General features: G+C 43.1%; 3 protein-coding genes and 1 long non-coding RNA gene across 8 annotated transcripts in view; 3 read left to right on the forward strand and 1 right to left on the reverse strand.

Moving 5' to 3' along the window:
- Positions 1-441: 441 nt before the first annotated feature.
- Positions 442-15,279, forward strand: LOC115613574. The gene is made up of 5 exons (XR_003993442.1): positions 442-2,216; positions 4,465-4,610; positions 6,415-6,508; positions 13,779-13,850; positions 14,009-15,279. It is a non-coding gene; the product is annotated as an uncharacterized LOC115613574 (long non-coding RNA).
- Positions 15,280-15,484: 205 nt separating this feature from the next.
- On the forward strand, positions 15,485-30,316 carry DESI2 (desumoylating isopeptidase 2). 3 transcript variants are annotated; one of them, XM_030500146.1, is made up of 5 exons: positions 15,485-15,937; positions 22,852-22,924; positions 24,767-24,860; positions 25,529-25,670; positions 27,108-30,316. In XM_030500146.1, exons 1-5 carry the CDS (start codon positions 15,899-15,901, stop codon positions 27,339-27,341), a joined length of 582 nt encoding a protein of 193 aa, XP_030356006.1. In that variant the 5' UTR covers positions 15,485-15,898; the 3' UTR covers positions 27,342-30,316. The 3 variants fall into 3 exon arrangements, with proteins under 3 accessions (XP_030356006.1, XP_030356008.1, XP_030356007.1); XM_030500148.1 differs by lacking the exon at positions 15,485-15,937 and adding an exon at positions 16,116-16,449; XM_030500147.1 differs by lacking the exon at positions 15,485-15,937 and adding an exon at positions 16,460-16,690.
- A 19,529-nt stretch (positions 30,317-49,845) lies between these two features.
- On the forward strand, positions 49,846-59,002 carry LOC115613987 (cytochrome c oxidase assembly protein COX20, mitochondrial). Of its 3 annotated transcripts, XR_003993590.1 has the most exons (5): positions 50,045-50,149; positions 52,251-52,365; positions 52,510-52,573; positions 53,160-53,362; positions 58,980-59,002. XR_003993590.1 is itself a non-coding variant. In XM_030500150.1 (4 exons), the coding sequence occupies exons 1-4, from the start codon at positions 50,117-50,119 to the stop codon at positions 53,299-53,301; spliced, it is 354 nt and encodes a 117-aa protein (XP_030356010.1). In that variant the 5' UTR covers positions 49,846-50,116; the 3' UTR covers positions 53,302-55,199. The 3 variants fall into 3 exon arrangements, 2 of the variants coding, with proteins under 2 accessions (XP_030356010.1, XP_030356011.1); XM_030500150.1 differs by lacking the exon at positions 58,980-59,002 and having other exon boundaries at positions 49,846-50,149; positions 53,160-55,199; XM_030500151.1 differs by lacking the exons at positions 52,510-52,573; positions 58,980-59,002 and having other exon boundaries at positions 53,160-55,199.
- A 6,043-nt stretch (positions 59,003-65,045) lies between these two features.
- HNRNPU (heterogeneous nuclear ribonucleoprotein U) overlaps positions 65,046-70,589 on the reverse strand; it is a 13,681-nt gene continuing 8,137 nt past the window's right edge. The window contains exons 7-14 of the mRNA XM_030500149.2: positions 70,494-70,589; positions 70,176-70,295; positions 69,564-69,692; positions 69,022-69,190; positions 68,253-68,492; positions 67,624-67,826; positions 66,598-66,669; positions 65,046-66,180 (exon numbers count right to left, since the gene is read on the reverse strand). The exon at positions 70,494-70,589 is cut by the window's right edge and continues 168 nt beyond it. Coding sequence (XP_030356009.1) covers positions 66,127-66,180; positions 66,598-66,669; positions 67,624-67,826; positions 68,253-68,492; positions 69,022-69,190; positions 69,564-69,692; positions 70,176-70,295; positions 70,494-70,589 — 1,083 coding nt within the window. The 3' untranslated portion in view covers positions 65,046-66,126. The remainder of the gene's footprint in view (positions 66,181-66,597; positions 66,670-67,623; positions 67,827-68,252; positions 68,493-69,021; positions 69,191-69,563; positions 69,693-70,175; positions 70,296-70,493) is intronic.

A 70,589-nucleotide genomic window follows, 5' to 3' on the forward strand; every position in this document is an offset into this window, starting at 1 on the left:
TCTGTTCTGTCACAAGATGAAATGCTATCGCAGTGATAGAATATTAGTGTTTGCTAAAAAAAAATTATCAATTTGTGTCTCTTTTTTACTTCCTAGAAGTTAATTTTGTGGATATATGATCCTGAAAGTGCAGATGCTTCCAAACTGAATCACACTGCCATTATTCCATCACGAGTATGTTGCAATGATGCCACTTAAGGAAAAAGTTAAAATGCATGTGTTCTGAAAATTTACCAGTTGGAAGTGGAAATACCTTATATAAATATACTGCCTGCATACATCTTTAATTATTTCCTTTTGCTGTCTTAGGAAAAATAAATTTGCAAGGTTTTCTCTCCTGTCAATACTGCAACAGTAGCACAGGTATATAGTGAGTAAGGTGAAGTCTATTGTCTGTTTCATAGAGTAATTATTAAGCTTTAGTTCAATCAAATTTTAGTCTTTGTGAAAATTATATTCAGAAATTGTAACTGGCAGTAATGTGTGACAATTAAACAGAAGTCTCTTTTCAGATTTCCTCATGCACCTGCATAGAAAACTGTTCGAAAAAGGTGTAAGCAAAAACATTTAGAATTCGTGGTATGTGATAAACAGGGATGCCAATGTACTGGCTTAATTTAGACCTAAAATGTGACAACCTGTTGTACAAGCTGATCTATACAGGTAGATCTCTGGACTGGATGAAGATTCATTTAAAAGATTATCCCACATGATTAGTTGTAGAGATTAATATGTGTAATAATTTTGTTAGGAATGGATTTCTGACCTAAGCAAGTGGCAGAAAGCAATTAGTCTTTGGTACAGTATCTGACACAAGGTATGCATGCATGGCACCACAATTTATTTCAATGTATTTTATTTTAATTTTTTATCATTATTTTAAATTGCCATCATTATATCTCTTTTTTTTTAACATTTGTTACTATCTTCAAGATAAAAATGAAACAGGAGAAAAAGGTACCAATATTCATTGTATTGTGAAGGCATTTTTGTTGTTAGATAACTAGATGCTATGAAAGTTTTTGTTTTCAGTCTGCTGCTATGGAAAGAACGCAGAGGAAACAAGACGGAACTTGGCTCTGAGTGTTGTGTATTCTGAAATTAATAGATTGATTTAATATGATTGTAGAGGTATGTAATTGAAATTTATTTGGTAATACCAGAGTTTATTCCAACATAAGAATTTTTTAAAAAATGGTGTAATAAACAGCCTTATATCAGTTGGACAAAATACATTTAATAATAACCTTTATTTTACTTAAACAGAGTTCTCAGATACTTCGCAGACTGTTTTGGAGTTTGGGACAGGAACCTGTTGTTCAACCTACTTGAAAAAAGAAAAACAGTAGTCTCAGGAGCATCCAAATTTAGGATGTGGGATTTTAGGTTTTGAGGGTTTTTGTTTATTTGTAGAATGCTATTTAAAATTGTTACACTCGCAGCTCTGTGAAGAGCTGTTGAGGAGTAGGGCCATGATGAGAGCTGTTGATGGGGCTTATGTCTGGGCCTCTTTTTGAGATACTCTGTGCTTCAGTTTTCTTTGAAGACAACTTGTCACCTACATGTTTAGCTGCCTTTTGTTTAGTTCACCGTAGTACCTAAACTTACGTAGGCTTTTCTGTCAATCCTAAAAACTCACTGCATGTAACTGTGCTACTTTATATGCATAAAAGCTCATGGAGTAGAAAGCAAGATCAAAAATCACCTAAAATTTTTACTATAATGAATGGTCTTTGAGTCTTAATTGTCAAGTTGTAGGTATCAGCTCAAAGTTGACAGTTACACATGCATCCCTAATGCAGATATTCTAAGCACCAAAAGCAGAAAATGTTAGTATGCTTGGTAAGCAGCTTAGATAATCCTATAAAAAATAGCAAATCACATTATGTAATTCTATGTGCTTATGTGCTTCACTTGCCCAAGCTCAGTGTATTCTGTAGAATTATTAATGAATTCTACTAACCCATTCATTGGTGGGTTCCTTACAGCGATCAACCGCAGCCCTGAGCAGAAGGACTTGGGGGTGTTGGCTGACAAGAAACTCAATATGACCCAGCAGCGTGCATTCGCAGCCCAGAAAGCCAATCTGCATCAAAAGAAGCATGACCAGCAGGTTGAAGGAGGTGATCCTGCCCCTCTGCTCTCGTGAGACCCCACCTGGAGTACTGTGTTCAGCTCTGGGGCCCCCAACACAAGAGGGATGTGGACCTGTTGGAGTGAGTCCAGAGGAGGGTCACAAAGATGCTCTGAGGGCTGGAGCACCTCTGCTACTGAGGCAGCCTGACAGAGCTGGGCTTGTTCAGCCTGGAGAAAAGAAGGCTCCAGGGAGATCTTAGAGCAGCTGCCAGTGCCTAAAGGTGGCCTACAAGAAATCTGGAGAGGGACTTTTTACAAGGGCAGGTAGTGACAGGACAAGGGGGAATGTCTTTAACCTGAAAGAGGGGAGAGTTAGATTAGACATTAGGAAAAAATTCTTTACTATGAGGGTGCTGAGGCCCTGGCACAGGCCACCCAGAGCAGCTGTGGCTGCTCCATCCCTGGCAGTGTTCAAGGCCAGGTTGGACGGCGCTTGGAGCAACCTGCTGTAGTGGAAGGTGTCCCTGCCCATGGCAGGGGGGTTGGAACTGGATGATGTTTAAGGTCCCTTCCAATCCAAACCATTCTATGATTCTATGATTCCTAGAAGTTCAGGATCTGTGTGATGTGTTGTGTCAAACACCTCATCCTCATTAAAAATAATATTTTAAGAGATACTCTTCTTCACCCTTCTCTAGACTTCCAAAGGAGGACTGCATGTTTTTACTTTTTGTGCTGATATTTCAGGCATAATTTCAAGATAGAAGTAAGGTAGTTCAGGCAATTAAACCGCTTCCAGTGTCTCCACTAACTGGTTTAGGATAAAGTTCGGTATTTTTGCGAAGTATCACATCGTAGACATTTTCTTTTACCTGATGAAGAATTCTGCATTTTCTGTGAATGAACAGTTAACTATACGCTTGATAAGCAGTAGTAGGGCAATGGCAGTAGTAATATGGTTCTAAACACATGTGATAAAATAATACCCAAAGTATTAATTCCTCTTTTAATGATTGCTTATATTACAGTCATGCTTTGACTGGGAGTTTGCCTGTTCTGTATAGGAAACAGGATATAAACAAAATGGTTGAAAGGTGAGGGAAAAGCGAAAGGGATCCAAGAGCCTCCTCATACTCCAGCATCTACTATCAGGTGACATTTGTAGATTGGGAACACTGTAGGATTACCAAGGAGGACTGAGTTTCTTTCTTTTAACAAGCAACTATTGTCAATTTTTTTTTAATTTTTTTTTTAAATAAATAAAGGGATTGTGGTAAAACTTTGGTGAGTCTGGACAGTCACAAAAAGGCAATTAATGTCTCCAGACAAACTGGAAGATCTTCCTGAGGCAGTGCCATCCCCTTCAATTCCTATTTTTATTGTGCTAGACCCCCTGATGAAACCCTCCTGCACTGTTATTTCCAGTGTTTTGGACCACTAAACATTAGAACTGATATAAGGACTCTCATACTGTCAGTTGCTCTGCTTTTATTACCGATTACTGCATTTCAGGGCAATTACTTCTTTTCCTTTCTACTAGTACATAGTACTCACCTATTTTGCAGTGTGCCATGAAAACGCAACAGGTCAGCAGTGACAAAAATTCACAGTTTTTATTTTGGTTGTGAGCTTGTGATAAAATAGAGCAAAGCAGTAAATAATAGTGCTTTAAACATACCAGGAATTATGTGTAGCAGAGGTATCTGCCACAAGTTTTGTGATCTGTAAAATTTTATCCTACATAGGCCTTCAGTGAAGCTAATCCAAATACATCAGAGCTAAATTTTGTCATGGGGTGGTAAGAATGGCTCTGGGTTTACATTTTACAAGGGGTTCTCACCTGCACGTTTCCTGCAGCATATTTGCCATCTGACCCTTACCCATTTTACACTCTCTTAATGCCAATTATAAGTTCAGTACTATTTCGTGACTCTACCTTCTTTTTTAAAGAATTTACTCTCATCACGTAATTAATGCTATGTATTATATTGCAAGAAAAGAGTATGACTTTTAATGGGGCAGGCAGTACTGTTTATGTAGGTTTGGTTTGCTCTACCTCGGTCGTTATCTGTGCACCTTTCTATTTTATCACTAGATGGCAGCATAGCAATACTCCATCTCAAAAGCTGCTCTAACCAGAGATGGGCTGCTTCTCTCATTTTTCACAGCAGAGCTTAAATAATTCACCCACCCCCGAAATGGGAACATATGCATTCAGGCAGCTTCAGTAAATTGTTGCTTAATACTGTGAGTTCTGGTATTACTTTTTTCTATCTTATTAACTGCTGCTTTCATAGACAACTGAGATGCAGAATAATCAAGTAAGAGAAAATGAAATTGCTTTATAAATAAACAGCCTTTTTTCTTTTTCCCCCCCCTCCAAATAAGGGAAGAGTCTATTGATTCATCTGAATCATCTCACATGGACTTGGTTATTTTGTGGAAACACCTTTTACTGAAGCCAGTGACACTGACATTCACATCTACAAGAACAGAATTTGCATCATTTTTGCCTTTCCAAATATTTTATTCAGGTAAGTCTGGAAGTTAATACATATTAACAGAAAAGCACTGAAGTAAGTTTGGGGTAAAACAACTTATATCCAATAATCATATGCAAGAGTCTCTTTACCACCCCTCTTGAGAGCACTAAGCCCATACACTTATTCAAATTCTAGTCAGACTGGAGAGGATGATTATTATTAGACAAGGTATGAAAACCAAAGTGTCCAACTCAGTTTCTCAGGAGACATATTTTCCAGTGAAACGAGAAAAAAAGAAACAAAACAATCTTAACTGAGCTACCAGCTTCTTTTGCTTTTGGAACCTTGGACAGACTCAACAGTTTTGCTCAGTATTTGGTAAGCAGTCAGCAAGAGGCTCTTATGCTTCTTAAGTCCTCTGAAACTCAGCAGCAGCTTCTCAGGAAATACCAAACAGCTTGTACCAATAGGGATAGGTTCTGTCCTGCATCACGTTTTCTCCAGAAGCCAAAATTAGCAATCTTATACTCCTCCCAAATTTGCTTTATACTAGCTGAATTTTTAAATTTCTAAGTTTCTGTCAGCCTTGCTGTATCCCAATGTAGTAAAACAGAACTGTTTGGGCCTTGATATTTGAACAAGTTATCTTCTTCAGAGATAATAAAATGTCACTGTTACCCCGAAAACAGCAGTTTTATTATCAAATTGAACTTTCTGTAGAAATGATGGATTCAAAACTTAGGTAGAAATAAAAGTTCCCTCAGATGCTTTGACCCAGGGCCTAAATAACAATGTGTTAACTGATGTGGCTTTAACAGATAAAGGAATAATATTTTTAATAAATGGTAACCTTAAACAAGAAGCTAATATATTTTGTTTAAAAAATTTGGAGTGGAACACAAGCTTTATGAAAGTGAAATAACTGGAATACTTTCAAGATATTGGTGTTCATCAGTCTATCCAGTGCAGGTAGGTTATCCGTAATTCTCATTTGACATTTAAGATATGGATGGTCTTTATTAAATATCTGGGTGAATTTATTTTAGATCCAGTTTTCATTGATGTAATGCTGGGAAATGACCAGACAGCAACAAGTTTATTTAAAGAACACATTGAAACAAGGTCTGCATGCTGTGCATGGTTCTCACTGCATGAGCTCATGCAGCAATGTGAAATCATTTTTAGGATCACAGCTTAAATTTGTAAATGCATGTCAGTGAAGCTCTCTTAATGACATTACCTGAAACTGTATCCCAAACCATCTTGATTTCTTAATGTGCATCCTTAATACAAAGTGTAAGAGAAGTTACTATTTACCTAATCACTGTGTAAGGGGTTTTTTTAACAGAGCGGAAAACAACGAAATACTTGGCAGAATGGACATCTTCTGAGGTTTATCTTACATATAATGAAACATTTAATAAAATAGTAAAACATAACTGTTATTAAGAAAAGTATTTTTATTCATTATTCCAGCCTCAGGAAACGCTAGCAATTCTTTTTGCAAGGTATTCGCTCGTCTTTACTTGGTTATTAAAAGAGAATTTAAGTAAGCAGGTGCCATTCACTCTACAGACCATGGTATGTCTTTTTTGACTGAGTCACCTGGTAACTGTAGAGAAGTCCAATCTGAGTCCATCTCTCTGAATTTCAGATTTCAGTCTGTCTGTCAGCCACTAGGCATAGCTTATCAAGAGATTTCTCTTTAACTTAGGGATATGTATGAATGAAGTACATGTAGATATCATGAGAAAGATAACAACTGTAAGAAAAATTAATTTGAAATAAATACAGCATAATATTTTGTAAATTTAAATTACACAAATCTGTATTCTTTCTGCTTTTCTTATTATAGACTACTTTGGGAATATATTGATAAAAATTAAAAATAACATCTTATTAATGCTGCAAGAACTGGCTTGAGAGAATTAATAAAGCTTCCTGTGTGGGTAAGTAGAAGTAAAAACATGGTCCTTTATTTGAATCCATCTGCTCATGTATACATGTTATTAATTGGTGGTTCTGGAATATACTGCCAGACGTATCCTTTGGAAATCGAAATATTTAGCTCTATATTTAACTCTAAGAATTCTTGCTCCACTCTAACTTTTCAACACAGCATGGATTTGAATGTCTACTATCTGGGCACAGGAGATGAAGTGACATTTTTGGTCTCTGATAGCTTTTGGTGAGAAGGTGGCTGTAAGTACATCCCTGGAAGTCTACAGCCCAGACCAACTACAACTAGAAAAAAGCAGCACTTACAAAGTTGCTCATGGAATCTGTGTTAAAAATGAGGCAAGGCTGGGGTTTTTTTTAAGTATTTTAAGTTTTTAAGTTTCTTTCCACTATATTTCGTTATATACTTTCCTTTTCTTCTGTATTTGGACAATATTTGGGGATAGTCCTTATGTATATGTAGAAGGAATGGAGAAAGGTTTCTTTCCGCATGCATTCACTGCTGTTAAGACTTAACAGTGGAGTGTATGCTTACACAGGTCCATGCAGATTAATTTTCTACTGATACATCCTTTAGGTGTATTTTCTTAAAACTATAAATTAAAATAGCATATTAACTAAGGTCAGCACTGTAAATTTGTAAATTAACTACACAATTGTGCAGTATTAAGAAGGCAGATTTCTTAATAAACATGAACAAAATGTCACAAAATCTGGAAATCATCTACCCAAATTTAGGCATATGGAGCACACTTAAATATCTCTTAAGTCACAGCATTTCATCTTGTTTATCTGCCCCCTTCCGTTCTGCTGCTGCTATGTGTCATTTGGGTGTCTAATGATCCATATAGATTAAAAGTGTCTCTCTCATCCTTGAACAACCTGCTAAGTTAGATGCCTACGCCATAATCACAGCATGTTGTGAAGCAACTGCTGTCTTGTAGAACTTTTAGTCTTGTTGCTCTCTATAAGCTCATCTTTTCCTAAATATCTGAGAAACAAGGCTCCTTTACAAAGCCCAAAATGAGGCCCAACTACTAATACAAAAACACTAACATATGCATTTTTGTGATATGAATCCATCTTTGAACCCTTCATTTAAGCATGTTTGATTACTTCAGATTCCCTCCTCTCTGCTCCCTCTCCTCAGCATGCTGTGGCAGGATCCTCAAAATGTCTGTGTGGATATGCCATTCCACCCTTTTTTTACCTCCATCCAAATCAGTGAAAATTGATTGCTTCTTGGCAAGTTACAAAATTCATGCAGATGATTTTAGCCCAGGGTTTAAGGACAAAGGTCTTTACATTAATACACTGAAGTATAGAGCCATAAAGACTCCTATGTGCATCTGCTGATATCATCACTATGCTCTGCATCAAAGGACAAAGTAGCCTGATTAGTCTTTTGTCAGGAATGGTTGATCTTTAAAAGTTTTGAATCGAGCTTCCAATTCAACTCTAATATTCTCCTTCAAGGAGTGCTAAAAATGCTAGTGAACAAACCTTGCAATTTCAAAACCTCAGATCACACTTGGGAAATACAAACAGCTCTCTTCAGTGCTGTTTGCAAGGACTGATGATTTTCTGAAGTTGATTTCTTTATGGAAAACTACAATAGGGACAACCAGTTAAGTGTTCTGTTTTAGGGCTGCCTGAGTCATAGAATTATAGAATGATTTGGGTTGGAAGGGACCTTAAAGATCATCCAGTTTCATCCCCCCTGCCATGGGCAGGGACACCTTGCACTAGAGCAGGTTGCCCAAAGCCCCATCCAACTGGCCTTAAACAGTGCCAGGGATGGGGCAGCTACAACTGGATGCTCAGAGACAACAGTCTCCAACTGTTAAGATTTCAGACTCGGTGCTATGTCAGGATGTCTTATACCTTTCATCTCATCTCAACACAAACCAGAGTTCTGCAGAAAGTGAATTCTGATAGGATGTCTGCTTATTTCCATCTTCCTAATTCCAGATTCTACTGCATTTATTAATGAGTTCAATAATAAGCCCAAATCTCACACAATTTATCAACCTCCCATCCAAACTTGATCTGTCTGCATTTCACAGTGTTTGCAAATAATAAAAAAACTTTCATCTGTTCACATTTTTTAAGCTGTATTCATTTTCTCATTTTAATTGGACTTGTGTTTATCTATATTGTGTTTATCAGTAATCCACTCTCCCAAAGCAAAATTTATTCTAGTATTCCAAGAGAACTGGTCCTGAAACTAACACTGAAAAATGCAGTCTGTCCTTTAATAGATGCTGTATTATTTAAAAAGTAACCAGGAGGTCTAATAAAGTCAAACTTGTTTCTCTGGAAGCAATAAGCATTTAAAAATCACTGACTGCCAGCGAAATGTAGGTATCCTTTATCCTGTCTTCGGGCAGTGGGATGGAGAAGATGATCTTCTGCAGTTTTTTCAGCCTTATTTTCATATAACAATCTGAACTGTTTACATCCATGATTGGAAGTACAATATTATCAACTCAAACTTCATTCTCGTACTGACATTTCTGACATATCAAAGAGTTCAGGAAAGTAAAAGCATAGCCAGTAGAGCTATTTTACCTTTAGAATTAATTTGAAACTAGCCTAAAACTTATGCCTAAAGCCAGCTTTTTCCTATTTTCTTTACAAAGTCTTAGAAAATTTGGTTACATCCTGAAATTATTGGGAAAGAGGTTTTTGTGAATAGAGTTCAGAATACCAAAATAATAGATGATAAATTGTTGTACAAATAATGATTAATTCTTACAGCACAGAGTAATGAAATATCATTTACATGTTTGTGCGCTGCTGAAGCATGATACCACCTTTTCATGTACCTTTTCATACTTTAAAATAATACACATTTAAAATTCATTTCTTAATCTGTTGGTTTTGCATTTTTTCAATTTGTGTTTTTAACAGGCAGGTTGTCTGCATAAAAGCAGTCTTGGCCCATTATGCTCAAAGTAAAAACTTTACACTGGATAAAACATGGGGACCACAGATATGAAAATGTATGTTTAGAAATAGCTGGTGATAGTGTGAATAAAATGTATTGTTATCTTCATATTCTTGCATTACTGATACACCTTCTGATATACTGATACCCTACTGAGGATAGATTCAGATTAGATATTTGGAAGAAATTCTTTACTGTGAAGGTGGTGAGACACTGGCACAGGCTGCCCAGAGAAGCTGTGGCTGCCCCATCCCTGGCAGTGTTCAAGGCCAGGCTGGATGGGGTTTGGAGCAACCTGGTCTAGTGGAAGGTGTCCCTGCCCATGGCAGGGGGGTTGGAACTGGATGATCTTTAAGGTCCCTCCCAGTCCGAACCATTCTGTGATTCTATGATATCCTTGGAGGGCGAAGGCATGGTGAAGCATTGACAGAGAGGAATAAAGCTCATATGAGAATACTGGATTGGTCTAACCGTAAAATTATGTAAAAGGATAAATTTGTGCTGAAAATACATTATCAGCATTTTTAGATACTATATTGCAAGAAAAGCAAAGTTATCGCTTAGTACTCAGTAAAGCAGCGTTTGTGGTCAACAATAGGAATAAGTGAAATAATTGAAACTCTTGTAATACAGAAGAGTGGAACACGAAGAAGAGTGCCAGACAGGAGTGCAGCCCGAGAAGGATTACAGAACTAAGAAAACAATCCTCAGGTGCAAACGCACACCAGGAAGCTGCCAGAAGAGCGGGTTCAAGCCAGCAGAAGTAGAATGAGCAACAAAAACTGTGTTCATCTTTCCTAAAACATAAAGGCAAACAATGAGTTATTTTTTGTGCACAAGGCTGGAGTATCTGGTTTGAAATTTCTGCAAAATCTTGTCTTCACTTTGTTGTTCAGAAAGACAGAAATGTGTCTGAAATCCTGTCCACATCAAAGCCAGAAAGAGTTTTGTTACCAATGCCAGTTTGGAAAGGACTGCATTTGGATATTCTATTTATCAGTAGTTTCCTTGGCACTTAGGTCAACTTCATAGTGTTTACTTCCCATCTAAACAGCATTGTTTCACAGAACCCCAAATTTGTGATTTACTCAAAGGGGCAATAATGTCATTACAACTCAATAAGCATTTTAGTAGTCTGTCTGTGGTCTTGATACTAGAAACACAGCTATAGTTAGATTCAGGGTGAAACGTATTTCATCACTGCAGTTACATCTGTCTGTTTAAAATACTTCTACCATCAGCATGTACCTCTAGTAAAAATGATGCTTTTATGCATCAATTCATATTTAAGAAGCCTGATCTATTTGTACTGTTCCCGTTGCTAGAATCTAATCTTAATCAAAGACATAACTCTGGATAAAATTAAGTATCTTTGTAAAATAGTTTTAAATCATGGGATCATAGATCAGCCCAGGTTGGCAGGAACCTCAAAACATCATCTGGTCCAACTTTTTGTGGGAAAAGGAGCCTAGATCAGATTATCTAGTGCCCTGTCCAGTCACATCTTGAAAACCTCCAGTGACGGGGACTCTACCACATCCCTGGAGAGGTTGTTCATGTGATTGATTATTCTTACTGTAAAACAATTCTTACTTTCAGTCCAGAATACCAGGACACTTCCATTATTACTATACCAACTTGCAGTATGTTTTTCCACTTAAATCCTTTTAATTGAACGGTTTGGATGTGGATGCTAGTGGGGTTAGTACAACCTTGCTCTAACCAGGGAGGAACATTTTTGTAAGCAGGAGGAAGGAATCCAGAAGATCCACTGAGATGGGCAAGTTGAAAAGGCTTTCAGCTCACTATTCATAAAGATCATATTCTCCATTACAAGCTCTGCTACACCCAGCAATTCTTTACTGTCTATTCAGATTGAAGAGTTTTGGTCTCCCTGACAGCTCTGCTAGAGCTCTGACAGCTCATCTTGTGCAATTTTTTTAGCCTTGCGCAATTAGGTTAAAGATTAATCTAAGTTAAGATTAATCTGCTTTTCCCACCTTCTTGATGGTAGACTTTTAAGGAAGCAGACTCAAGTCTCCTGCCAGCCAACTGTTCTCTTAATGGAACCTTAATTAAATTTCTGCACCTTTTAATAAGAAACCCTTTGAGTGTGGGACTACAAATCTCTTCTAAACCTATCCACTAAGATAACCTCTTCAATCGCCATTACCTTGGCCCATTAGTGCAAATGAGAGTCAGGTCCTCATAGATGACATTTTTTCTAGTTTTCTACGAAGATACTGTGGTTTTCAGAACACACATAAAACTCTTACCCAAGATGGTTTTTATTTAGCCAAGGAAATTCTTGCATGCATCTTCCTTCCCCCCCCCCCCCCCCCCCAGAATTCATTCTTCTGCAGAAACAACCCTTCACATCTTATATGTTAGTGTACCTTCTCTATCTATATTATCAGGACAATATTCTGACTAACAGAGCTGTACCAATGGTATGAATGTTCACATTTCCTGGTGGCTTACTTCTACTAGCCAACCTTAACGCTTGAAACCAACAACTAAGGTTTCACAACCCAAAAAAAGGTCCTGGCACAGGACAGAGTTCTGGCTTTGCTTCTCCCCACCTTTCAAATCTGCTTACTTGAACCACCAGCACAGTGGTCAGACGGAAAACAGTGAGGACTGGTTAATGCATTGCAGTTTCTGCAGTGTTCCCTGCTTATATGAAGCAAGCAGTTTTCAAACTTTTTCTAACCTCTCTCAAAGCTGTTAATGTTCCCTTGTATCTTGATCTTTGGAGAGACATGTTGCCTCCTCTATAAACCTCCACAAGCCCTACTGAAACTGCTGGAATGACTCTTGCAGTAAGTGCTTGTTCCAAGGAAGCACTTACCTAAACCCACACATTTACATGCCTGAATGCTCACAAAAGTTGACTTTACTGCAGAAAAAAATAATTTTAACTGGAAATATATTAAAAATTTACTATGTACTTCATTTGGAGTGTTACAACTTCAGAAGGCTTTGAATAATGTTAATAATTTAATAATCCTAATCTGTTTACCAAGAATTTAAATTTCTCATTAAATATGTAAAGATGGGTGATTCTGAGCACTGGACAGTTTCATAAGATCCTTTGGTTTTACTCTCAGCTGTGAAAATAACCTAACAGTCTTATTTGAATCTCTTTTTTCATTCCAGCTGAAGACATTTTTGCACTTCTAGCCAGGATTTTCTTACTAGCAAGTTAAGATACCTTGTAAAGCTTATCCTGTTAATGGCAATTGTTCTGTTTGTCCTAAAATAAGTTTAATAAAGCTCCATAGGTAAATAATGGGTGAACTTCTCATCATCACTTCATTTGATATTCACAAGTTTATGAAAATTTTCATAGAGATTATAAAAACTGCAGAAATCTGGCACATGAATACATGAGCATTTTTAATCGTTACCGATTCATTTTGCATGATTCATATCCCATCTATTTCAGTATAGTTTGTACCAAGAAAGAAATCTAGGAAAGAAAAAAAAACCCACAAAAAAACAGAAATAAACTTTGAAATTTTAGCTCTAGTGAAAACAGTCTGTTCCTACTGAACATTAAGTCAGTCTTCCCTTAACAGAGGATGGTCTCATGGGCTGAAGCATTGGCGAGAGCCCTCCAGTTCCTTCTGGAGGATTTGCACATCTTTATTCCACCTTAGCTATGCATGTGCCAAATGCAGGAGACATGCAGGACTTGTGTAGCAACATCTGTGTGGGGTGCTCTGCATCTCTCTGAATCTAAGGTGCTTTAGTCTTTTCTCAGTTCTCTTTTATGGCTGAAAATTAGTTGTCCTTTAATCTTGACTATTTCTGCACCTTTGAAAACTAAACAGACAATGGCATTTTCCATAAAGACAAGAAACCAGACTGCTCTGTAAGCATATTTCTCCCATACAAGGATAGGAAAATGTCATGGCATAAAGTAAATGTAGTACAGATTGGTAGACAATGGTTTTGGTTTGTGTTCTTCTCTGAGAAAGTTGTCTGTGCTCCTATTAAGGGCTGAAGCAACTTGGCTTTCACTTTTACAAGGCAGAAATCCCTGGGTTCACACATTATAATTCTTTTGTGGTAATGGTGCCCACTACTCCTCTCTGCCCCTTTACCAAACTGATCTTAGCAAGTATCATGGAGTATCTCCATACCATACTTTCTCACTGTCCAAACGACTCAGATAAATGCAAATTGCTATAAAACATACCAGGTAAGGCATAACTTTCTCCAGTATTCACGCATGCGTAACATTGCTTCTGACACTTAGATAATCACAGTCTTTTTGCTCAAAAGGATTTTCCTGTCTTTTGCAGATAACTGCATGAAGAGATAAACTGCATCACTGAGGAGGTCTGAGCTGTAGTGTTGTCTTACTACTTTGTCTAGTAAGTCTGATATTTTAATGCCAAAATTCAATTTTTAAGTCAAATAAGTGACACTTTGGGTCTTTATTCTTCAGGTTTACTCATATAATGTGAATTTTATCTCTCTCTCCTGTCACTACAGGCTAGAAGTTATGTTTTCCTCTCATTTTTCTTCACAGTGCATCTTGTAGACAGGCAACAAACAGGGGAGAAAGAAGACTAAACAATTCACTAGAAGTCATTCCAGCGCTCTGCATTTCTCTCTTCCAGTTAATGAATACTGTTAGCTGGAAATGGAGTCCTTGTCTTTTCAGATAAGGGTTTTGACCCGTGCAGTTTTTAAGATGCAGTCATATTTTCCTTGGTGTTCCCTGATAGAGAAGCAATTTTTTCCCCACAAAACGTTTTAGTTTACTGTATCAGTTTGTTTCCTAGCTGCCAAGCTAAAGGAGCAGATGGACATCCAAAGCAGATATGGACGTCCTGTCCAGAGGTTTACTGTTTTGCTGGCAAAGTAAGGCATCACTGCCAACACAGAATCACAGAATCAGCTAGGTTGGAAAAGACCTCTAGCATCATCAACCATTACCCCAGGACTGCCAAGTTCACCACTAAACCATGTCACTAAGGGCCTCATCTACATGGTTTTTGAACACTTCCAGGAACTGCGATTCCACCACTTCCCTGGGCAGCCTGTTCTGATGCCCGACCACCCTTTCAATGAAGAAATTTTCCTGATATCCAATCTAAACCTCCCCTGGTGCAGCTTGAGGCTGTTTCTTCTTGTTACTTGGGAGACCTGCCACCTCCTTGCTCCATCCTCCTTTCAGGTAGTTGTAGAGAGTCCTCCCACATATGGCCAAGATGAACCACAGGTTCATACCCTCAGCAGCCAAGAGGAGCTTTAGCTGACAAAGAGTGGCTAAACACCTACAGCCAGAAATGACAGTGGCAGCCAGGATCCCCCTGGGGTGGTACATCCTCCTCCCAGCAGCACCTTGGTCTCCAGGACCCATCCACAGCCTGCTGAGAACCGCACCTTTTCTAAATGCTATAAAGGGGCAGTTGGTGCGTCCAATCCGCTGGCAGAGGGAAAGCATCTTTTCTCCCGTTGATGCTTTTGCCAACTGGATTTTTGCTTTGCTATTTCTTCACACGGTTATATGTAAGGTTACCCTACCACCGGGTTATACAGCAAGGTTACTCCCTATGGTGTCTGCAGCCATAGAACCGGCCATGCTTTCACCAGTAACCACACATGGGCTACCTGCAGGTCCAAAGGCTCAAACGCTACTTGTGTAAAGCTAGCTCTAATTCCCCTGCTTCGCTGAACAGAAACATAAAATGGCGGTGCCTGCGGACGCTCCCCACACGGCCCGATCGGACCTTCACGCCGTTGAAAACGAACACCCTGGCTGTACGTGTGTGAAACAGGACTGCCCGCCACAGCCCAGCACGTGTGAAACCGCGGCGGTGTTTGCTCCGCTGCGGTCCTGCCCGACCCCGGTGCCCGCGGGCTCCGCAGCCCTCACCGGGACCCTGGGGCCGCCGCACGGGTGCCCGCCTGGCGCGGCGCGGTGCACGCCGGGAGCTGTAGTCTTCGCCGCCCCGCTCCTCGCGGCGGGCGGGGGCGGGGTCGCGCGGCTCCATTTTGCGCCCACTGGAGGGGCGGGCAGGCCGTCCCGCGCGCCCGCCGGCGGTCACCGCGACAGGGCCGGGCAGGGCGCGCGCCGCCGCCGCCGCCTGCGCCTCGCCCCGGCCGCCGCGTCCCCTCCTCCTCGTTCCCCTCTTCCCCCTAGCCTCCCGCCGCCGGCACCGCCACCGGGGTGGGGCCCTCGCCCGCTCCCCGCCGCCGGCCGCGGGCTGAGCGCGCCTGCCGGGGGCGAGGCCCCGTCCCTCCGCGGCGGCGGCTCCATGGTGCCCGCCGCCCCCCCCCGCCCCGCAGCAACAGGCAGGACGAGGAGGAAGCGGCCCCCGGGGGTCCCCACCGCCCCGGCGCCGGCCTGAGCAGCAGCGCCGCCGCAGGGGGAGCGACCGAGCGGGCGGGGGGCGCCCGCGGGCCGCCGGCGATGGCGAACCAGCTGGTGATCCTCAACGTCTACGACATGGTGAGCGCCCGGCCCGCGGCAGGCAGCGCGGCTCCGCACCTGTGGCGGCTGGTGCGGGCAGGGCCCGGCGCCCTTCCGCGCTTAGGGGGGCTGAGCGCGGCGCGGGGCGTCCTGCGGGGCGGCGGGAAACTTTTCCTGCCCTTCCCCTGCCTGTCCCCGCCTGAGTTGGCTCCCCGGGGGCAGGGAGAAACAACGACCCGGAGAGGTGGGGGGAAGAGGGCGGTAATGTGGGAGGTCTGTCGGTTTCTGCAGGTGATCTGTGACCTGCCGTAAAAGTTTGCTGTGGGGCTGGGTTGGGTGTTTTACTGCCGGGTAGACCCGGTCGCCGTCGCGGGGGAAACTCTTCTCCTACTGCGAGTGGATAGCGAAACGCCAATGACCCCGAGCTGTTCCAACGTTATTGCTTCCAGGGCTCCTCAGGGGGGAGGCACTGCCTTTCCTGCTCCTGAAAGCCGTCAGTGGCTGGTTGACCCTCAGGATGGTAGTTGGGGATAACCGCTGCCTCTGCAGGGGTAAGAGGTTTTGTAGTGCTGTGTTAGTAACATGCCTTTTTTCCTCTAGACCGGAATTTTTGAACAGTTTTGGTATTGCTGCAACTTAGTAGAAATAAAGGAATTGCTCCGGCTTGATTTGCAGCCCTATGAGCTCACCTTCCCTTCCTTCTGGGTAATCTTTCTGTGACACCTACAGCAACTGTTATATTGTCTTAGGTTCAGCTGGAAGCTGCTCAAATGCCATGGTAACAAATGAGATGTAAGTACCTGCAGAGAACAGGAGGTGTGGATAAGTAATATTAAGAAAATATTATCCGTTAATGCCTTTCAATCGCTGGAAATTAGAACAAGTAGCACTAGTTCTCTGACTACCCTCTGAGTCTGTTGATAGAGGGACAGTAAGATTGACAGCTAGTTTCAGGTAACTGTGTTTGTGTTACTTAGCTTATTTCGGGTAGGCTTTCCTACGACCACCATTTACGTTGACCTTTTGGTGTTTTAAATGGGTACAGTGTGGAGTCAGTGACTGCTGTCATAGAGAAAATGCAGCTTGTTTGCTTGGGATTACTCAGGCTCAAATGCTAGGATATTTAATAGCAATAGGGAGCTATTTGGCTTGGAATTAAAATTATATATGAGATTATATGAACTAGTCTGATTCATATAATTATTTTTTTTCACACCAATATTTATCATAGAAATCAATGTCCCTGTCAAAGGATTTCCTTTGGGGGGGGGGGGGGTGTCCCCATTCCTGTGTCCAAGTTCTGTCTCCAGCAAATAGAACCTGTTACTTCTACTTCGTTTTCCCTTCACTGTAGAGAATGAGGGGAGACTGGAGACAGGAGCAGTCTGTTGACTGTTTTTTGCCATGAAGGAAAAAAAAATGGCATCTTTGCTCACCTGGTTGAGCTCATACGTGTTGCCGATAGGACAAAAAGTCAGTGTGCCTTGTACTAGACTTAAGGAGGGAATGATGCTCTGTTGCATGCATATATATGACTTCTCTGGACTATAGTTCAAAAATATACACTGGAGAAGCTTCTTTAGCATGAAAAGAGATGGGTTTACATATTCACTATAAATATTTGTACAGAGAAAGAAGTAGGACTTCAGTTTCAGGACTCTTACATAAGATAGTGTCTTTGAAGTTGAGGCTTTACGCACTTCTGACTCACTAAGATGGAAGACCCGTGTTCTCAGGAAGACTTGCTTAGCTGTGGAAGGTGTCGTCTGGGCCAGTTCACAGGCAGGCTGCGAGAACTTAACCAAGGAGACTGTCTCCTGTGTAAGTGACTGTCTGGAAGGCAATGCCGTGGCCTCTCTGGGAAACTCCGTTCTCGCTGTAGTGATAGCACTGGTGGGGTGTGACTTGAGCATGCCTTTTCTTTTTCTCTTGTGATTGTCTGCTCTTTCATTCATATGGTTCTCCTTCATCTCTTGCTCCTTAGATGTCTTTGCTGCAACCTGTATCCTCCTTTCTTTTTTATCCAGAGTTGAATTGCTGTGATCAGTTTTACTCCAGCTATCCTAGGAAGGCTGACAGTTGACAGGAGGGAAGAGGGGGGAAAAAGGGGCAACAGGAAGGTTGTGCTCATAAAAACTAGTGTCATACTTTTCCTTAGGACATGTTGGCGACTGATGGTTGTCCTGTTGTGATCAGTGGGGCTTTGCCTACATCAAGAAGTAGCATAGTCTCTAAAGTCACATTCTGTGGCAGGAACTTTCCAAAAGAAGCAAGCAAGCAAGCACACTCATTTGCAGATGTTTGATCACATGTAGGGGTGGGGTTTTGTGCATTGGTCTGCAGTTGTGGTAGTTGTTGAAGCTGTGCATCACCACAAATTAGACATAGTGTAAGCTGAGACCACTAAGCAGAATATTTCTACATCCTACTTCACCTGTGTTTGTTGTTTTATAATGATATACCATTGACCATTAAAGAAACAGATTTCCTTTAAACTGGAGATTAAAACCGAGGTTACCACAGTGTCTGAAAGACACTACTGATGTATATGCTGCCTCAAACTCTTTTGCTAAACGGTGTACTCGGTCTGTTTTAAACCTGCTTGAATCAGGAGCTTAAACTAAAGCCTCACTTCCATGTTGCGCAGAAGTTACATTACAGCGTGTTGACAGCCTGCTGAAATCAATGAATCAAATCAACCAATGTTGTTTGAGGGCACTGAGAGAGAAGGGAAGAGTCTTGTTATAGCTATTTTGAAGTACTGTTTATTCATCAAATCCTGCCACCTGCATATTGAGGTACTAGCAGGTTTACTGTTTGTTTCTGACATTGTGTGTCACTTGGAGGGAGGTTTGGGGCAGGGGGGTTGTAGCTTAGGGTAGGGATTTTGTGGTTTTATTTTGGAACAAGAGACCACTGTTAGTCACCTGGTTGACAGAATCAACACTTACTCCAATTGCAACAGTCATATGAACAGCTTTATTTCAACCTCGGTGCTAACTGCAGCTTCATTTCCCAGACAGCTGCTTAGGTATGCAGGGGAATACTAAGTGACCTTGCTACTGTTGAAACTCCTTACGGTAGGGCTGAGTTGGTTGGTTTGGAGCATATACCCTTCCATTGTCCTTAGCGCTTCGAAAAGCAAAAACCTTTGATAAAACCAACAGACAAGGAGGGGTGCATGTGTTGTACAAGAAAGTGGCCTTTCAAGTACTGGTAACTTTACAGAGGGAGAGAAGCTTAAGGGCATATTTATGTGCTGCAGATCATGTCTTTGAAAATCCTCTGTGATTATTAAAAGGGTAGGGTGAAGACTTTGATATATTGTGTTTTGAGAACTGGAGTACTTTATGATTTCATTTTGACTAGACTCCTAAAAATAGCAGTTAGCTTTCTTGTGCCCAAAGTAGCATCCTATTTTTTCCCCTTGTCAAATAAGGCTATAACAATCTAAAGTATTAACATAAATGAAAGCTCTGAAGAAAGTAATGAAGATACTTTTGAAGCTCTGGGATCAGTGTTTTTCTTTCATTTCAGTGACATGACTATTGTGCGCATAGAAAAACACTAATATTTTTGTTCTGATAGTTGCATTAAACATGAAATCCTGTTTTGCAAGACTGACTTATTGCAAAATATTGAGGATATGGGATTGTGCATCTTCTATACATTCTTCTATGGAAAAATTAATATTCAAGACTAAATGAAGGTAATCCTGTTTGTATAATGAAATCAAGGATGTAGCTTTTGGGATTCCAGAGCTTACAGCGTGTTACTGAACCAGCAAGCTATACATATGTCATTTAAGTTACAATCTTTATTTTGTAAGTCATATATATTTTTTTCAGCTGTAGCCAAATTCAGAATACTTTAAGGTGCATTTGTCCTGCATCTCTTTCTTTGGTGAGATAAGGCATTTTATTCAATGAGAAGATGCGACCAACCTTCCAATAGCTCATCCAGATTAAGTAATAATTAAATATAATTACTACTCCTAAGGGGAAAGTAATTCTGCTTTATTGAAATTCTTTTATCTTCAATTAACCTATTCTGTTCTTACTGGAAATATTAAGTGAAGTGCTTGCTTTAGGCACTTCCTCCAGAGCTGCTGAAGTGTTCAGTTTGTCTCCAGTTCTCAGTTGTTGCAGGCTAGCGAGCCCCGTGTATTGAGGTGGCTCCAGTGAGCAGGAGTGCACGCTTGAATAGCACTGGAGTTGTGGAACACCTTGTTAGAGCAGCTTTCCATCCTGTTGGTCTGCTTCTGTACGGATCGGTGAGGAGGGTTGGTGACCCACTTTTCCATCCTATTCCCTACCCCTTGCAGTTGGTGTTGTGGGAGGGAAGGAGCGTGAATAATTTCTGTCTCTTTTTCCGACTGGTAACAAACTACGCTTTATTACACAAGATAGCCCATAAGCAGTAGAAGTTACTTTTGGTCCTTTTTTCAGAGAGCAGTGATAACCTCGCATGGCATTTACAGATCCAGCGTGTATGTAATGTGTAGGTTATTTGGAATTCAGAGGCCAGGCCCAGAGTTTTCTGGCCAAATTGGTGTCCAAGAGAGGACAAATTAGACCACCAGGGACCCTGTCTAGCTCAGTTCTAGATTAGGTTCATCTGCATGCACCTTCTCGTTAGGTAAACATACTTTCTTCCTGTGCTGACAAACTGTATGGTGAATGTGCCTACGGTTTTGACTATAAATATAAGCCTAAAACTATTTTGAAATGGTCAGCTGGTGAAGTGTGGGATAGGACTAGCTTCAGAACTGAAAGAGGTTTATGTTGAAGTAACTCTTCTGTTTTTCTGGTGGCTTTGAATTTGCTTTGAAGAGCAGAATCCATGGGGGTTTTATGCTCACAAACCCATGAAGTTAGTTGGGTAGTCTTAATGTTGTTCTCCTCCTTCCTTCCCTTCTTGTTTTCTCCCTGTTCAGTGTCTTTCTACGTGGAGTAAATCTTAACCCAGTATATTTCTCGATGTAGCTTGATCACGCAGGCCAGCTCTCTTCTCTTTTCTGGGGGGAGGAGGGAAAGAACTGCTGAGTCCTTTAAATAGACGAAGGTGATGATTTAGTATAGTCATCCATACCCCACTAGCTAACATAGCAATGTATTCACAAAGCCAGAAATTAAAGCAAAGGGTAAAGTTTGGTCTTTAGCAAAATTTATCCACAGATCTCAGTGAGCCCTGATTTCAAATAAATATAAGGAACGAAGTCTGTCTTCAGGTAATTCATGTTGACAGAATTTCCCACAGCTGGTTTGTCTGTAGAAGAGAACATCAAATCCTCAGCATCTTGTTGTCCAGGTAGTCGTTTGTGTCCTGTGCCTGCTAGCAGAATTGTGAATTTTAGGCTCGAATACTTAGAATAAGGATAACTATAAAAGCCAAATAGACTCGTATCTTGGGCCTGAAAATTTGAAACTTTTGGCCTGACTTGCTCTTTTTGCCAGTTAACTTGTCTTGATTTTCATAAATAGCTTCTCAGTCCAAAGTTTAGTGTATCATTATTATTGGGGGGAAACTAGCTTTCAGAAATGCACATTATATGCTGTACTGTTTGTAATGGTCCTATGAATTATGTACTGACTCTAGTGAGCCCATCTTAACCAAGTGTGACACCTGTAACCTTTACATTTTTATCATGAGTTGTGCTGTTTTAATAGTGGCTGCACATCAGAAAGCACAGTGTCAGCAGGTTGTATAAAGAAGCTGGCTTCTTTCTCATCCTGTTTGCTAAACAAATACTCATTTGCTAGGGTACTGCCTCGGTCCCTATCCTGCCAGCTGACTTTTTGAAGTCTGCTTTGTAGAAGTTCACAGCAGTGCCCTTTGGGACCAGGTGACCTGGGAGGAAAAAATCCCACTCCTGAAATAACTGACAAACTGAAAATTGACAAGATTTCTTGTATTTTTGAGAGGTTTTTCTTGCCAATTTCAAGTTTAAGGGCAGAAGTGAATCTTTTGGGTGTGTTTTTTTTATTATTATTTTTTAGCATTTGTTTGAGGTTCCTTTTGAAATGATGTGCCACTTCAAAATTTTTACTGTGCGGAGATTGATACTTTGAAAGTGGTGATGTAGCCAAGGAAAGACGGGTTTTCCCTTTACAGACTTCTGTGTATCTTTAAGGTCTGAGTGTAATAGTTAGCTCCTGATAGGCACTTGCTGCTGCTGCTTTCGGAAAGAAAAGAGAAAGTGTTAAGGGAAGGATTTTTTCTTTCCTCGTTTTTTCCTCTTTAAAAAAACATAATGAATTATCAATTCCTGGTTTCCTTTTTGAAATGCAGCTATTATCTGTTGGCTGCAATAGAATTGATATATTAGACCCATGCAAAAGACTTATACCTGATGTATGGAGGCACGTACATCAGGAGCCTGGAGAGAACCTGGTTTCTTGCATGGTGACCACCAGTTAAACAAATTAGACAAAACATAGTAAGGAATTTCAGCCCGTGTTGCGTGTGTCTGAGTGAGTCTCCTGCTCATCTGGTGGTAAGCAGAAGTGTGATCACCGCTATGAATGACAGCTGGTGTATGTATGTTACAGTCCTATGTTCTGGTGGTATTTAAACAAATTGAAAAAAAGTATCCCTGTGCAATGGCTGCAGTTGATTCCAGGATGCATTCCACCTAGTGGAATACTCCACAACCTGTAACTTGTTCACAAATTGAAAGTTGATCTGGATTTCTCCCAGGTTTCTCCTTGATTGACAGGCATTGACAGCACTAAAACACTGGAGTAGAACTTAATGGAATTAATTCACTGTGTACAGTTGGGGAATTTTAATGGCACATTCTGTTCCCATAAAATGGGTTGTGCAGTTTCACTTCGTGTGGTAGGGTTTTATGCTTTTGATGTGAGGGACAAATACATGTTACACTGCTATCAGAAGACAGTTCTGTGTTGGAAACTAACTAAAGTCCTTTTTGTTTTCTTCCTTCTTTCTAGTATTGGATGAATGAATATACTTCTTCCCTCGGAATTGGAGTGTTCCATTCAGGCATAGAGGTGTATGGCCGAGGTACGTTTAAGCAAAACATAGCTTACTCTTTATTCTGGTAATGCTGCTATTCAAAAAAAACATTTTTCAGGTAGCGAGGGAAGTCTGGCTCCTGAAACCTGTTCATCAGTTTTCTCTTAAAGTTCTCATCTCTTCTGCCTCTAGAAAAAAACCTTGCATGTGAATAATACGGTAGTCATCTCGATTCTTGTGTAAAGCAATGCAGCTATGGAAGAGTGTGCAGTTTATTCCGCTAGGCATAGAAATCTTTATTTTAGGCTTTGAAAGACTATTGTTAAAAAAAATGTATGCTTCATATAAGCATGGTTGAATTGTTTCCTTGGTATTCTGCCAGCACTTACTGCAAGGAGTTAATTTTTAACTACAGTTAACAATAGTCTGTTGGAGATAGGCACATGAAAGTGCATGATGCTGAAGAAAAACTGTCTGTTCCTGTGGGTAGGTTGGTTTGTTTTAAAGAGGCAGTTTCTTTAAGAGGCATCTAGTGCATACTGTTCACAGAAGACACGCTTGTGATAAATACAGCAATTTTGCTAAGTAAGTTGTACCTAGGGGATGCAGCTTCCTGATCCATCAGGCCACCTTGAATCCCCACTGCTGCCCCAAGGTGTTTCTGAGGCATTCCTGCCTAGCAGTATGAAGATGCTCTGAGGTGATAGTGTTGCTGAAAGTAGTCCATTTAAAGAAGAAAAATCTACTTCAGTTCTTTTTTTGGGAATGTGTGTGGAGATGAGGGGAGGCAGCAAAAGGTGTGGCATGCAGTCCAAAGACCCCATTGCACAAAGTTAACTTAAACTATAGATGTTTCAGCTACTATAATGGTCACATTGTAACTGGGTTTGCAAGTGTTGCCAGAGCAACAAATCGACAAAACACGATGCTTATTGTTCAAACTCTTTTTTTATTTCTTTTAATCCAAACCAGAAAGACCTGACTCTTAATAGTGCTGTGCCTGAAATCCGGTTCTTGAGCTGTGCCAAATACATGTGCCTCCCTTCCTGTTCAGATTACAACAGCTTTCTCATATAGCAGGTCATAGCCCTGCTAGAACAATGACTTGCATTTTTCAAAGTACATCAAACTTTATTTACTAACCTGTTGTAAAAAAGATTACCCACAAAACTGAATGCTAAGACTTGGATAATGTGTTACAAGAGTTTTGAGGAACGGAAGCATGAAGTCATGCTTAAAGCTTTTTATTGCACTCTGGGTGTGGCATGCTGTGTTATCGTAGAGACACAGAAGGAAGCTAAACCACACCATCATATTTTAATGTAGTGTAGGTGGTTACGCCAGCAGATGCTATGTACAGACTTCAGGTGCATGCACTAGTTTACTTTCTTGTTATAGTAAAGAGCTTGGCATAGTTGAACTCTTGCAAATCAAGAAATTAAAAGGCCTACTAGGCCACTACTTGCTGCCAGACTTAGAGCTGTAGAATAGGAGCACCGTCAGACCTTTGAGAATGCAGTGCTTTGAATCCCTAATCTATAAACATGTAAATGGACTTCTAAGAACAAGTATGTATAAAGAACATGGTAGGATTTACAGTTTAACTTGTAAATCCCCACTTACACAAGGAAAACAATATATACTTACTATAAAGTTATTCAAGTTAAATCTGTACACTGACTTAGGAAATTTCCTGTCAGTTTTCACTTAGGTTGACTGGTAACTAACAAAATTATTATTTTCCAGCTCTTTGCATTTGTTACCCGTGTAAAGTAAGATGTCTGGTTTCTAGATTTAGATCCTCATGAAGTGATCTTTCAGTCAGTGAGGTCTGCTGTTCTTCACTGTTGTTGTATGCCATGTTTGTTAAATCTGAGCTTTCTCTTTCAGAATTTGCCTATGGTGGTCATCCATACCCTTTTTCTGGAATATTTGAAATTTCACCAGGAAATGCTTCTGAGCTAGGAGAAACATTTAAATTTAAGTAAGAAAGATACCTATTTTCTTGCTTTTGAGAAGGCATATAAAAAAGACAACTTGTTGCATTTATTTTTGAGCATAGATGTGTTGAATGATACTAGAGGATTTCTTTCTGATAAATTAGTGTTTTCTTTACTTAGAAAGGATAGATGGGCAGAGGTGATGAGACAGTATAGTGTCTACAGCAAAGAACATTGGTTTTAGCATACCATTACATTCCTTAAATGTGTACAAATTATGTGGGTTTGTGGCTAGCTTTTGTTATTCGTGTATTATATATAATAGGGTAACTTTTCAAGGTAGTGAAATTTTTATTCAAAGAGAAATTTGAAAAATGTTGCCTTGACCTTTCCCTGCATTACAAGCTCTTACCTGTTCTCGGCTATCTCTTAGAAACAATATCCTTTGGAGAGGGGGGGAAGATTGCAGGCAGGGTTTGTCAGAGTTAACTTGCAAAGAACTTAAGTGAGTTACAGGTGGACAATTGGCAAGGAAATAATCTCTCATGGTAAAGATGGAAGTGGTGCTGTAAAGTGGAATAGAAAGAATCTGTGTTGTTCTGGGAGGGCAGAAAGATCTCAACACCCACACTGAGGCCATTTTTGAGTAATGTATGAACAGTAATCCATCTATATCATGGAAGCCTGATCACCTACTCTCTTTCTCTTCTAGAGAGGCTGTGGTTCTAGGCAGTACTGACTTTATGGAAGATGACATAGAAAAAATAGTAGAAGAGCTTGGAAAAGAATTCAAAGGAAATGCTTATCACCTAATGCACAAAAACTGCAATCACTTCTCTTCAGCTTTATCTGAGGTAAACAAACATGAATGTCTATAGAAAGGTGCTTCCCAGGTGGCTAGAGAGCGTCATGTCCTTCCTGTTCCTGTGGAATGTTTGGCCTAATTTCCTACTTCCTATCTCTGTTACCTTGAGCGAATGTCACAGTTTTTCAGGTCTTATTTGTGCTTATGTCCAAAGCACAAGATTTTGCTGTCAAAAATGATATATATTGTTGTCATACATAGTTTGTGTTCAAGCAGGGCTGCATTCCTAATTGAGAGAACTAGTAAATCAAGTATTAATAGGATTTCAAAATCATTCCAGATGCTTGAGAGATCACTACTGAAGATAGAACTACGTGTTATTTGTACCAGTACTTCCCCACAGACCCATCACACTGAAAATATTTTTTAAATTTATGGCCTACTGTTAAAGAATAACAAAGGCGTCAGAGTTTCACAGACAGTGTTAATCTTCTGCTTGAAAGGCTTTTGGCAAGTTACTGCTCTACTGGCACCTGCACCCTGGTCATGTAGATACCCAAGTGATTGTGCAAAGTATGTGACGGTGGAGTTAAATGGGCTTTGCTTTTCCCCTTCAGCTTTATTTTAACTTGACCAGCTTGCCAGTGTGATTGAATGCCTGATTGCTCACATGTGTAGCAACACAAGGGAAAGCATCAGGAACAAGTAACCCAGGACAGAGAGCGGAATGGCAGTTGTGATTTTTATTGGTAGTTGGCAATCTGTGCTTGTCATAATGTGTTCTGGTGTTTGTTGAAGCACTCCAAGAAAGGGATGGTGATTTTTTCCTTGGTGAACTTCCATAAAATTTAATTGTTCCTTTAAAAAAAAAAAAAAAAATATATAGTTAATAGCACAATTATTATATAGCCTGTGTTTTTGTGTAGACTGAAAATGTTACTGAGATGATTTGGTTTGTCATTCTGGTTGGAAGTAGATGATCTTTTAAGGTCCCTTCCAAAGCAAACCATTCTATGATTCTGTGATGATGCATGTGCAATGCTGGTAGAAGCAAGTAGGGTGAAACACTTGATAAAGCTGCAGTCGGCATGAAATCTGACCTATATGGCCAGGTTTATGCCATACTCTTCAACCACACGGTCGTGTTGGTTTTGTTTTACATCTTGGCCTGTTTAGTGTTCAAACTGACTATAAGACCAGGGGTGTAGTTACAAGTTAAGTGCTGCTCAGTTACAGCAGAGTAATGCACCCATTAGCTATGATTTTCTCCAGATTTGCACTGGAGTAGGTAATACCAGAAATGAATGTGGAGGTAGTTAAGTAAACCAGCTCACTTCTTGAGTAATAACGACACAACCATTTAATGGCTGATGTACAGTAAAAATCAAGTATTTAATGCAGCCTTTGGTTTTTATTTACAGTATTGTAGTTCTGTTACTTCTGGATCCAGGAGACAAACTAATCTTTTCTTTTCCTTTTCCCCTAGATTCTGTGTGGAAAAGAGATTCCACGATGGGTGAATCGCCTTGCCTACTTCAGCTCTTGTATACCGTTTCTCCAGAGCTGTCTGCCGAAGGAGTGGCTAACTCCTGCAGCTCTCCAGTCTAGTGTTAGCCAGGAGCTACATGATGAGCTGGAGGAAGCTGAGGATGCAGCAGCATCAGCTTCCTTGGCAAGCTCAGCATCTGGGTCTAGAACTGGACGCCACACCAAATTATAAGTCCTCTTCCAAAGTAACAAATGGTTTGAAATACTTCAGTTTAATCTCTCCAGCAATTGACTTCCTGACAGAACATGAGAGCTGACTCTAGAACATTGTTTTTATATGCAAAAAAGGCTCTCCAAACCCTGTTTCAGCTCAGGATTACGTATGTAGTGAAAATAATTGCTGGGAGAAAAGGGAAGGATTTTGTGTGAAGCCACCCTTTTCATTTTCACCTGTTTGGTAGACCTCGGTTAACTTAACATCTTACATAAAGCAGAACTTAAATTATTTGTTTACAGTATTGTGTACTGCTGTTTACAAGTCCTGTAAGGACTCCTGCCACCATGGAAGAAGAGAGAATTTGAGTTTGATTTAACTGTTAGTATAGCTCAGAAGCAGTGGTAAGATGCCCTGAATGAACTCTCCCCTTTGTCTTCAAGATTTAAGGCAGGTGAACATTAAATTTCTGAGAAATGCCAGAAACTGCTGAATACTAGATATGCGAACAGGGTACTGTGCACTTGAAGTGGCTGATGTAAACAGGCAGATTCCAGGATGTAGGGAGACTGGTTTTGTCCAGGTCTGTTAGTGGAAGTATGACCTCTGCATTAATGAAACTGTGGGGTTTTGCACATATGAAGGGAAATTTCTCTCTCATTACAATGCACATTGATCCCTTGCTTCTTTTTTTTTAAATCAGCCATTTAGTTGCATCCTATCTTCTGTATTTACAGTCCACTTCAACCAGGATTTAGACACATGAATATCATGTTAGAAGCATCACACAGTTTTTCACTGTTTGCTTTACTTGATTTCAAACTTGTATATCACAGTACTTGTATTCTTTTTTTTTTTTTAATTTTTTTTGTTGTTGTTGCATATAGTTTGGAATGGTGTAAACAAGCCATTTATGGTCGGGGAATGGCCTTGCTTTCTGCTGCTGATTTTGCTTCATTTGAGTTTGTAAACATTCACGTTGGTTTTTTCGAGCTATAAATTACTGCCCAGTTGTGCATGTCCACACAAATTATAGAGAAACCCTAATTTATTTTCCCACAGTCTCTATCTGTGGCGTTAACTTTCTTGTCAGATGTAATGAAGAAAAACCTGAATATTGCTTATGCACCTGCGTGTTTACACAGCAGAACCCACTAATCTGCACACGTAATTATATCTGAAGGTAAGAGATACTATTTTCTAAAACATAGAAGTATGTTTGCTGGTAGATTATAATTAGAGCTAAATTATAATTAGTGATGAGAATATATAATGGAATGCCTTATTCTTGTTCACTCACCAAGAGAATTAATGGTTCTTCCAGTCATTAGTGTAAATTAGTGAGGTTCTATTGTGCACATAAGGATACAGTAGCACAAACATGAGGGAGGTGAGCTTGTGTATTTTGTAAGACTTGCTGCCTTAAACTAACAAAACCCACACTGATCAGCTCACAGAAGTGTGCATTACTAGAAGTATAAATGATTCTTACAAGCTTTATTTTCGATATGTTGCTGGGTTTAGTTTTTCCATTAAGTGAAATACTGACTCTACAGTTTCTGCTGTTTAAAAGGGAAAAAAAAAAAAAAAGAAAAAGGTCCTCTTAGCCTCTTAGGAGGCAAGAATGCTTCATGTGATGAATGCTCCTAGCCATGGGTAGTCGGTGCCATTGAACCCTACAGGAAGGTGCAGTAGACTGTATCCTAGTAAGAATTCTCACAGTTGCCAACTCGGACTCAAGTTAAAAGCAAGTGGAAGTTTTTCTGGTAGCAGTTGGGTTGAATCCTTTGTTAGACAGTCTAAGTTTTCATTCTTCTTCTGTGATGCAGTGGAGGTACAGAGAGGCACTCTGTTCTGGTGGGGGGACGTCAAGGGAGACTCCTTCTGGAAGGAGAGTGATAACAGTAGATGTCTCTCTGATTGTAGTTTGGTACGTGTTTTAATAATCAGTTCTACCAAGTGGGAAACACTGAAAACTGACAAGTCTACCACTAGCTATGTTCTCTGGTCTCTAGAAGCTGGACATACTGACAACTCTCCCTGTTGAGTGCTTTTTTTCACTTGAATCTCTGACTTTGAGTTCTCCTTCCTTTATTTTTTCCTGTAGTGAAAATGAACATGGTGGTCTCCAGTCAACTCTCAAGCATTAGCAGAACTAAATCTCACGCTACTTACAGCTAAGACAACAGGCTGCAGACAGGTTAGTTTGTCTCTGCTGTGCAGCTGTGGTAGTAATGTGACTAAGTCCCTTGGCCAAGGCAGGTCCTTCATTTCAGCTCAGGGTTGAGGCCACTGATCTAGCAATGTACTGTAGCTTTTCCTAGATTTTAGGAAAAATAAATAGAATTAATTTTCATTGCTACCTAACTTTTATGTACCAAAATCAGCTTTTTAGGCTTCTGATACATCCAGAGCGCTAGGTCACAAATCTCTACACCTTCATTAACACACACAACTACAGCATGTACAATGCAAGAACGTGACAGATCACAGCACAGTTTTTATTTAGAAGTAAAACTAAGACTATTTTTTATAAAGCAGACTGGAAAGTTTGTAACAAAAACCTTCATTTTATTGGTAGCTGTACAGGTGAAAATACTGTCTTATGCTCCATAATGGGTTTTGGGTTCTTTTTTTTTTGTTCTTGTTTCAAAACCATCCATTTGTTAATCCTGTGAGGAAACTGACCCCTGAACCCTGAAGGCTGTTCGGTGTTGTATCAAAGCAAGCGGTACTGTAGCTTCAGTCGCATGCTGTCAGCTCGGCCTCCGCTGGACACCTCCGAGAAGTCACCCTGCCAGTGGTTACTCCTATTTGTTAGCAATAGAGCAAGTTACCTTTCACCAGCATTACTGCCAAGCAGGGATTACTTGAGTCTACTAATGACCACACTGTGCTAGGACTAGAAAACTCCAAAATGCTGTGAGAAAGCTGGACGCCTGTGGAGTCTTTTCCATCAAAACGGGTAGAAAAACATCAGCACTTCAGGGTTCTGCTCTGTTTACTTTCTCATTCTTGTTTGATTCTCTGTAAGATAGTACTTTTGATATGTATTGTATTGTTTAACTCAAGGTCATTTTATTTAAATGCCATTTTCTGTTCAGCAAGCCAAAAAAATCCAATGTACTGTCTGTGTGCACCAGTAACTTCAGAGTGGCTTGGTAAAAACATAGTTGCATTACTTCTAAAATTTGCAATGCAATTCTGATCACTATTGATACATGATGATTTTCACTGTTGGAAGTTGGTTACAAGCTGAATAATCACTGATGCATTTTTTGTAAACTTGTATTCAAGTTTACTATACTACATAATATTTGTATAAAATTCAAAGAATTTTGACTTTTGTTACCTGTACATGGCAACAAGTTGTCTAGCATCTTAAACTTAAATCCATCAGTTTATTAAAAATACTTTTATAAAAAAAAAAAAAAGACCATTGGCTGTGTATGTTACTCCCCTGGTACCTACAGCTTTTGTCAGTGCCACACAAGCTGATCTTTGGTTTTGAAAGATGCTTTCAAAGGATTGTAAAACTGTCCAGGGGTTTCCTATAGTTAAACTGCAGGTTATGTTCTGACGTGGGCATCAGGAGCTGCAGTTGGTTTGTCTGAGGCGTTATTAAAAGCCACTAGTTTTTAATAGGCTACATAAAAAATGTTTTCAGATTTGGTTTGATAACTACAGCAGCTGGGGTATCCAAACACCCAGGTGTGCTTGGGATGTGTTGCAGATACTTTGTGCCATATCCTACATGTTTGCTCAACAGCCCAGCTCTGCTCTGGATTTGCACCAGACTCGGCAGCCATGGGGCAGGTGTGTAGAGTCTGTAATGTCTGTGCCTTGCCAGTTCCTTTGAAACTATCTAGACTATGGAAAAGTACCAATAACCAATACCAAAACCAACCTAAGATTTAGATTAGATATTGGGAAGAAAATTCTTCATTATGGGGGTGCTGAGGTGCTGGCACAGGGTGCCCAGAGAAGCTGTGGCTGCCCCATCCCTGGCAGTGTTCAAGGCCAGGTTGGACAAAGGGGCTTGGAGCAACCTGCTCTAGTGGGAGGTGTCCCTTCCAACCCCAACCAGTCTATGACTCTAAGCTACTGCTACCTGCCTGCGCATTCAGGGCACTGGTAAGTTGCAGCACTGTCCTGTGGCTGTCGGAGTCAGCCTGGGCTGGCGATACATTTTGCCATGCTTTGTGTGCTGAGACTGGCATCTCTGTGTGTGCTGCTAATGAAGAGTGGCCAGGACATCACCTGTTGGAGAAGCTGCCAAGATACAGGAGTGTTCCCTTTTCTGACTGCTCCTGGACCCTCATCACTGGCAAAGCTGCAAGAGAGTTTGAGGAACTTGTAAGCTATTGAAAGGAAATTTGACAGAGTTCATTAGTTAGAATTAATCATGGGAGTTCCAGATAAAGTTACTTGTGGCATCCAATGGCTAAGAGTGGCTATCTGCTTCTAGGAAGGTGATCAATACATGAAATACTTACACTGCATCATTTGTGATTGGGTGAGTAGCTGAGTTTAACTGAACTGTTCTTGAAGAAAAGAGAAATGTTTCAGATTCATTTTCTAAAACAGTTTCTTAAAGCTTGCAGGGTTCATGTGGCAAATTTGGCATTGCAAGAGCTTCTCAATAGTCAAAGATGTTTTATGGCTGAAGGTACCTTAGTCATATCACTCGCCCAAAATAAATGTTTTCTTTCACAGCACTTCATATAATGTGATGAAAATGGCTATTGGACAGTTCCTGGCTTTCTCTGATACCTTTTGATTAGACCTGAATCAGATCATTAAAAAAAAAGTCAAACTTTTGAAGGTAACAGCTTGTCGGGGAAGCCATGGCATTGCTTTGGGGAAGCAGGTGTACTCCGCCAGCAACTGATTCCTGCTGGGCTACAATAGTAACCCCATATTTCTCAAATGATGCGGCAAGATCACTAAAATTAGCGTATCACAAACTAAACCAGGATCTAGCCATAAAGAAATACATAATTCCTGCACTGGCACACTTCTAGCTTGCTTTGGGGATGATAGAGGGCCATATATATCTTTGGGTCTCCTTAGAGAGCGATTTTACTCACACCAGACCTGCTCCCCATCCCTTTCCTGTCCATCTCTGAGTGGCAGCCCAGGACAAGCAGAAATCTGGTCACACCGCTCCTTCAGCAAATGGAAGATGGTGACCAGCAGTCCTGTGTCAGTGCTGGAACCCTCAAAGCAGAAAGCCTACTGCACTTGCTGGTTGCTATGCTGCCTCCAGCCCATGTGGTTGTGTAAAAGGGGAGATATCACTGTCTGTCTTCTGAATGATGCCAACAGTAAAAGAGTAGAAGCTTCATGTGTACCCATGGGCTGTTCAAACTAAGCTTGTGGGTTTCAACTCTCAAGATTTCCTTTCAGGGAGCCTTTTTTACCTCTTTTTTCCCCTTTCACCTTTACACAGCCTGAAACAAGGCACCCAAATACTGGACCTCAAGAAGCCACAACTTGCTGAACCATTCCTCCTGGGGCTCCCTGCTTGGGAGGAGCACTAGGAAGGGGTTCAAGCCATCTTGGATGAGAAAAGCCTTTCCTGCAGCTCTGATGCCGGCCTTGCCTTCTGCCCCAGTGATGGGACTGCATGGAGGGTTCAAATGTGTCTTTTGTGGGGCTCAGGTCTGGTCCCAGCATGGCTGATATGGGTCTTCCTTTACAGTGACATTAATGACGTGAATGGGACGCTGCCCTGCTGAACAGGGCACAGACAGGGGGTTTTTGGGCTCTAGCAAACATGGCCAACCTGCAGTGCCAGGAAGGGACTGGGGGTGAGGAGAAGACCCTCTGTTCCCAATGAGCACCCAAGCAACACCGCAAATGTGGTTCTGGCTGGCTCCCTCACACGTCCCAGGTCTGAACAGTCATTATTGTTAGCTTAAGCATAGCCAGGGCTTTCCTCCCAGAATAAGAATAAAGGCCTATTAAACCCACCTAATGACAACACAAATCATGTTGAACAGAAAATGGCTTCTGTTCCCTGCTCGGGCTTCTGAGGCTTGCAGGTTTTGTTCTGGTTTTCCCACTCCTAATTTGCCTGTGGGAAATGCTGCCTCCCTCCAGCCCACCCAGTGCCCACACACAATAGCTGCTTGTTTTTCGCCTGGAAGAAATTGCTGAGCCTTTAAATAGCTGAAATTGAGTTTATTTTTCTCCTGTACTTCAGCTCATTCATTACTCCAGTCATAGCATCCTAAAAATGAAGATTTCCAAGAGCACTGGAATTTCCCTCCTTTTTTTCCTTTTCTCCAAGAGATGGTCTGCATCTTGAATTTCGTGCACCAGCCTTGTGTTAGAGTCACTAACTAATCCTGCAGTGAAGTGTCAGCTTCCAACAAATTAATTCACATGCCATTAAGCAAATAGGATTTGAGTGGTGAGGACTAGCAAAAGCTGATGGCAATGGAGCTGGCTCAAATGCAGCTGTAAAGGTCAATTAATTTTTATGTCAGACTTGGCAAGTTTAGTAAAAGCACTGAACAAGAACCGAGGAGAGTCGGGGTGACCAGCTGCGTGGGCCAGCTCCAGCACTTTGGAGTCGAGGGCAGAGAAATGCCTTGGGGAATTCGTAGCTTTTGAGGATGCTCTCATCTCTGCAATTGCTTTCTTTAAGCTTCTTTGCCCTTCCAGAAGCCTTATGGCTTCTGTGTGTGTTAAGAGGTTTAAAGGAAGGACAGTCTCCATGGCCCAGACTGTTGCCTCTGCCCCGTGGCTCCCCCCACAAACGCTCCTCCAGTGGAACAGCCATGCACAGAGGGATGCCACACTCGCCCCATGCCTCCAGAGAGTACAGATGAGTGTGGCATGGAAACCTGCAGCCATCCTTCAGACTGGCAGCCTCTAGCACCTCTCCAGGTTGCATCATCCTTCCATGATGTCCTCAGAATACAGAAACCTTTGCCCTCCCATCTGAGCAGCCCACAAAAGCTCTCTCAGCGCTCCTTTCCCAACAGCCACCTGAGCCGCGGGGACATGCTGTCCACAAGGTTAAACCTCCGGCACTGGGGTGCTGCATCAGATGCCGAGCAACGGGACCCGAGCCAGCACCACGCAGCACTGGCCACTCAGAAGAGCAGGGTGCGCTCTCGGAGACCCAGCAAGGGATTTCGAGGGCTCCATTGCTGTTCTCCCCTGCCCATAGCATCATCTTAGTCTCACGTCAGAAAAAGCCCCTGCTGCAATTGTTCCAGCACTAAGTGACCCTTCGGCATGAGGGAGAGCTGCTGCTCAGACCAAGGGCTAAAGGTCCTTTTAAATTTAAACTGTGTTTTTAAGCAACACACGCTACGCTGGTGCCTGCAGTGTTTGAAGAAATGCAACTTTGTGAGGAAAGTATGCATAAGGTTTGCATAAAGCAATATTCCCATTTAAACAGAAAGCTGGGGTTCTGCCATGCTTATATGAGGCTTGGAACAAGAGTAAAGGTGGAAACTGCTTTTTCTGTGGTAAACTCCCAGGTGGGTATAGGAGAGCTCAGCCACCCCGGGGCTCACAGACAGGCTTGAGCCACTCATCCCTCCTGTGGGCACAGGGGTTAGGCCCAGGAGAATGCAGGCACCCGAAGGGCACATTCAGCTCTGGTAGCCAAGCAAAGGAGGAGCCATGGGCAGCCAGGCTGAGGCACTGGGGCGCCTGCTCTGCCATCACCCCCAGTGAGAGAGCAGCTCTCTGCTCCCTCTTCCTGCTGATCCTTTCATGATCTGTGGCTGGAAAACAGCACTTTCCAGGCAGGACAATCCCATGAGGGCACGGCACAGACACAGATGGAGGCTCATGCTGCTCATACAGCTTCACTCTTCAAATTGACCTCAAAAGACACAACAGCGTGTTTGCACCTAGTGCATTTGAGGAGAAGCGGGTAATAGAACCTTAATCTGGAACTGCCAGCAAGCAAGCTGATGAGACTTATCCAGAGCAGATACTTCTGGTAGAAGTTAGAAAGAATTCCAAGAATATTGGAAATTAAATGCAATACATATAGGACTGGTATTCTAAATACACTTGTTTAACAAGTTAACATGGAGGAGTATGCTAGGAGCAGCAGAATAAATAAGTGAACAGAACATGTCATGTAAGTGGGTAAGGGGTCCAAAAAGGAAGGGGCACATGTACATCCAAAGCTAACCACGACTCCCTCCATCACTGCCGGGGCCTGGGAAGGCTGCAGTGGTGGGAGGGGGGTGAAGACATCCTCAGACCCTTCCTCCCTCTGCCCTCCCCGCGTGGCTGCAGGACCACTGCCCGGAGAGGCGGGATGAGGCGGCCGGGAGCGGCACCGTGCGCGCGCTGCTGCCAGTGGAACGCGCTGCGGGCTCGGGCCCGGCCCTGCCCGCCTCACGGCAACGAGCAGCGCAGGCGCGGGGCGAAGGCAGGGAGCCCCACACGGCACGGGGCAGGGCAAGGACAAGGACAAGCAGGGCAGCGGCCCCGTTCCTCTGCGCTGCCAGTCGGTTCTCGGTTTCTATGGAAACCGGCTGCTGCAGAAATGATGTTATGAAAACCACGTCCAAGATTAAAGCCAATAGATTTGCTTTGCTCTGAGGAGAGGAGGGGGGCCCGCCACTGTGTTGCCCTGCCTGTGGCATGGAAACGGTTACAGAGAAGTTGCAGGTACCCCCAAGACTGCCGCCCGCCTGCCCTGTGCAGCAGAGAGCCAGTGCAGCCACAAACCACAGGCAGGGGAGAGGAGGAGGAAGAGGAGAAGGAGGAGGTGGAGGAGGGAGGAGCAGGGACTCCAGGTCCCGTTAGCTCCTTACAGGTGGGTACGGCTCGCAGCAGCACAAGAGGCAGTGCGGCTGCCCTCTCTGAGGGTTGAGATCTATCGTTTGCCTGCAAAAGCCAAGCCAGCAGAAGCAGCAGCAACGTATGATTGTGTGGTGAGATCTGCAGGAGGCTGTGAGGACACTGCGCTGCAGCACATCGAGTGGAGAGGGTAAAGGCAGCAATGGCAGCCTAGAAACGAGTGCAGTCACTGCGAGGCTGCCCGTCCCTCCTACCCAAATACTGGACCTGTTATGCAGTGCCTGCTTTCATATTTGACATGCCCACCGAGGGGTCGGAAACCAGTCTTGTATGAAGACAAAGTTTGGATAGGCCAGCTCTTATGTACGTTGCTCTCAGAAATACATGCATTATTGAACAAACCAAAGTCATGCCTTGCAGAGAAGCTCTGTAGCAACAAAGCGAGCCAGTCTTTGATGGAGTACTTGGCAGAAAAACATGCAAAACTTACAAAGCTTAACTCTCCCTCCATTTAATTACTCAATTAAGTTTCATTTGGAAAGAGGCCATGAAAATATTGAGGCATTTAGCCTAACAAAAGAAATGTCACAGTCCAGGTTAGGCAGCACAGCAGAGGCTAGTGGTTAATGCTCAGAACCAGCAGTGTGAAGACATCGAGGTGAAGCTGTGTCCACCACGACAACAGAGACTCGCATCTCCTGCGACAGGCAGCAGAGCACACGTGTGGACTGTGCACTGTGCCTGTTCAGTTTAATGCAGTGCTGGCACCTGCAGGTAATCCCGTCGGTGGAAGAACGGCCTTCCTAATGGGTAATAATCAGGCAAATCAGAGAAAACATCTGCGAACAGATGCTAACAGGGTGGAATTAATTTTTAGCATGAATTTCGATGTTTGTAGAAGCTGCTCCAACATCTCACAAAAATGTATTCACAAATACAGAAATGCTGAAGGCAGCCAAATCAGACATCAAATATTTTTGTACAAGTCCTGCAAATGACAGTTGATCATAGCACTAGCAAACACTGTTCATTACTGAAAAGTCCCCGTGTTCCTCAGTGCAGTGAAAGCAACAGGATCTTGGTAGCTTCTGTGAATATTTTCCTGCATTTCTGCTGTGAAACCCACTCAAATGACTATAATGGATTACCCATGACCCCATTTCTGGAGAGACTCCCACAGCAAGGCTCTACAAAAGTTGAGGATGTAAAATTAGAAATCCTGGGAGCAATTCGTACTCTGTTGTGGAGTGTTTCATCTCCTTATGCAGTGTTAAAGTGCTGCTACACAGGCCTTGGGAATATAAACACTAATTACTGTAGCCATGTAACTGAAGTCATAAAGAACTTTACAGTACAACAATAAGCAATCAGATGCTAAATTAAGAAGCAGAACATGATGGTCTATAGTCCATCAAAGGAGGAACAAAGCCCCCCAGAAGACAGATACGGTATTTTACAGAAGAAACATGTAGCTCAGAAGTCTTAACTGAGGCATTTGAAGATACACAGTGTGAACAGATGCATGGTATTGCCAATGATTTGATTTTATGTGTATGCTTAGCCTATCAATAAAGTGATTAATAAGCTGAAAAGAACATGATGGTCATTCCATAGATGAGGACAGCAAAAGATGAATGCATTATACGACGTATACGGCAGTGATTAAATGTAGAGAGAGGGGAGCTGTGGCTTGGGTTCTTCAGTCTCAAGCTACCAGACAGTTAGGGCATGATCCAGTTGCCTGCACACTGGCACTGGGTCCCTCTTGGTTTATCCAGCCAAACATAAGGTACTTTTCCAGCTGATTTATCGCTGTCATGGGAGTAATAACACTCACACGTACTTGAAAGGAACTTGTTTGGCATGGACGGGATTTGCAGGATTGAGCAAAGTCTCCCATCATGTAGCCTTTCCCAGATTTCCTTCTGAACCTTCCTGCCAGCTCACTTCAGAAGAAGCTCAGATGTTTTTTGAAGCCTTGCCAGGGAAGGCAGAGGCTGATGTGAGGGAATGAGCTTTCCAGCCTACTACCTTTCATCCTGGATGAGCAATTTGCCTCAAAGTACTCTACCTCCTCTGAAACCCTCTCACCCACATGGGTGGTGTTCCTTGACAGAACAGCTCAGTCACTCTCCTGATGAGCTTCAACGTGTTTAAATGGTTAGGGCAAGAACAGAGTCAGCAGATGGGTCCCACAGTAGGTAAAGGTCTTGAATAGCAATCAGAGAAGCCAGGTTTTGCATCAAACCAAGGATTTAGGGAGGAAGATCAGTCAGAAGTTAAGCTGATGTTGAGAAGACAAGGCAGGAGCCTGGACAGAAGATGAGAGGGACTCAAGGAAACCCTAGAGGAAAGGCTATCTGCCTTGTAAGGACCCACTGAGTAAAGGATAGATTTGTTTTCAAAATCTTCTTTGTTCTGTCTTATAATGTAGTTTAGAGAGTTGTGCTGTCATTTTTTAATTGCCTTTCTAGTCTAACAATAAAACAGCCTTGGACAGCCATGTAAAGAGAAGTGGAGAATAGCAGCATAAGATCAGCTCAGCAGAGGCAGCAATATTGGCTGCTCAGGGATGCGAGTTCTTACATTCCTCTTTGCTGTCATAGCCTCTAGCTGCCCCTGAGACAGTGAAACTCTCAATTCAGTGTATGAATGCCCATGTCTGACTCCCACATGGTTCAGCTGGTCTTTCTTACCTTTTACCAAACACGTCAACTTTCAAGCCAATTTTCAGTCTAGAATTTGCTTGACCCACAGTCGCTATGGGAGTGGATATAGTGAGTTTCAAAACTGGATCCCAGTGTTCCTTTCCTTTCCAATAGCAGCAGAAAAAGTACACGAAAATCACCCATCAGCCTTGTAAAGAGCATCTTGTACAAACTGCTAACTGAAAATTGCCTGAGACACTGATAAATACACTTTGATCACACAGCGGTAACTGAACTCTATCCTAAAGCGCAATTACAGGGCATTCTGATAATGTCACTGGACATTTTCTCTGTAGCTTTCTCTTGCAACACCGTGGTGTTCTTTCAGCTCACTGGTGCTGCCACACAGCTGCTGTCCTATAGCAATAAGCCTTGAGTATCCTCAGCAATGTGAGAAGAAACAGAGGCTGGCAGATACACACCCAGAATTGCTGCAGGCATCAAGCAAATGACACATATGAAATCCATGCATCCTGATGAGTGATAAAACAATAGAGGCATTTTTTCATTATATTATTTTTTAATCTGACTCATGCATTCACTTCCTCTGTCTGAGGGCAACATGTAGGAGAGAACAATTTCACTTCCAACAGCTGGAAGAATTTTCCCCCAGTGGGAACTTCCTTGCCCAGTAACTGCTGGCAAGCAGCCTGAGGGATTTCAAATATGTTTTTTAAATAGTTTCTAAAGCAGGAAAGGACCTTCAAAAAGGCAGCGAAATTGAGGGTTTCTGAACTGGACTAAGTGTGTTACCTCCTAACCGTGGAAGATCAATGACAAGATCTGTAGGACGGGCATTCTCTGGAGTGAGAATGGTATGGTGGCACCGAGAAGTCCCCATGGTATCTGGACGCTTTCTTTGACCCACTTCTGTAACTCCTGTCTCATCTTTGCCTAGAGCTGCACACTTTCCTAGTATTTGTATTCCTGGGGGGACGTGCAAGGGGGCAGAGAACATGACCCAAGGGTTGCTGATGGCCTCTCCTGACCCTGGATGAATAGCTGTCCAGAACCTTCCTGTGGAAGACAGAGGTGAAGATACCTGCATGCTTGCATGCTTTTTCTTGCAGGAGGCAAAGCTTCTGGGACAAAAGAGGTCTGCCTATCAGTACCCTACTGGGGAGGGAGCATGGGGCATGTATAGTCACGAAGCTGTCAGTAGAAGGATAGGTGATCTCTCCTGAGAGCTGAAATGGGGCAAAGAGAGAGGAAGCTTTTGATCATGGAGGGGGAGGAAGAAATTCCTTTGCTGAGAAGCAAGTCCCACCAACTCCTTTTAAAGGAGCATTTAAGCAAACCATGTACCCGATCTTCCCCCTTTCCTGTCAGCTCTTCGCAAAGCAGCATAAAGTCGGTCCTCCACCACTGGTTTCTACAGGGCAGAATACACAAGCTGTCATGGCTACCTCCTTCTCTCTATCAGGCTCAAGGCCAGGGACGGCAGGTTACCCAGCGCTCTGGAGAAACGCAGGATGGTTCCTCAGGGCTCTGAAGATGGTTGTCAAAGCCCTTACCCAGGTGGTGAATCAAAGAAAGTCAAAAAAGACACAGCCAGTCAGTGAGGATGGGATGGTGGGTCACAAGCCAACCAGGGAAGTGTCTTGTTTCCTCACCAAGGTCATGCAGGGCACAGCAACCATCAGCAATTCAGAGGCTGTCAGGAAGATTGGCACTCTGCTTGTTGCACAGGGTCCACCCTTTTGCAGGTAGACAGCTGAATACATGTTCATCTTCCATTCTGCATGTGATAAGGCCAGAGATAAGACACAGTGTAGGCAGATATAGCTCTGCTAGCATGAAGATCCCCCAGGAATAAGCAAAGCCATAGCAAATTCTGGGCTTGGAAGGTGGAGGGGAGACCAACAAAGAAGCTAGCAGCAGCTGCGTTGGAGAGAAGGGAACACAGCTACAGCTGCTATTTTGTGGATCTAAAACCAAAAAAAGAACTCACTTTTTGGGGAACCTACAGCTATCCTGCTCAGACAGCTCAGGTTCCCAATACATGCAGGCAACCCTGACCAGCCTAACGCACAACAGAAGACGTAGAAGGTATGGAACCCATCCCTCCAAATCACATCTTTGTCAGATGTTTGCGTTACTCTGATCAGACATGTTAGCTGGATGTGAAAGCAAGCTGCACCAACAGGATAATATATTGGGACTAAAAATTAAACACATGAAATTCCATGTTCCCTTCACATGGGTATTTTGTGGAAGCATTCATTTGTAATGATGACCTAAAGGTGTACATATGCAAGGATCATGATAGAGGCAGAAAGGATTTGTGTGCGGTTTTAAGCTAGTCCATACTTCCTACACCATTTTGGACAAAATAACATCTCAGGATCCCTTCCAGCCCTATTTTTCCTGAGTTTATAGTGCTACTATATACGGTAACTACATTGTTATTGGGATATGACAAGGGAGAATGGCTTTAAGCTGGAAGAGGGAAAATTTAGATTAGACATTAGGAAAAAATTCTTCACTATGGTGAGATGCTGGCACTGGTTGCCCAGAGAAGCTGTGGCTGCCCCATCCCTGGAAGTGTTCAAGGCCAGGTTGGACACAGGGGCTTGGAGAAACCTGCTCTAGTGGAAGGTGTCCCTGCCCATGGCAGGGTGGTTGGAACTGGATGATCTTTAAGGTCCCTTCCACCCCAAACCATTCTGTGATTCTATGATTAAGGACCAATAACAATTTCTTATCTTTCTGGACAAGAAAATAGGTTTTATTGTTTTATTTAATAACACTATTCTTCACTTGATTACATGATGTTCCAGCACTTGTCAAAATCCAGTGTCTGTACTCTGACCTCTTTCCCTGGCTCCAAATCACACAAATACCCTCAATAAGTTTGAAGATAATCAGTAAGCTTTAACCATTTGAGGAGCTTAGTGTTTTAGTGAAGTATCAGCACACGTGTTAAAAAGGATTCTAGAAACTTTACGGAAACTGAGCTGTATTAATTATGACAAAAATAAGTTGGAGCAGCATTTATACAAATTTGCAGATTTTGGACAGTTTGTAGCCAACAGACCTTTACAAATGAGCTAAGATTAGTCCATATGTCATTCTTCATAACTATAGATTGAAATTATGTAAGAACGTGAAATTAACTGAAAAAGCAGCACTCTTGTGGAAAACATAAAAAATTAGCACTTTTCTCAACTGAAGTCTGAACAATCTTGTTAATTACCTGTCTTAGCTCTGGATCCAAAATCACAGTCACTTAAAAGCCCAGTGACAGGTGACAGATTGTTCTTAGCAGACACATCCCTAATAACTAAGGAACTGATGGTTACTGACATTTGAATAAAATCAAAATGCTTAAATTCTACTCCTCTGAGTACAGAGCAGCTATGCATTTTTTGGAGAAAGACCTAATAAACAAAATGGTGGGGTTTTGGGCACCATTCCATGATTTGACTTAAAAATAACAGTGTAATGCCTGAAGTTCTTCCTAGAGACTAGTCTTCCGCCACAACTCGACAGAGCAGGTAATTATGTCAGCTATAGGTAAGATTTTAAAGAGACCTCTAACATGTTCCGAATACATCTCAGACTTGCCTGTAGTTAAGAAAAAAAAAAGCCAACTCCAAAGCAAAAAAAACAACCCACAGAACTTGGAACAGCATTATTTTTTTAATATTCCATACAAGCATTTGGAAAAGATGGGGGATTTAAGACAAACTGCTGTATCACAATGATCATCCTGATCTGTGAGTTTAAAGTACCCTCACAGGAGGTAAACAAATGTAAAAAGGAAACCGTAAGATATGGGAACATATGTATCGCTCCCAAATGCGAGGATGAGGTGAGAATTGTACTATTATACTATTGTCAGCCCAAGTTAGCACTCTGAAGGACCATTCATCAAAATAATCACTCCTCTCCATTCCTCATCTTAGAAATGGCCCCTCTCTGAAGCAGCAGCAGCTTGTTGTTTAAGCTTCCTGCCAACACAGACTTCCCCAGGACTGGAAGAATAACTCATCAGCTACCTCTGGCTGGTGTGAGGCTATTTTAGCTTTAACAGACCAGAAAAACTAATCTTAGACATGAATTATATCCAGCTCTTTGTGAATTTTAAACAGTTGATAACTGAGGCAATTAAGCACATGTTTAGCTTCTGCTCTTTTTCCTGCAGAGGTACTGAGAAGGCACAAGTCTGATATGCTGGGAAAATAAAACTATCACCATGGGAAAATATAGGAGAAAACACAACTACCAGTGTATATAAAACCTTTCTACACAGATCAGTAGCCACTGAATAGGTGCCCACGCTCAGGAGGTCTGAAACTGGATTTAGGGAGCAGCTAGCTATCTCACTGGTGAGGGTAACAGTGCTGGACCGTACACTAAGGGAGATGCCTGAAGGCTTGCCCAGCAGCACCACTGTGTACACGGAGGGGTATAACAACCAACAGTTCAGAGCAGAGGGTGCACACATATTCCTTGGGTCCACCTGGGAACAAGTCCCCAGGCAACCCAGAGAGCCTCAGTTGATTTTGCAAAACCTCTGCCCTTCACCAAATTCTGCTGGCTGTCCTGCACCACGTGCTCTGTAGAGTTAATTCATAGGCATAAGTGACCTTAGCCCAGCACCCAATGCTTTAGGCAGGAAACTAGGATCCTCCAAAATCAAACTACAACAGAAGGTCATAGCCCTCGGTAGCCAGTCACCAACAGACTGTGTCAGCCTGCAGGCCAGGTCACAGTGTGGCATCAGGAAAAGAGCAAAAAAATACTCAATCCGAAAACACTAGCAACAAGGTATGAAGTATTTTTAATCTCTGATCCTTCTCAGAAAGCAGCAGAAACCGCACCAGGTACAGAAATATTTATATGCCAAATTAACACTCTCAGTGTGCAAGACATGAAGTCATTCCTGTCACGAATGAGAAAAAGTTTGAATTCTTGCCAGAGAATGTGGACACCACAGCAGGACACCCGAGGTGCCTGCAAATCTGGAACAACTGTCTGGAAATAATATGTTGTGTTTTACTTTGATCTCTCAAATCCCAGCCTTGCAGACTGGCTGTTTCTTATTAGACCCTTCTGAAGCCATGAGCTTGCTTTCCTTTGCCCCTTGCCAAAGGTGTGCTATTTTATATAGAGGATCCTGCCCTACCATACTGAAACCAGCCTTTGTAGCATGACCAAAAAACATACCCTGGCTTCCCTGAATCTTTCCATGTATTTTAGATAGTGGCTGTCATATGAGCACACCGTTTCTGCAAGTGGAACAAAACACCTTGCATTTGGCGAGGTAATAGCAGACAGTCGTGTCACCAGACAAGGTGGGGTGGGGATAAGCCAGTGAAACCTACTCTAAAATGTTCAGACTTGATTACAGAATTAAAATAAAAAACCCAACCCCTTTACCCTACCCACCCCTCAAAGGGCGGGGGGGGGGGGGGGGGGAGAAAAAAATAACAAGATACAATGAGATCTACCTGATGCACCGTATTTTTTCTTTAGCTGATAGATGGCATCATTTCTGAACACCCTCTCCAGTTGCTCTCTGATTTGAGCGTCTACTTTGATACACTCCACTCCTTGAATATGACTCCTCTTTCCCTGTATGCTGCTAATTATACATCTACTTTAATGGCACACTGCATGCAAAACACGTCGTTAAAGTGGCTCCTGGCACCACTAGTCTCCTCTCTGACCCTTCAGCTCAGTGATATCATTATACTACATCACTGTCTGTGTTAAAGATGAACCGGTTGTCCAGACCATAGTACATTAAAGCCATAAGAAGGTACTTCTTCTTCTCTGGGCTCTAGCCTAATCTTGGCAAAACCACAAGAGCCACAGTGAGTAATGCAGAAAGTTAATTTAGCCAGAGTTGGATATATAGGGAAAAGTGTAAGGACAGAGAAGCACACCATGGCACTTCCTCAGAGTATCCAAGTTCCATCATCCAGCGACTGCTGCTGAGGGAATTCTTATGCCTGAGAGGGTGCCTGAGCATTTCACAGCCTTCAATAGATTCCCCCCACAATGAGTTTTCTAGTTCTGTTGTGCTGTTTGAACAGCTTATTTCTAAATGGATTTCTTACTGGCACAACCCTCTTCAGTTAGTTATGAATTCTTAGAAACCACATCCCAGAAGAAACAATTACCATACAAATATCTTATTAGTTCTAGTCTCCAGTTTTCCCTCGGGAATTAATAAAGATTAAGCCTGACACATTTATATGACAGACGTGGAACACGAGGCTCAGAGTTCATAATAAGCCCCCTCCACACTGCTCGTGACAGAAACCTCAGGACAGCTACTGTACTTTGAAAAATTAAGACACAAAATGGAAGGAGAAGTTTTAAAAGAAAGTTAGATGAACACGTTAAAAATGAAACAGGCCCAAGTAAAGCAGCTCTGAGACAAGAGATGTTCCCTTCCACACTCCTCTATCACCCTATGGATACTAGGTCATTACTATTCAGATGTGTTTCAGAAATAGCATGTATCTCTTAATGTCTTCAGTTTCAGAAAATGAGTTCTACATCTTAAAAAGTTGCAACTTAAAAAAAATGGACCAAAAAGTGGCAGAAATAAATACTACCACCATCTGCTTGAAGTGGATTACAGTGATGAAGTACAAGAAAGCTTAGTGTGCCAGTATTTGCCACGAATACATTTAAGACATGCTGTACAGCCCAAACAGAAGTAGTTCACATTATACAAAAAAAAAAAACCATTTGGTTAATTAAGAAAAACTCTGTTCTGTTTTTAGTCAGAAGGACCCTTAAGTCCAATTGCTACTAATAAGTCAGGAAATTCTAAATGTAGCTCTACATCTAACAGTATAGCTGCAATTATAACTGTTATGTTTTACATAAGCCTTCTCTTTCAATATAAATCCTGCTTCCTTTTTGAATCAAATGCCTGAATAAGATAAACAGATTAAAAGATCTGGCACAAGAAATAAAGCCATCAGAAGCCTGCCCTTGTTTCCTTGGCTTTTAGGGTATGCTGAATTAACATCTCTCAAGTGTTGCAGCTGAAAAGATCATTTTTACAGGTAGTTAGGAATAAGTCAACCTACAGAAACGATCAGCAAAGCCAACCCCGAATAAAACTGCCTTGCAGTTGAAGTTTAATTTGCATTAGCATTAATGCCTGGGGAAAAAAAGGTAATTATTTTTATTCAATTGCACAAGCGTGGTTGCTGACTGCCTCGGCAACAGCAGCCTGCGCACAGTCCTTGTGCCTGCCCCATCCTCACAAGGGTCGTTACTCAGACATAACCTACTGCACAGTATCTCTACAGCCATCACAATAACCATTTAACACAACAAAACTATCAAAATACCTAACTCCTACACACTTGCATCCAGTAACATAATGTCCTCCTCCTGAAGGACAAACACCCTTATGAAAACTGAGGACATGAGTGGAATAACCTGTTCCTGACTTGTGGCAGTTCTAAGTACCACTTGCTTTCACAGCTTACAAAATGTGTGTATCTGTCTTCAGTGTGACCATGAAGGTTGATAAAAAGTCCTGTTGGACACCTCTAAAATTTGCCTTGAGGCACGCCTCAACTACTAGCCCAGGAACCTGATGTCCTGCTACCTTCCAAAACACATCTGCAGCAGAGCAACTCGATCTAAATCTGCACTGCTCTCAAAAGACCAGCGTGTATCTCCTCTTACAATAGCCAGGAAACAGCTTTTTGTGTAGTGTTAATTTTCAGCTACATCAGGAGAAGACAGGATTGCACAGCAAAGCAGAGGGAGGCCTGGAGCACCTCTGGTGCCAACAGCCCACCCTGGAACAGTTTAAGCTATGTGTGGAGCTGAAAGGCAAAGCTGAGAGCGGTTTGATACTAACAGGGCGAGCAGACCCCACTTGCCAGTGACAGCTGCAACAGACAGACCAGGAGGAGAGCCTTCACAAACTACCTGGGCAGAGCACACAGCCCTTAGGGAGATGATGAATTCACCACACTGAGGGTTAGCTATCTGAAAGGCCTATGGTAGCCATCAACCTAAAGGGGTTATCGTCCATACTGCCTATTAAACGTATTTCTTAGGACAGGCTGTCACACCTTTTGCAGGTCCTTGCTTCTCCACCAGGCTACATGAACAGCTTATGGAATACAAATAACTTACATGCCCAAGAGGTGTTAAAGGTAGAAAATTCCATGTTTGTGTGACAGCTTCCTCCTTCTAGGGAGCACAGCCCAAATTGTTTCAGAAGTGATGAAATCCTCATATGCAGGTTCAGACCCCCCAAGTAAGTGTTCTGTGTGATGAAGGAATTAAGTACTGGAGAAGTCAGGGAGCTACATTCCCTTCTGCACTGTTGTGACATGAGCGCCTTTTGTCAGCTGTCCCATGTCCTGCATACGGTGGCCTCTTTCCTGCTACTGAACTAACAAGAGTTTTGCCTGGCCTGACCTTTAAACACGGAGGTGAAGGGTGATGGGACAGAACAAGAATTGCTGCCAAATACCAATCCAAACCATTCCCAAGAAGGTAGTTTCAGGATGGAGTGGACAGGCATGCAGCTTCCCAGCAAAGGAAGCTACACCTTAGTGATCAACACATAAAAATAAGGACTGCATAAATACAGCAAAAGTTCAAACTGTTCAGAGCACATGGCAGTCAGCATGTTATGTTGGATAAAACTGAGCATGCGTAGGCAACTTCTGCCTAGCTTCTCCAGCTCCAGATAATGTCATTAAGGAAAGACATTATCTTTCTGTATCTATCAGTCGTGCCCTTTAGGGTCAGAAAACCAAGGCCGCAACCCCAAAGGGTGCCGGGCTCCCAGAAACAGTGCAATGTGCCTGTCCCTGGAGGAAAGCATGTAGGCCAGGGCTCTTGCTCAGCCTGCAGGACACACTGCAGGATACAAGAAAGATACTATGGGATGTGCCTCTGGTGGGCCAGCTGTGCCAAGGTTTTAATCAAAGCTCGGTCCAGCCCTTGCAGCAAATCATGCTGGCAAGGCAGTGGGCATATTCCAGCAGCTTTCATATTCCCTGTGCTGTCACCCTCATGAACACCTCAGTACTGCCTGCCTGCAGAGCCTCATCCCGCTTTGTAACAGGCTGCATTTTAGCTAGCTAGAACTAGTTATCCACTTTTTCATTTGAATCCAGGATGTGAAAAAGAACATCCTACTTCCAGAGCCTTCAAAGCATGTCAGGAGAAAAGCAGCAGAAGTACGAGCCCTGCCCTCAAGAGCCGGAGGACATCGTATCCCAGTATCTCAGGTCCCTACAGACCACCACAAGAGAAAGCCTGCTGTGCACTTCAGGTTATCCCAGTGTCATGTCAGCAGCCCCTCTGCTTTTAAGCTAAGGAAGCTCCAGCTCAAGTGACTTCACTGATCCCAAGCATTGTCAAGCAGTCCTCTGTGTACTTGAACTCCACAAAGGGTCATGGCAATTATTTCAGAGCAACTTCTAAAAGAGGTGATGCAGAACTGTGAGGTGCAGCAGTGAGTACCAAAGAGAAGAGAAAAAATGTTAAATTTATTGACAGTGGATATTTGTGTGATTTGGGTATTTGGAAAAGTGATAAACGACAAGTAGGGGAAACCATGCACTTCTCAGCCTGTTCTTGACTGTAAGACAGAAGATGCTCTATTTGTGTACCATCTTCGCCGGCACCTTCATTCTAAATCTCCTGTTTCAAAGAAAAAAGTATCTCCTTCAAAATATGAACTTCTGCAGGCCAGATAGACACTGCTTTTACTGCCAGTGAGGTTATTTTTCACTATTGTGGACTTCTTAATCTCGGACATACTAGCTTGCTCTTGGGATTTCTCACTATATCCCTCAATGTTTGTCATTTCTTAATAAAATGCAATTCCATCTTTTAAACCAACTCTGATAAACCCAGGCATTTACACAATTTTCCAAGGAGAAATTATGCCAATAATTTTGGTTTTCACGTATTATAGCAAACATCCTGTTTGCAGCACTATATACATAATATACATTAGCTTTAAATAGTCTAAACCACTTACAATTCAAGCACTGTTTACTGATCTTTTAAAAACAATAGTAAATTTATTGGATCAGTGTGTTCCATGAATTCAGAGCATTGCCTGCAAAGTCTGCAAAGGTGGTAAAATCGTGATAGATAGGGGCTGTTGGGAAGGACTGAGTTGTTTCAAATCCATCAGAGCTTATGCAAACGTACAGTAGCACTTTTCAACTAGTGATACATTAAAATTGATTATATGCCCATTGTTTCCAAGGTAAGTAATAAAACTCTAATCAGCTTAAATTTCAATGTGTGAAAAGGAACATTTTATTTAGCACAGGATTAAAAAAAAACACATACAAAAATAACCTTTAACAAGGTCTGAAGATCTCTCAGGAAAGTACTTTTTAAATCAAGGTGTGATTATCTCTCCCCCTTGTTATACTTTATTGCTAAGATAGAAAGCCTGCCCAGTGATTCACTATTTGGCAGGTAGGGACTTGTTTTCTTGCAGCCAAATGTATTTTTACAGTATCTCGCAGAACTGTAAAACCCTCTCCTATATTACTTAGCACTATCCACCTCTTCAGATATTACTACAAGTACAATTAATGGATTATTTCATACCCATGTACCTGATTTAGCACAGAATTATCCCTACTGAACCCCGTGTGTTTCGTCCGATTTAGCTGTAGATGTCCCACACCAGACCATTACCAAGAGCACTTCTTTTGAAACAGCTCTTCCTCCCCCTCCTTTCCCCTGCCACCAGGGTACTTTTCTCCCAGGTCCACGTTATCTTTTCCTTATCCCACTCCAGCACTCCGGGTCGTTTCCTGCAAGTAACACTGAAAACGACCCCCCCGCTCCGCTCCCTCCCCGCTGCCTGCCCAGTTCAGGACACCCACACGCAGACAAGGACCGCACCCCTACTCCTACCGCCAGGCGCCACCCGCGTTCACACCTCCCGCCGCTGTGACCCTCCCAGCAGCGGGGCTCGGCCCGGCCACGAGCCTGCAGCGCCGCGACCCCCTCCCTCGCTCCTCCTCCCGCCCCGCCCCGCCCCGCCCCGCCCGCGCGTGTGCGCGTGTGCGTGCGTGCGTGCGTGCGTGCGTGCGTGCGTGCGCGCGCGCGCCCCGCGCCGTGACCCATTTCACCGAACAAAGGATTTTGCTGGAATCTCGGCGCTGGACCTAAAATGGCGCCGGCGCGCCCGCCCGCCCCCGCCCCCCGCGGCGGCCATAGAGACGGGGCGGGCCGGCACGGCTAGAGCGGCCTCCTCCGCCTGCCTGCTCTAGGCAGCCGTAGTCCGCACTCGGTGGTGCGCGGCGCGGGAGGCGCTGTCACGTCATGGCGGGCGAGGGCGACTCTGAGCCGCGGAAGGTAATGGAGGACGGGGTGGGGGGGCGCGCGCGCCGCCGCAGCCCTGCCCCAGCGCCGGGGCGCTCACCACGGACACGGACACACACGTGTCCACCCCAGTCCCCCCGGCCCGGCTTGAGGCGGGCGGCTGAGGGAGTCGTACCCGTCTCGGGCACAGTCCCGCCCTGCCTCGGCTGCGCGGCGGGAGAGCCCTGGGGCGGCGGCCCCGCTGGGGGCCGGGTCTGTCATCCGCGCAGAGACCGGCCCTGCCCGGGGCCCTGCACGAGCTGTAAGGTGTTGGCGCCCGCCCCGCCTGAGGGCAGCCGGGCGCTGGGAGGAGGGCGCGGGTGAGCCGTGCAGGCAGCCGCCCGCGGGCGCGGAGCCGGAGCCCATCGCTGCGGCAGGGGAGGTTATGGCAGACCAGCCCGAAACCCACGCTGGGTCTGCCCCAGAGGAATTTAGGGGTCAGTTCCTGAAAAACGATGGCAGTTCTGAGGCTCCATAGAGCCCCATGCGGGGAGGGGTGTGTGCGTCGTGTTTGTTTTTCCACGGACCCCCCTCGGCGTCCCCACCGTTTATGGGTGAAACACACGCTGAGGCTTTCGTAACGCCAGTAGTTAGAAATAGAGTCACAACAAGTGATTTCAAGTATAGCAACAGGTGAAATACTATTTTAAAAGGACGCATCATGCTGCACGGATGCAGCAGGGATACCTTCTTAGCCAGCAACAGCAACATATCAGGTGACTTCTTCCACATGGGAGTATTTGAAATTACTCATTAGGAGATTAGACCAAATCCTTTTTGTCTCACTTGTACACAGGGATTATGTGGAAACAGCTGATGGTTGTCCGTGGGGAACATGGATAAAATTATTGATGGGGATTTCCATTCTTGCATAGAAATCCAGCTGTTGTCAGACGCTTGCCATCCCTGTTACCACAATCTGATGTGTTTTGCAACGTCTTGTCTCACAGAGCTGTCAGCCCTTCACGAACAGCTGGCTGTAGCACTCCCTCTTCAAAATTACTTTGTCCAACTGTAACAGCTTTACAAAAAAAAAATTAAAAATTAAACCATTTGAAAATAGTCTTTCAAGGTATTAGTTGATACAGTTGCACATGTGGTACTTAATGGTCTAAGGATTTAAACACAAGAAAATGAAGAGGAATTCTCACACTATCCCTAAGCAAATTAATAGGCAGAGGCACAGTGCAGCCACCTTCACCCTGACCATGTCATCTTGAGGCCTTTCTTGTTTGTAGTTTCTCACTCTGGTTAGTGGCACCCATGTGCATTTGCAAGGACGTTTGTCAGGTGAGAAATATGAGTTACATTCAAGTTAGAAGACTTGGATTATGCAGAAGCCAGTGTAGGCATCTTTGAGGAGAAAACCATATTTGTCAGTTCACAGCTAGGTTTATGGATGCCACATGCAACTACTGTTTGCATGTGGCATTCACAGATAGATACAAGCTAGGGTAGGTTGTAGATGTGAGGCTGAGTATGAAGTAATTTGAGTTGTTTTTACCAGCAGGTTCAATTAAACACATGTTGTATATAGACAAATTTCTGCACACAGCTCCTCTGTATACATAGGATTAGGTTAAAATTTACTGTGTTATAACTGGGTTTACACAGGGTTCAGTGTAAGGGTCTCTACATGTGCATTCTCCAGTAATGGCACCTTTTCATTAAGCACACTTGACTCTTCAGATATTAACATTATGTGGCATAACTAACTGCATAGTTAATTGCAGCCTTATCTGTTTGTTGTGATGTGGTTTAGTTTTAAACAGGGATCTTGGATTCTTAAAAGTTTTCTCCTTTTTTGGGGGAACGTAAAGGAAAACAAAAATAGTTCTTCTATAATATTCAATAGAAAGGATGGATCAACAGGTTTGTACAAAATGATGTTGCCTAAATCAATAGTTAGCTCATCCAGAACCATTCCTGGTGCAGCTGTGCGTGTTCATTTTTGTTGAGGTAGAGCCCTGGAAGTAGAAAATTCTCAAGGTTGTTTTTGATTGGTAAGATAACATGTTGGTTTTACAATGGAGTTGGAATCAGGGGCTTCTACAAAAGTAATGTTTTTAATTTGTTTTGTTTTGTTTTCTTGCAGTCCTTTAAACTCCTGGGATTTCTTGATGTTCAGAGTGTCCCATGTTCACGAGAATCAGTGCTCTATGGCTCTGTGGGATCTTTAGTTGTGGGCCTTGGATATTTTTTAGCAACCAGTATGTACTTATTCCTTCTGGTTTTTATATATTTATTTGCTAGGAAGAATTCATTCCTATTTGCTGTTAGGTTTTATTAATAATGGGAAGTAATCCCAGGGGTTTTCTCTAATTATTTTTGAGGATATTTGTCTTTTCTTTCAGGTAGAGTTAGAAGATCTTGTGACTTTGCAGTTGGTGGCTTTATTTGCACCACATTAGGGTACTGGTATGTAAAACAGTTCTTGAATTTTCACAGACCAATGTTGGCTGCTTTGTACAACGTGATCCCTGTTAGATCTTCCACACTCTTTCTGAGACTCCATAGAAACACTTGCCTAACAAAGCATCCTCTTCTTTCTCCCTGAAATGTTTCTTTTCTGTAAAGGAAGGGTTCAGTGTCTTCGAATTTTTATGTTAATGTATTTTTTTAAAAAAACTTGCTATTGTTTCATGGCTCCAAAGGGATCAAACCACCCAGTTATTTCCGTCTTTCTTAAGTCTTTCTGTTTTTCCTTTACCTCTGCCATCCTTCTGTCCTGATTACAAAGGCAGCATACTAAATGGTCATGAAATTAAGATCCACGTTATAGAAATTAGCATTTTCCATTGGACTTGTCCATCCTGCTCCTCAGTGGCTGCATAATGCTTACCTGAAAGAAATAGCAGGTACCCTAGCATTTTCACAATGCATCGTTTCATAGTGAATTCTACTAGCATTATTATATGTGGTTTAAGCTTTTCAGCTGGCCGAATTTGGTACTGTCACTCATATAAAGCAGGGAATCGTGTTTTCTTTTCATCCCCTCCTCTAGGTTTTACTGCAGGTATAATTTGGCCCAACAAAGGATCCGGCAAAGAATGCTTAAAGAAGCGGTGCGGAACAAAATTTTGTATGAAGGCAGTCATCTTGATCCAACAAGAAAACAAACTGGCAATGAAAGAAGCGATTCATAGTCTGCTATAGAGGAGCTGTGGTTTAGTACAGCTTTGGGAGGAGGTGGTCGAAAAATGGCAGTGTGAGGTAAATCATGGTGGCTGTCCTCGCAAATCCACACAAGAAATTCATGGTGAATCTGTAAAGTCAGTACACAAGCCTTTCTTTGTTTCATGTGTGTATGTGACTGTGTACGCTGCTAGGAATGACCTCCTATTAAACATCTGGGAACTGATGTGTGCTGTTACAGGGTCACAGAGGATTTATAATAATGCTTTGGGAGTGCTTTAACTTCCATTATAAAGGGAATGGTTCATTTCAGCAAAGTTGTAATTACATCTCATTTAAATACAGGAAAATATTTTCATCATCCGTTCTCTTGAGTAAATGTATCCTTCACTGCTACTGTTAACTGTGCTGTTTGTCAAACAGGAATGTCTGAACAGTAGGTGAATGCTTTGCTTGTGCAGGATGGGTGGTATCGGTAGTCTTTGTAAGCTATCAGCTGCAGAATAACCTCAGATCATTGATATACACTGTGAAGTTAAAGGATTTCCAGCTTTGTTCTGTCTGAAACTAAGCATAAAATCACGCTTCAGAAGCAGTCTAAGCTATGTAAGTGATCTTTTTCCTCAATTAAAATCTTGCCCTTCTGTTTAAGGTATTTCCTTACAAATGGTGCAGTAATAACTTACATTATAACTAGCAATGGTCAGCAGATTATTTTTTTAAAGGCATGTTCTACTTGTGTATTTCACTGTATGTGTTCAGTTAAAAGAAATACCACTATATAATTTCAAGGAAACCATCTTATTTGGCAATACAGAGTTAAGTCTAAGTGCATATTGGTAATAAGAGTGATGGCATAATATTCCATTCCTTGCTTGCTTCTGTCTACACCACTGTCACTATATATATATATATATATATAGAGTGGAAATATATTTGTATTTCCACAATATGATTTATGCTATATTATGTTCAGCATTTTAAGGTGTCCAAAAGCATTAACTGAGCAAAAATGGTCCTTTCCACCCACCTGCACTTAGTCTGAGAAAGTGTGTGATCTGTCGTTAAGTCGATGAGGGGAGGTTGGGGAATCCAGGTGTAAACAGCAGCATTGTTCTACTTATTTAATTTGAAAATACACTTGAAAGCACTAGACAAACATGCTATCTACACTAAGATAATTAAACTTTTACCCTCTGTGGATTAGTCTCATACAAGAAGAAAACAAACCTATATACTGGATTTCCTTTTGTTCCCCTATTCCTCTTGTTTCTCTGGAGGAAACATTAAAGATAATTTTCCTGGAGGACACTCTTTTGACAGTTTTGTATAAAAAGTCTCCAGAAAACTTGATTTAGCGCAGTGAAACACTTCCTGTCCTCACTGCAAGATCTGAACTCAGAAGTTACCTGCCAGATAACTAATTCAGAAGAGGAAAATGTTTCTCCATGGTTCAGTGCTGGTGGGGTGGAGGGTGAGAGGGAAGGAAACTCCTTCCCCTAGGAGTGAGCGGTGTTCATAGAGCTCTTGGAGCAGCAGTGGGAAACTGAGCGAGCCGTGAACCGGGACTTAGCAAGCTGCTATTTTAATACATGGTTGAGTTCTTTCCTATCTGACCTAAGAAAAGGAACTGCAACCTAAGCAGGGGGTCTTTTGGTTTCGAGGTCACAGTTCAGCTGGGGGTGGATTAGGAAACAAAAGCGTGCAGAAGAAAATATACTCTTTGGCAAAAGGCAAAAAGCAGTTGTAGAGAAAGAAGGGAATGCTGTTTTGTAGTGACAGGAAGCAAGTGAGCGTGTGCTTAATGGCATCCTTCAAAGTGCACAGCTACTGTGTGCTGATGAGAAAAAGGGAGAAGCATCATGGTCCTATGTATAGTAAAAGATCTGGGGAAAACTGCAGCATTAAATCCTCTCTGGTGCTAATTGGTGTTGGTTTAAGCTACTGCATTTAAGACTATTAGCCCAACAGCAGCTTAACTACAGTATTAGCAATTCTGGCCAATAACTGAAATTCTAGATGTATTTGCATTGCATAGATAGCCCATCTGATACTTCTGCTTCACTGGGCAAAGTGTAAAGTGAGTATGCCAGATGTTAACAGAAAAATGTGGAAAGAGGCAGTGCGGGCCCTCTGGCTGACATGTCTAAGCTTCCTTATCTGCTGAAACTTGAGGTGGAACTGAGCTAACCAGGAGTCAGCATTTGCTGAATGGGATGGGGGGATAAGACAGGGAAGTTGTGAGCAGGACTCGCTGGCCTGGAAGGGGAGTGCCTGCACTAGCAAAGGGAAGAATGCTCATGGATAAGCACGCAGGGAAAAGTCTGGCACAATTCCTTGAAGCGCCGGCTCCAGCTGCTGCTGCGCCAGCTATGGAAAGTGGATTGACGGTGACTGACGGGTTACCAGCCCCCACTGGAAGGGAGAGAGAGAGGCAGAACTAAACCCTGACTCCCAAAGCTATTAGTTGTCATAAATTAGGATGCATTCATAAGAAAATAGAGTAACCTAATAGAAGTAATTTTAACATTTGAAAACAATTCCCTAACTTTTTTAAATTAGTGAGCTGTGAGTCATTGGTAGAAACACATAATGTGCATCTGTGTTTTATTGTCAGGTTTGGTATCGTTATTTTAAGTATTGCTGCTCATAACAGATGTGATAGTTCTTGCTTTATCGAGGTTCAAATTAAAACCTACGAGACAGTTACTAGAAAGGAAGATACATAGTGATTTTGATGATGTTTAGTTTTCAGCCTTCTGATCCTGAAGGAGAGAATGAAGTGTGGCAACTTTAAACTACTGTAAAGTTGTTAAAATCCTGTTTATTTTAGTGACAGTTGCATTACTTGGTCACTGAGTGCTGACTGACAAGCAGACTAGTTTTAATCCCGGAAGTTAGTCAAATCCTCCCTTAAAGCAACCTAAAACACCACCAAAACAAATAGATGGGTTTAAGCCCCATTTGCTCCTCCACAGCTCACTCTGCCTGCGGGAGCGATGCTCTTGGGAGAAGGTGCTTGCTAGCGCCCTGCGGCAGGCTTGCACAGCTCCCTGCAGCCAACAGAAAGAAAGTCAGTGTCGAAGCAGCAGGCTGCCAACCCCATCATTAGAGGTGTGTGGTCGGCTGGCGCTGCTCTTCATTGCCTTGCACTGCAGCAACGTCGTGCTTCAGCCATCGACAACTGCGACCGACTCAAGCCCCAGGAACGTTTGAAGTTGACGGCAGAGGTAACTACAGCTGCCACCCCAAACTCGGCATTTGTATCCTTCCCCAAGCAGAGATTCTGGGGAGGCGTTGGTGCTCGCTGCGGTTTGCAGGCTCCCTGGCTGTTCTCTGTGTGTCACCACACACCCCAGGTCCTCCAGTGCTGCAAAGGAAAGGTCACCTCCTGTCACTGCACCTGGCTTTGGTAGGGTGGGTTTTGGGGGGTGTACGGTTGTTATTTCTGGGGTAGGCAACCCAGTAACAATGAAGCACTGTGTGAATTTGGTTGTAATGAGCTCCCAAGTGAAAGATTTTTTTTCCAGCTTAGGAGACTAATTCCTGTACTTCTCTCATTCCTATGCAGGCATTCAGCTTGAGCTCAGTGGTTACCAAAGTTGTTTGGTTTGCTCCATTTGAAGTTTGAGATAAATACATTGTTACTGCCTTGGAAAACCGATCCCAAAAAAAAAAAAAAAGGTTTTATGGTATGTTCAGGTGATCAAAAACATAATCCTTTGATTTTTATTTTTTAATTGAAACAACAAGAATTAATCATGCCGAAAGTGGAGCTGAGTTCTAGTTAATATGACTCAGGGCCTTGGAACACACATCTTTCTTACACTTAAAATACTACACTAAGCAAGTATGGGTGCTAAACCTTCAGCTGGGCGCAGGGGAGCGGGCTGGTGAAGAGAAGGTAGAGCCTTGGGTGAGATAATTGGGGAAAACGCAAATTTACCCACGCCTGGTGGCACCCTGAGACATTTTCATGTGCTCCCTTTGCGTGTGGGCTCGCAGACTGCCTGAGAGCCACCCAGTAGCGGGTCTGCCTGTTCCTGCAGGAACAGGTCACGGTGTTCCTCAGTCTGCTTGTTTTCAAGATGAAGAGCAGTTCATTCTGAGAGCGACGGTTTAATCTTTCCCGCTTCTGCCATCTATCATGAGCACGGCGGTGTCAGAGCCCTCCACTGGACATGCCGAGAGCCCACTGGCAGTACCTGCAATGTACGGTGGGAGCGGGCAATTACCACTGCAGGGCTCCTCTTTAGCCTGGCCGCGGCCTGTGTGTCGTGGTGATCTATTTCACAGAGCCAAAGCTGCCCCTCTCTGTCTTCATGCTCTTTAGAGAAGGACACACATGCTTTGCTTACTTAAACTCCTTGTTTATTTTGTCAAATGCTGTTACAAAGAGCAGCAGATCTGCTCTCAGCCAGCTTCTCTCCCCACACAGACAGCTTCTCATCTCTCCTTTTGTTGGCAAATAGCTTGTGATCGGCTCCGGTGATCACGGTGTGCATTTATGCATGAGGCATCTTTGCCTCTAAGCCACCCAGCCCAAATTTGCCCATTCTGAGCAAGTTCGCAGTCAGGATGCCCACAGTCCCCACCAGCAGAACGTTTAGGGTATGTTACTGGAGCGATTGAAGGGCAGTTAACATCCCCTTCTCTGTCGAGAAACATTCAGGCTGTGGCTGAGGTAGTAGCACCATTGCCGAGGATGAGGAGCCAATAGCTGGTTTATTACTGGGCAGATACATTATCACAAATGGCTGTTGCAAGAGTCCTTCACACAGCAAATATAGAGTGAAAAAATTTCCAGCAGCCTGTTTCTCGAAATAGAGGGGATGATGCTCTGTTTGGGCCCCCCAAAGAAATCTGGCATTACCAGAGATTATCACATGCTGTGCTTGCAACGCTTTCATCCAGCATTTTAAAGCCCTTGAGGATCACCCTGAGGCAGCACTGGGAGGCTGTGGCAGAACTTGTTTGGCTCGGTTTCTTACCTCTGATAGTATCCACATGCCATGTTCTCCAACTACTCAGACTCACAGGTAGATAAAAAGCGAGCAGACCTTTCTTCCTAAACCTCACAAAGTTCCCCCAACCACTACTGCAGAGGGCTTCTTACACCTGCTAACAGGCACAATGGTCCTCCCCATCCCAAAAGGCAGTCAGCACTCACTTCTACTCACCATTTTATGTATCCCCATTCATCCTCATACTGGGGATGCCACACCTCAGCTCATATGTCACCAGTACCTACATTGGCACTCAAGGTCATCGGATGTACTTGCAGCCCAGGAAGCCAACCATACGCAGGGATGCATCAAAAGGAGCCTGACCAGCAGGTCCAGGGAGGTGATTCTGCCCCTCTCATGAGACCCCACCTGCAGTACTTGTGTTCAGCTCTGGGGCCTCCAACACAAGAAGGATGTGGACCTGTTGGAGTGAGGCTGGAGGAGGGTCGCAAATATGCTCAGAGGGCTGGAGCACTTCTCCTGTGAAGACAGGCTGAGAGAGTTGGGCTTGTTCAGCTTTGAGAAGAGAAGCTCAGGGGAGACCTTAGAACAGCTCCCTGTGCCTAAGGGGACTGACAAGAAATCTGGAGAGGGACTTTTTACAAGGGCAGGTAGTGACAGGACAGGGGAGAATGGCTTTAACCTGAAAGAGGGGAGGTTTAGATTAGACATAAGGAAGAAATTCTTCCCTGTGAGGGTGCTGAGGCGCTGGCACAGGGTGCCCAGAGAAGCTGTGGCTGCCCCATCCCTGGCCCAGTTCAAGGCCGGGTTGGCACAGGGGCTTGGAGCAACCTGCTGTAGTGGAAGGTGTCCCTGCCCATGGCAGGGGGTTGGAACTGGATGATCTTTAAGGTCCCTTCTGGCCCAAACCATTCTATGGTTCTGTGCATCTCGAGAGCATCTAAACAGGTCGCAGGGTGACCATCTACTGCACAGCCAGCAAGCCGCTCCCTCAGAATCACATTCAGTTCAAGCAGAGCAAAGGATGCCCCTGTGCACACACCTGTGCACACACACGTACACAGACACACGTGTGCAGCCACGCTCCCCTCACTTGAGGAATTCCCGCGGGACCACCAGGTTGTGAGACGCCACAAACCACAGCCCTGCATCAAACCACATCCTCCTGGGGTGGCAGGAAACCTGACAGCGCTCAGAGTTCAGTTACTTGTACCATCAGCAGCACTGTCCATCTACCGGTGACCTTCAGTGGGATCCACACTAAATGGAATGCCTCAGATACAGCCACCCTTCAAGGAGGAGCCCATGCACTCCCTCCCTTTCCCCACCAGCCTTTCAGTTGCTTTCAGCAGTGTAATTGTCACTGGGTTGTTCTGGAGCTAGAGAAGGATGCTTGGGCTTGGTACTTGCTGGATAATACACATTTCAAGGCAGTGAGTATGTATAAAGCAAGATCACTCCTGAAAACTCTTCGTTTTCTGTGCTTGGACCTGCTGAAAGAAGCCGCTGGAGTCTCTCATTTCCCTTGCACGGGTGTTTCCTTAAAGGAAAAGATAAGAAAGGCCTGGCTGGCTGCCAAGCCCCAGAGGCACATGAGTATCCTGGGGCTCTGCCAGCGCGGCTGCAGTAGCAGCAGCCCCCTCCCGAGAACCCCCAGGGAGATGCTGGAGTTTTGGAAGTGTCTCCTGGCCTCCACCTTCTCCTCCACTGCTGAGCAGACCGTGGAGTCTCCTCAGCACTGAGCTGGGCTGGGCGCAGCGTGCTGCCCTGTGGACCGGAGCACAGCGGTTCCTTCCACTGCCTCCTCTGTCTCAGAAGCAGCAGCTCCTACCACAGCTGGTATGGGAGCCCATGAGTGGGCTTGAGTGCTGGCAGCTGGCGTGGTGCTTGGTGGCCCCTGCTCCACACAGGAGATACGTCTCTTCGTAAAGAAGGGGCAGGCAAGTTCATATAATAGGTGAGACTGAAGCAATGTCCTAGGTCTGGAAACCAAACACATTTTGTGAGATTCGTTCTCTGATACGTAAGTGCTGAAGGAGTTCTTACTGCACTATCACAGCACTTTCTGCGAGGTCTCCCAAAGCAAACAGGGATAATATACAGGATATTTAATTTGCGCAAGTAATTTACAACTAGTGTTTCTTTTTGAGGTGCTATTTAACAGGTTAATCAATTATTATTATTATTACAGGGTAGCTGCTTGCATATGAGCATGCCCACTAGAGGCTGGGAAGCAGCTAGCTGAACAGCCGCCCTACTCCAAAGGATAGGACTTACAGTGGATGCCAAGTTGAACATGGGCCAGGGGAGCGTTCCTGCTGCAAATAAGGCAAACCACAGCCTGAGCTCCATCAGGAAGTACACGTCCAACAAATCAAAGGATGCACTTATCCCCTGGTATGTGACACGGCTGAGGGAGTGTGTCCAATGTTGCTGTCCTGCTTTGGGCCTCCCATTCAACAGGGATGTTGAAAAACCATAGAGGCTCCAGTGGAAGGTTCCTGAGGTGTTCAGAGAGCTCAAGCACATGATCCACTGGAAAAAAGCTGGAAGGATTGGACTGGGTCTGAGGAGAGCAGGCTGCTGGGTAATCTAATAACAGCCTAATATTACCTCAGAACAGTTACAGAGATGGAGCAAACACCTCTTGATAGCTACAGCTGATGCAGCAGGGCCAACGGCCCCAAACTCCCTGTCGGGAGCCTGGGGCCAGGCAGCAGGACAAACTGTGTTACTGCAAGGGCAGTGCAGCACTGGAATGGGTGCCCAGAGAGGTCCTGTAGTTTCCACCCCTGAGGTTTTCAAGCTTCTGCTAGACAAATGCCCTGAGTAGTAGCGCCAGTCCCGCTGGGAACGGGAGGATGGGCTGCATCTCCTGAGGGCCTCACAAACACCATTGCCATGATTCTGTGACCTGCTGAGACACGGAGCGTCTGTAAAACCCCAGGCAGAAGCAGCCCGGTGTGTTGCAGGGGATCACCCACACAGAACACCCTGTTTTGCTGTCAGTAATTCATACCCCCGGTGCAGCACTCCCAGGCTGGGATGAGCCCTCACAGCACCGCAGGAGCTCTGACAGCAGCGGGGAGCACAAAGCAGAGGGGACAAAGTGCCACAACGCAGTGTCAGGCTCTGGGTATGTACGTACCTCTGCTGTCTGCACACCATGTTGCATGGGGGCTCGCCTCTGCTAGCTCAGCTATTTCCAAACCCTATTTCTCAGCACCATGGGAGCAAATGCCAGTGTTGTTTCTTTCAGAATAAAAGAAATATTACAGTAAATCCCTCCATTGAGGCTTACTCCTTTCCTCTCCCCCATCTCTTGCTACCTGCTTAGCACAAAGACAAAGGTCCTTTCATAATACAAGGGCTTGTCTTACGTACTTGCTCAACAGCTCCACAAAGCTGAAAGTTCAGCAGGGCCTGAACACAGCTGTAGCCTGCATTTGAGTAGGTTACATGGAGACTAAAGAAGAGAATCCAGCCTTCCGTGCGTCTCTCGCTGTGTAAACAACCACTGGTATTTTAAGCATGCATTTACGTCCAGAGAGATCTTCAGTACTATTCTGGGCCTTTTTATTTTGCAACTGCTGGAGGCATCAGCACCGTTCCAGAGCTCACGCTCCACCAGTCCTCCCCAGCACACATCTCCCCTCTACAGCAAACAGGTTTCTGTTAGAACAGGGAGAACACCTCCAGAGCGCAGAGTGGCAGCAGAGTTAACAAAGGTGAATGGGAGATGAACGAAGGCCACATGCAGACCAGAAACCACGCACTTGCATTTTTGTGCCACATCAGTTGTCAGAGGTGTCCTAGTAAGCAGCCATCTGATCCTAGCTAAGGGAGAATTAACGCTGAGAGAAACGAGTACCCTTACAGTCCTTGCATGCTAACCAGGCAGCAGATCCTAGAATCATTAGTGTAAACTGCATCTGCTCCCAACCACTGTCATAAACACTTTTTGAGCATGAAAAGATTAGAGGGAAAACCTGGCCAAGCTGTCTCACCCCCCGTTTTGATTTCGATAACTTCTAGGACCAAATTTCTCTGCAGTGACCAGAAGAGAACTAAAAGCTTGCTCTGAAGTGACACTTCGAGTCACCTGTGTGAGTATTTACTAGGTTTTTTACATTTTCCTGTTTTTTTTTCTCTTTTGATGTTGACAATACATTAAGCATTTAGCATCATTTTAAGTTACAGCCAAATTTACATAGCAACCGACTCATTGCTGAATCCTTCTGCTGCTTCCAGTGCTCTGGCAGAGACAGACTGAGGCAAGAGCCACATCCAGGTTAGTTGCTGGCCAAGTCCCGATTTCAGCCCCTTCCCTGCAACGGAGAGCCTAGGAGAGGCCTGCTGCACTGGAGGAGGCAGCTCGTGCCTCCAAGCAAGGGGAAAGGCTGCACACACTGATGGCTAATCTGCTGTAACACCAAGGTGACGGTCTCCTGCCCCCCCCAACCTACGTGGGGTGGCTGTGCTGGGGCTGAGGTGAACTGTGTATGGCAGAGGCGCTGCTCTACCTGCACCCCGGCCCGTTTGGTAACACCAGTTACAAAGCTGCTGCTCTGAATTTCCACTTTCCTCTCAGCAGCTTTTTCTGACATTCTGGCGCTCTCCCCATCCTCCGCAGCGCTTCTGGCTGGGACAGCTCCAGCTGTACTTACTCCCACCTTACTAGCTCATAACTACGGTATATGCACACTTCTTCGCTTGGGAGTCCAACCCCCGGCAGTTAAACATCTGCAGAAGCATTGAAGTACCTCCCCTCTCTGTAACGCAGTTGGATTTCTTGTGGCTTAGTTTGCGGTTGGACTTGTAGAAAACACTGGCCTAGTTTTCCAAAAGGTCACAAACAAGGAAACCTCCAAATAAGATGATTTCGTCACCTATTTCTAATAAAAACATTGCTCAAGAGCATTGTAAGAGATTAAAAAAATCAAACTGGTGGCTTGCACCACAAAGCAATTTTTCTGTGCAGTTGTCACTGACTGCAGATGGCATTGCTAGAGCAGGGGTTGGGGTTTTATTCATTCTGCCATCAGAAAAATTGGGCAGGATTTCTAAAAATAATGAAGACTCACTCTAAACCTCCATTAGGAGAAAGCAAACGCAGTTTGTACTGCACAAAAAAAGGAATAAGCCCCACCAAACACGAACCCAAACCCCGTGTTGTACATCACTAGTGCCCACCCCACCACTGCCAGCAACACAGGCACTTTTTCTCATGTCGGCAAGTCCTTACAAGCTGTGGGAAGTTACTCGACACACAGCTCAGCCCTCTCCTGTTGGTAATGGACAGCTGGGCACTCCTCACCTTGTTGTAGCCATCAGCTAAGTTTTCTGTCACCTTTTTTTCTGTCACCTGTTTTTCTGTCACAAACTGCATATGTATTGAAGTGATTGTTCTAGGTAATGACTTTTCTGTCCCAACTCATCTTCACGCATCAGAATAAATGCCTTCCCTAGGAATGATCAGAGGACACAGTGATGGGGGGTCCCTCCCAGGCAAAGCTCCAGCCTCACGCAAGGGCTGGTCTCTGCTCCACCACATGAGGAGCGGGAAAGCTTTTAGACTCATACAGTTAGCACAGAGTGCTGAGCTTATCAAACCCACCTCTTTCATTTAGGAGTATCTTAGTACAAACAGATACTCCTCTCCCAAGTGTAAGTGCTTCCTCTCATGTGTGGCTTTTTTCTTTTCAACACCATACATTAAAGAATTGAAAACAAAACATTCCAGACTTTTTGAATTAAAATACAAGCTTTACAACCACATAGCAAGTGTATGCTCTTATATTTCAGTTTAAGACTATATAATTTTATAGAGTACCAAAATAAGCAAAGGATCAGCACTCCATACAAAGTGTTAGTTCTTGTGAGGGTAAAAGGGAGATGGACTTTAATTACACTAAACTTTTTTTGCAAGGCTAAAGAAAATTCCATTTCAGCAAAACAGGTTTGGGTTTAAATTCCCAACATTTCTAGGTCATTAAATAGCGTTTCTTTAAAGACACTTTACATTGTTCTCACTCAAAGTAAAGGGATGATTTAAAGCAGTATTAACAAGGAGGTGGTGCTGTCACTGTTTAATGTCAATACGCAGTGTTATCTGCTATAAAGGCTAGAAGAGCAACACAGGTGAATCTTTACTTCTGAAGACTATTAGGAACGGACTAACATTTGAGAGAGGTTTCAAGCAGGCTGCTCAGGCTCTGGGCCCGGGCTGCTGCCAGGTCTGCCTCTGCAAGGCAAACCGCAGGTGCTGGCAGCGACACGTGTGTTCACACACATACCCAGAGTCCGACTCAGGACGGTTATGCCTCTCCCCACTTTACAGCGTTAGAATGCAAGGAAGCTGCAGCCAGCATCGCCACTGCAAGTTTACAAAAGCAGAAATCTCAACAAAATAGCGCTTAAACCAAACGGAAGCTCTCTGTTCAACTCCAGGATCCCTTCCCCAGGACAACCTTCCTGTCCTGCTCCCCCCGTCCCGTTTCTCCCCCTGCTCCTTCCTTACGGTCTATTTTACAATAAATAGGTTAAGTGGATTTACATGATGCAAGCGCAACTCAAAGACTTTTGCCCTATACATATAACCATGTTAAACTGTGAGATTATACATGTGATAGATCTCTAACAGAGCAACCACCATTTAGATTTTTAAAGAAACACAAGTATTTCAGCATGTACATAGTAATGAGCTCAAAACTGTCCAACATCATCGCTTTCGTACATTCTCTTCCTCTTTATAGCCTTAAAGGGATTTTAGACCTTGATGGCGACAATCCCAAAACAAGAGTAAAATGAGTTTATTTTATTGCAAACAAACGTCTAGAGTTAAATTTCTCCACCCACTTTCTTTAAAGAGAAAAGGAATCAGCAGGCTAAGGAGATACACCCATTTGAGAATTGACATGATTAAAAATTAGATAGAAAATGGGTGACTCACAGTTTCATTAGCTTACAAAATGGTGGAGTAACTACTACAAGCACACTAGGTATACAGTATTTTGTGGGGAAAGAGTTATACAGACACACAGCTAACTTCATATAGATCCCATTAGACAACTGGATTTACAACAAGTTTTGTTTAATAAGAAATGGGCAAAGCCAGCTTCTTTTCAGAATCAAAATGCAGAACAAATGGAAAAGAAATTATGGTGGTGTACCTTCACAAGTTTGAGCCTCCACAAATAATGCAACCAAGTTTTACAACTTTAAGAGCTTCTACATACACTCCACCTTCACTACTTTGCCCCGGGTTTCCTCTTTGCCCCCAACATCTGAGAGTTCCAAGAGTTACAAAAAAGTCCTAGTTATTGCCAGAAACTTTGACCTCCCGCTCCTCCCCTCCCCACCCAGCAGCTTTGTAGAGAGGGTGGAGTGTAATTCGGAGCTTTACATAATCTCATGGTGTTGCGGAGGGCTAGCGAGGAGCCTCCGTGCCAATCTGGTTGCTAACATTTCTATCGTATTGTGACATGACTCACGACTGTTTCTTAGAAATTGGGGGATGGGGAAAAAGGAGAAAATTCTTTAATAAAAAGACACCAGGTACAAAGCAACGTTTTACTTTTGTTGTGGTAAAAAAAAAGTCACATTTTACAGATAAAATGTAGAACCCTGAAATACTGACACATTCTCTTATCGTGCACAATGCTGAGGTTCTCTTACGAATCACTTTAAAACTGCAATTAAAAATGTACAAAAAAAGAAAAGAAAAAAATCAACCCACAAAGCTTCTAAAAAAGGAACCCGCAGGCACTTCCTCTTGTGGAATGTTTAAAAAGTTAGCCTACTAAAGAAAACAGTCGACTTCTTGTGAAGGTTTTGGAGAAATATGTATCAGTTCATTTATTTGGGTATTCAATAATATCCTTGGTGATAATGCTGACTCCATGGCTTCTGACCCCAGAATTGCTGCAATAAAGGGATAAATAGTTAATTTTAACCTGGAATCACATAAAAGTTACATTTCTTACAGAAAAAGAAGAGGTGTTTAACAAACATCTTATTCTCCTGCAACTCAAGCAGATTGAAGTGCTCTCACATAGCAGCAAGTTCACGAACAACTGAAGGCAGTTAAGAGTTCACTTCACTGTAGTAATGTGAAGCCAAATACTACATACCAGTAAGACCAATAAGCCACAGTTGATATTTGATATACCGAGACCATCAAGCCAGACTAAGTTTTGCACATAAAACTATTTATAGCAATATTACCTACCATTAGAAGATTTTGCTATCCAGTTTTGATTATAAATCTCATTATCTCAGATAGCATTTTGAAACATTCAAGTTAACAATCAGTGGAAAGATAAAGTTATGACTACTTACACCCTGCTGCCACTGGTTGTAGCCCTGAGATTGGTTTTTGTAGCCACGATTATTTCCCCTTCCTCTGAAGTTCTGTAAGAGGATAACAGTTTTTAACTACTTCACCTACGCTGGTATGTCTTAAGTGTACGAACACTAGTCTTTCTAATGCCACCAGAACATCACGCACCATACAGAATCTTTCAAATATGAAGTCTCAGGCCTAGGTTTAAACAAAGCAAACTAAAAACTCTCTGAAAAACACTAGAATACCAGAAGTCTCCCTCACCCTCCAAGCAGCTGCTTCTTAAACGTGGGGCAAGAACCTCAGAATTAATAAGCCAGTTCAAACTCGCTGCCAGTGGTCTGGAAAGCTATAGCTAATCCAGTTCTGACTCACCCTATTTCCAGCTGATAAACTGCACCAGGACAACTAAAAATACAAGAGCTTGCCTATTTTTAGTTAGGAAAGGCTGTAGTTGCTACAAGGATGTGTTATCTGATCAGACAAAAGGATATGGGTCATACAACTGAAAATAGAAAAGTTAGCCCACAAAACTTCAAATGAAAGTTACAGAACAAGAAGGGGACATTGATACTAGTAGATAAAATACTGCATTTCCCCTGTTCGTCAATATTAGACAAACCTGAGCCCTGTTTACTACCTTGGGCTCCATCTGCTGGCTCTGCAGCAATCCAAATTATGTTTTCAAGTAATTCCATTGATGTTCCATCAGTTAAGACCTCAGCAAGCATGTCTTTACTAGTTGTGTTTGATACTAGACACCAAAAACAAAGACTCTCCAGAGATATTTCCAGAAAGTTCCCTAAATACTTGATAAAGATACACCTTGACCCTAACACCAAACAACAGTTATTACTATTAGGGTGTGGGGGACAGAATCAAACACAAGCTTTCACATATGCCCTACAAACCTTTAAGAGGAGAGAGGTACAGTTTTAACATGGAACCCCCCATTTCAGCATCAGAACTTCTCACACAACATTCAGAGCTCTGGGCACATAGAAATCCCCCAAAAGCATCACCTGGTTGTAGTTTCCCCTGTTGGGCATTCCACCTCTGTTATAGTTTCCTCTGTTTGAGTAGCCACCTCTGCTTGGAAAGACAGGGCCACGAGGATACGGGTAGCCAATTGCACCGCTGCTGCCACCGCCACCACCACCGCCTCCACCACCTCGCTGAGGCATGTTGCCTCCCCTCCTGTTATATCCACCACGATTGCCAGGGACTGCAGGGAGAGAGTTGCTTCAATCAAGTGATTGTTATGTCTGAAATATTTCTTACATTAAAAGTTTACTGTTCAAAATAACAGTGGTATAGAAATAAGATGTCCAAATTCAGTGCACAAATTTCAGTGCAAAGATTTAAGTTGTCAATGGCAATTTAACCATGCACTACCCCCCATACAGCCTGGGACACAAGCAAACACCAAACCTAACATAAAAACTCAAAGCTGGGCTTCAAAACCACATGAACAGCATAATCCATGATCCTGCCAACCTTCACTTTTGAATTTGGACAATTAACTTTGTTCTAATACATAGAACTTACTGAAGTCAAAACCAAGGTTCCCACCACATAACAATTGCAATGCAAGTACTACACCAACCCCAGGAGCAGCCTCCAAACTTTACAGACTTATTTCTAAGCTCACCTCCTCCTCTGAAGTTGCCCCGCATATTGAATCCTCCACGTCCTCTCTGACCCCTATTAAACTGATTTTTATTGCTCTTCTTGTTCTTCTTTGAGCCAGTGTTCTGTTTCTTTTCTGGTGGAAGAGACTTCTTACTCTCTTCTTTGTATTGTTCCAAAAGCTTCTGAGCTTCTTCTTTTTGCAATTCTACATAGATTATTTCATCAAAACATTCTGCTACCTCTGGCAGTGTGAAGTTCCCTATAATTGCAAAAACACTGAGTATTCAGCATCTACATTCAGGTACAGTCAAAGATGTAATTTAACCACCTTTCTCCCATTCTTCCTCCCTCCCCCCACATTCCTTCAGCATAGGGACCTTACAGAATTAGAGCATTTAAGAAAGGTAACAGTGACAAAAGAAATAAACAGGTCTTCATGGAGTTGCCAGTACTGTTCCAAACCTTGAGAACATTCTGCCTATATCTTTTTTTCTTTTATAAGCCTCCACTCAGAGTACCAGTTTCTGCCAAATACGTCACTTATATAGGGCACTTTATGCCAAGACAGCTTTGTGCATCTGCATGAAGCATATCAGCATAACTGAGTAGTGTTAAGGACTGCAGCAGAGGGAACACAATATAGTGTTGTCCTACAAGTTACAATAGTCTTCCAGTTTTGATTAAGTACAACTGTTTAAGATAAAGTGATTTTTTAGACTTCACGTTTACTTAATCCTTTAAACAGATACTCAGCATCCTAAAACACAGTATAGGATTATGTTCCATGCCTTTCATTTTGAGAACTGCATGCTCTGGAAGATCTTTTCCCTCCACCTCTGCCTTCTTTTGTGTTCTTTGCTTGTAGTCTTCATCTTTTGGGCAAACAACAACTGCTTTGCGCTGGAAGCCTGCAAACAGGCACATTTTTCTCCTCTGCGCAGCTGCAGACACATTTGTCTGAAAAAAATGCAGTAACTTACTACACGTAGCTGTCATTGTAAGAGTTAAGGAAGTCAACTTATGGTGTATAGACTTCACCTCTACAAGAGCTTGCAATGAAGTTTACAAATAACTGGACATAAAGATGCTGCATAATGCAAAGTTACGAGCTCATATCCACGTGTTAAAACACTATTCCTCCCACATCCCATAAATCCAGAGAAGTTCAGACAAGCATTTGTAAACAGTATCTCAACTTTGTGTCCCCTGAATGAGTAGTAAGTCAGTAAGTGAAACAACAGCTATTAACAATGTAACTTTAATCCCATTTAATTACTGCCCTACAGCCTATAACAAAATTTCCTTAACCATTTTTCACTGAAGCTTCTACCTGATCCAAAATGAAATTCCGCTTCTTACGAGCTGCAATCTCAATGAACTTTCCAAGACACTGAGGAGCTCTCTGCAACAGTGTGTTAAGTTTTCCAGTGTCTGCCATCTGCCGCTTAAAACCTGCCACCTGCAGAGAGATTTCCCAGAGTTAATCAATGTAGCCCTGAGACACGTGGCCGACATTTTTCTTTGCTAAATGCTTTCTGCATTGCTTCAAAGCCACAGCTACAAACTTGTAACTGGAATTCCCAAAGTCTCCATAAGATATAGAGCACTACAAATGACTCTAGGTCAATAAATACACCTGAATCCAAGGTATGCGCATAACATTAACAAATCAAAACTAAATGTTCTAAGGACAGTGATATAAAAAGAAATCTTTGAATAGTCAGCAACAGTTGACTTGTATAGCACCAGGAAAGCTTCAGAATCCTGCTGTATCACATATGAGCTCAGCTCAGCAAGACAGAAAAAAAAAAAATCTTTAATGGTCACTAGCTAACCAACAGCTAGTTTCTAAGATTTCTTTGATACAAAAGAATCCCAAAGACCTTGGATTTACAGCAAGCCTTTAACACAGCAACAACTACAATGTCATCTTATCACTTACCATCATTTTGTCCATAATAGTGTTTGTCCCAAGAATGTTGTATTTCCCAGGATTTGCTGCTGCATGTTTGGTAACCCATGTAGTCTTGCCAGCTCCAGGCAAGCCAATCATCATCACCACCTATGATGACAAGTTCTATGCTTGAGATACTAGTAACATGCAACTTAGACCAACAAGCCTAATGGAAACTGGGGGTGGTGGAACGGGGATATTGGAGGGGTGAGGAGTCATGGGATACCAAGCACTAAAGCTCCCAGACAAAAAGGTCAGAGTGTTGTGCTATCTCAACAACGCTGATACTATCAACAAGAAACTTACCTCACAGTCTTTCTTTTGCTCAGGTCCCTTTGGTCCTCGGACCCTATCCTCCAAGGGGACTTTCTGGATGAAGGTGTACTCTTCTGGTACAGGAAA

The sequence above is a fragment of the Strigops habroptila genome, chromosome 10 (assembly GCF_004027225.2).
Source record: "Strigops habroptila isolate Jane chromosome 10, bStrHab1.2.pri, whole genome shotgun sequence".
Lineage (NCBI taxonomy): Eukaryota > Metazoa > Chordata > Aves > Psittaciformes > Psittacidae > Strigops > Strigops habroptila.

Excerpts from the sequence above, each read along its gene's own strand:
- DESI2 (XM_030500146.1), top strand. The coding sequence starts at position 15,899 with ATGGCGAACCAGCTGGTGATCCTCAACGTCTACGACATG. Across the intron at positions 22,925-24,766 it reads CATAGAGGTGTATGGCCGAG|AATTTGCCTATGGTGGTCAT; the intron begins GTACGTTTAAGC and ends TTTCTCTTTCAG. Across the intron at positions 25,671-27,107 it reads TCTCTTCAGCTTTATCTGAG|ATTCTGTGTGGAAAAGAGAT; the intron begins GTAAACAAACAT and ends CTTTTCCCCTAG.
- LOC115613987 (XM_030500150.1), top strand. The coding sequence starts at position 50,117 with ATGGCGGGCGAGGGCGACTCTGAGCCGCGGAAG. Across the intron at positions 50,150-52,250 it reads GCGACTCTGAGCCGCGGAAG|TCCTTTAAACTCCTGGGATT; the intron begins GTAATGGAGGAC and ends GTTTTCTTGCAG. Across the intron at positions 52,574-53,159 it reads TGCACCACATTAGGGTACTG|GTTTTACTGCAGGTATAATT; the intron begins GTATGTAAAACA and ends CCCCTCCTCTAG.